Source organism: Sinohyriopsis cumingii, chromosome 18 (assembly GCF_028554795.1).
Source record: "Sinohyriopsis cumingii isolate HCF-2022 chromosome 18, ASM2855479v2, whole genome shotgun sequence".
In the NCBI taxonomy this organism is placed as follows: domain Eukaryota; kingdom Metazoa; phylum Mollusca; class Bivalvia; order Unionida; family Unionidae; genus Sinohyriopsis; species Sinohyriopsis cumingii.
In genome coordinates, this window is record NC_142978.1 from 35,449,264 (window position 1) to 35,511,797 (window position 62,534).

The 62,534-nt window shown below is 34.8% G+C and overlaps 3 protein-coding genes and 1 long non-coding RNA gene across 6 annotated transcripts; all 4 read left to right on the forward strand.

The window, feature by feature from the left end:
• The first annotated feature begins 4,261 nt into the window (after positions 1-4,261).
• LOC149776383 (uncharacterized) lies at positions 4,262-8,345 on the forward strand. The gene is made up of 4 exons (XM_089942355.1): positions 4,262-4,349; positions 4,846-4,949; positions 6,710-6,869; positions 8,214-8,345. The coding sequence occupies exons 2-4, from the start codon at positions 4,871-4,873 to the stop codon at positions 8,269-8,271; spliced, it is 297 nt and encodes a 98-aa protein (XP_089798481.1). The 5' UTR covers positions 4,262-4,349; positions 4,846-4,870; the 3' UTR covers positions 8,272-8,345.
• A 5,687-nt stretch (positions 8,346-14,032) lies between these two features.
• Positions 14,033-50,895, forward strand: LOC149776384 (uncharacterized). 3 transcript variants are annotated; one of them, XM_089940751.1, is made up of 4 exons: positions 14,033-14,075; positions 47,887-47,990; positions 49,428-49,587; positions 50,763-50,895. In XM_089940751.1, the coding sequence occupies exons 2-4, from the start codon at positions 47,912-47,914 to the stop codon at positions 50,818-50,820; spliced, it is 297 nt and encodes a 98-aa protein (XP_089796877.1). In that variant the 5' UTR covers positions 14,033-14,075; positions 47,887-47,911; the 3' UTR covers positions 50,821-50,895. The 3 variants fall into 3 exon arrangements, with proteins under 3 accessions (XP_089796877.1, XP_089796878.1, XP_089796876.1); XM_089940752.1 differs by lacking the exons at positions 14,033-14,075; positions 47,887-47,990 and adding exons at positions 35,983-36,060; positions 36,557-36,660; XM_089940750.1 differs by lacking the exons at positions 14,033-14,075; positions 47,887-47,990 and adding exons at positions 36,092-36,303; positions 36,557-36,660.
• On the forward strand, positions 14,578-18,384 carry LOC149776385 (uncharacterized). Its single transcript, XM_089942356.1, has 3 exons — positions 14,578-14,731; positions 16,767-16,926; positions 18,252-18,384. The coding sequence occupies exons 1-3, from the start codon at positions 14,653-14,655 to the stop codon at positions 18,307-18,309; spliced, it is 297 nt and encodes a 98-aa protein (XP_089798482.1). The 5' UTR covers positions 14,578-14,652; the 3' UTR covers positions 18,310-18,384.
• On the forward strand, positions 37,319-39,635 carry LOC149776386 (uncharacterized). The gene is made up of 2 exons (XR_016416031.1): positions 37,319-38,157; positions 39,503-39,635. It is a non-coding gene; the product is annotated as an uncharacterized LOC149776386 (long non-coding RNA).
• Positions 50,896-62,534: the final 11,639 nt, after the last annotated feature.

Consider the following 62,534-nt stretch of genomic DNA (forward strand, 5'->3'; position numbering starts at 1 on the left):
AACATTTTGGACAATGTATTTGCAGGTGTCACAAATAAAATAAAATTATTCTTAAAAAGCCAGCATGATCCCCTATGATAGGGTATAAAAGTATTATTAAAACATCATATAGCTTTTGATCTCGAAGCTAACATTAATTAAAGACTTAAAAGATAGTAACATTTTCATTTCGTTGCCGGACAGATAATTTAAAAAATATAAAGCCTATTTCTACCAGGTGCTGCAATTGACCAAGGGATGTTAACATACCACAATACAGCTGATAAGATATAATCTCTTACATCAGGGTGTGTTGGTGGTTCTTTTTATGACAAACCTTCTAGCTAATAAGATTTGGTAATGAACTGTAAAGGCAGCACAACGGGATAGTTAAATACTGCCCAGAAGGCACAAGTAATGTGAAAAAGGTAGCGAAATGCATACTTGCATTAAAAGTATTACACGTGTCATTTCTTGTATAATCTGGCTTCAGAGATCCCATTGTCTCATGGATGAACAAGTTTACCAATGATCATTACTTTGCGGAAGGTATAAAAAAATGTACATCATAATTTGGTTAGTGCTTTCCAATTAGATTTTTCCGAGATAGGGGACCAAAATGGGAGATAATTAAGAAGCATTTCAACAAAGATGAGTGCGGGAAACTGAAAAATTACATTGGTGAAAATCGTGTCAATCTGGTCAAGAACATGTCACATTCACATTATTTCTCTCATAATTATTTTGTGTGCTTTTTAAATAAACAGAGGAATGAATTACTTACCACTGGCTAATATTCCTGCAATAAAAGAAAGACAGTAACTTGCAAAAAGTGCATTGTATGGATTAATATGTAAAAAGGGATGTGAACACAAACTCAGGAACATTAATTGCAAGTTATGCATATCCCACGTACATCCAGATTCTTTAAGGAATATGAAATGTGACCTCTCAGAGGAAGTGTACAAAAATTGTATGTTTTAATACAGAAGTTCTTAAATAAATGGTTGTGACCTTGATAGCACTAGTGAACGCTTTTAAACTACAAAAGCAAGGCTAATCACAATTTATAATGATCCAAGGTGTATTACACTAATTTATGAAACCCTATATCCAATGAAGAGAGGAAACCCAAATAAAATATTTGACAAGAAAGTTAAAAAGAAAAGAATGCTTCCAAGCAAACAATATCTAGCTGATAATGACAATTTGATGCCCCAATTATAGAACAGTGGCAAAAACATAACCCATAATGATCAGGTTAGAGCTTTTGCCCAGCCAGATACAGTCTGTGACATTACAGAAAAGATTGTATCAAGTAATGAGATTCACAATGTCAAGCTAAGAAATCCACAATTACAGCGCTCCCTATCTAACATGAAGAATGCTACTCACGACACCGAGAATGTTGCATATAAAACGGTTGATACATACAGTTTTTAATTTTTTTGTAGTGAGGAAAATGAAGACCTTGCTAGCATAAGGTAGTCCTATAGATGGAAATGCCTCTAGAGAAGTTTATAGCGATTTCTAAAGATGTGATTCATTCTATCATCTCTCTCACTCTCTTAAAGTGTATGTACAGTATCGAACTATATGCGTTAGAACTATCATGCTGAAATGCAAAGGGGATGCATTAAATATCAACTTTGACTAGAAATCCGAAATATACATTACTTGCTTAGGGTATTAAATGAGAACTCAAACTTGATCTCCATTGTTCATTAATATTTCGGCTAAGAATATCCGTATTTTTAGCACAATGTATTTAGTAATGTAATTTGAAACTTACGCCTGTTTTAAGAGTGGAAGTAAGAACTGTACGAGTAGTATCATATAATTTTAATCTAATTTTCACATCTTTAGCGCAATTACTTCTAATTAAATTTTTAATCGTAACTCATGACAGTTGAATATTTCGGCTAAGAATATCCGTATTTTTAGCACAATGTATTTAGTAATGTAATTTGAAACGTACGCCTGTTTTAAGAGTGGAAGTAAGAACTATACGAGTAATATCATATACTTTTAATCTAATTTTCACATCTTTAGCGCAATTACTTCTAATTAAATTTTTCATCGTACCTGACCTAATAATCATATAAAGGAGAAGCACATAATAAATTATTGCAACAATTTGGTATATCTAATATATATATATATATATATATATATATATATATATATATATATATATATATATATATATATATATATATATATCCTAAATAAAGACTACCTAACACAAAGAAAAGTTTGCAATCGTAATCTGATTTCAAAGGATAATGTTCAGATAGACACCTGTACATAGGACTTATGAAAGGTAATTGGATTTCATATGTTAAAAGTGTTCATGGAGCTGTACACGTTTGTATTCATTTGAGCTTAGAATTAGTTCTTGGTTTAGTTTTATTGAACTAATAAATTAAAATAAATGCATGTACAGACGTGTGTGGTAAAACTTTGTTTCTGCACTTAGAGTTCTCGTGAATTGCTGCAATTAAGTCAGTGACATCTGTCATATTTGAGTGAAAAATGTTTTAAGTTAACATTACAAATTATGATTATACGTTAACATTTAACATGTTGCATTTTAGTCTTTTACAATAATTATTACATAGCTACGATTCCCTGATTGCACGGTCGCTCACTGTTATACCTCCCTATCCATATCATTGTCTTAACTACTGAAATATCTGCCATTATGTATTAAAATTAACAATATGTACTGATGTTTTCTGATCTTAATTTTCTGCTAGGGTGAAAGCCAAGATTACCCAAACACTACCCACAACATCCGTCCCAGAAATGTTCTTTTTGCTATAAATCGGAGAACAAGTGTAGACTTTGTACGGTATGTCTATCACATGAAAGATTACTGATGACAGTTGAAGAAAGGTTTGCATTAGAAGACCAATGTACAAAGAGTTAGCTGGAGTTGCAGTACGCTTAAGTGAGGAAAGCGAATCCCTTGTGTTGTACTGTTATAGGTTTGAATACTCTGAATCACTATATTCTGAATTTCATTAGCATGGAGCCATTATCGAAACGAGAATCTATCATATATATTACATTATTTAAAAGAATACTTATCTTGAGTTAATAGAAAAAACAAATATAACAGCTCTATAGAAGACCCAGGTCCCCGCTTCGAATTGTCTGCCACTTAGTTAACTATGGTCCATCCCTTCTAGACAGGCTTTTGCAAATTTGTATCATTGTCATCTTTTAATACTGTAGTAATGTCCCAAGGACAATTTCAGTACTATTACAGGGCAACTGGTGCAAGCAGACTTTAGAGGTTTCCATTCAGGTCAGGTTAATTTTTCTCCATCTATTCTCCAGAGATTTCCAAGCATTTGTCTGTCTTATGGAAGAGAGCAAAAGCGAGGGATGTGGGGTGAGAGGCATAATAGGGGATGCAGAAGAAATTGCTATGAAATTGTGAACATTATTAATCCCTTATATAATGTAAATTAAAATAAGAATATGAATATCGTATTCTTGCTAATTTTGTTATTAATAACTGATAACCTGAAGCTCATTACTTGTCTTGAGATTATAGAAGCGACAGTCTACTATTTAACCAACAACTGTTTGTGGATTCATAAGCTATGCGTGAATCTCAACTTCATATATCAGTTGTATTGGTACATCACATTGGCATACAGTAACCGTTCAAAAGCTATCTATATGTATGTGAGTGTGTGTGTGCGTGCGTGGGTCGGTGGGTGAAAGTGCCAAACGCGAAACAACATATCTGGTCATAATGTTGTTAAAAAGGTCACAGCAAAAGCTTACAGAATGGATGAAAGAGTGCAACGGTATTGTAACAGTTACTATGATGATATTTATTAGGTACAGACGTTATATGAGAAATTGCAGATGTATGCACAGTTTGCAACATAAATAGTCCAATTAGGTGAGAAATGTGTCCCATATATAACCAAATATGTCTAACTGATGACTTTCCTCTTATATTAATCATATACATCCCGTGCAATTTTAAATATGCCGTTTATGTTTTGAAACAACTAATTCATTTCAATTCCATTCATGGTTATCATACCAAGTAACTTTAAGGTTGTTATATTTCCAGTTTGATAATTAAGTGGATAATTATGGCAAGGAGCAACCAGCCTTTGTTTGACACATTAAACACGTATCAAACTCTCCAGCACAACATGCAAATATTGTTCTTCTAAAAATATGTGGTTTTATAAAGTTAAAATATTACGTACGGCGAGCTTCCGTACTGAACAATACGTCTATAATGATGACCCTAAGTGACATTTCGTGACGAGCTTTCATTCCTGGAGTATAAGATCCCCTGTCTGTACGTGTATGTTGTTGCAGTCCTTCTAAAATCGGTAAGTTGTTAGTTTGTCATTTATTTATTACGGTCCAGAGGCTCAGCGATTTGCATGGAGGTGTCTTAGTCCTACCAAGATTGGCGCTTATTGAATTTTCTTGCTCCGCACTCCGAATAGCACACCGCAAAGTAGCTTTTAAATGTGGTGCCGTGCCGTTAATCTCCTATCCAAACAATATCTGCATCGTCTATTTCTATTCGGAAGGTGTGGAGAAATGACAATGTACTTAGTGCATTTCAGGCAAGTCAGATTGCATGTAGATGTTTACATTATAACGTGCGTGTTACTAACGCCTTCGGCCTTTAAAAATCACACATTTTGTTTAGATGTTTCTTAAAGGTTGTAACAAATGTTTACCTAACATTCAAAATTTTACTTTTCTGGAACAGCCAATTTATTCAGGACCATAATTATACACCACTGTACAACACAACTGCATCAATCCAAACGATGCCTGCATAGATACATAAACTATTCATTATATTTTTTTCAGAACTAAAAGCCTGTCAGCAGAAAACATGAAGCTTGCCGTCATTCTCTTTGTCTGTATCTGTGCTGTTTTCAGCGCACCGGAAAAGAGAGTATTATTAGATTCTCGTAAGTGACGTCCTTCAGAACTTTAGAAAATCGAATTTTTTAATTTCTTTCTTGTGAATTCTATAACATTCACCAAAGGAATACTCTTAAGACAAAGATATGAAATTTCATTTAACAACATATACGATAACGGTTATCTCATAAAATTAGAGTTTGTTTGTGTTTATACAGTTCAGTTTTATAGCTGTCATACGACCGAGTGCGCCACATTACTTGAATAAGTTTAATACAACTGACGTTGATTCAGAATTATAAAACAGTGTTTATTAGACAAGAATGGAATCAAAAAAATTAATTACAGAAAAGTTTATTGCCAAAAATGGTTTTCTTTAATTTTTAAATTTATTATGCAGTTAACCATTGCAATGATGTTATATTTAGAAGAACCTTCCATTTTGTTATTACACCTTTATGGACCTTTATGTACAAAGATAAACTAATGATAGACCTAAGGTGTAATTAAGAAAAAAGCCTTTAACTACTCAGTCGCCCAATCATCTGCTAGGTTAGATCTGAGTCTGTTAATAGCAATTCAAAGGGACATACGAAAGCCAGTTAGTTAGTTAGTCTAAAGGTATCCAAATATGAGAAAAATACACAAAGGATTCATCATATATTTATATGCTTCTTTTATATTATGTTTACTTTGTCAGTCAGTGATATATTTTTGATAAAGTGGTTTACATATTTCTTATATTCCAATAAATGTTTCTGGAACCACATAAACGAAAACGTCTTAATATTCGATACAAGTATTCATGTTTACGCCAACAACCATGAACGGCGTTTGGGTGGCAAGTGGGGCGACCGCCCCAACCCCGCTCTTGAGGGATCCCCTCGCTTCAGGCCTAAGGTCGTCCTTTTGAGTTTGTCAAGCTATATTCTCCGGTAAATTGGAAACGCTGATACAGGCCGTATGTAATGCACGCAAAGTTGCGAAGTCAACTTAGTCAACTTCGTAAAGCACTTAACAGTTGATCTAGTCTAGACATAATCAGTGTTTGCAGTAGCATACCAATCGAGATACCGATACTCTGACCCCGCGCGGTCATGGTCTGCCCTAGGCCCCGCGTAATCCTAACGCCGCCTTTGCCAACAACGTGATTACGTTTACTAATACGTGTGGTCGAAATGTGAGGAACTGCACTGCAGTATGGATGAAGGATACTGGCTGCAAGATTTTTCTGCAAAGCGATTTCAAGATATAAGAGCAATTTAAATAGCCCAACACTTTGGTACTTGTTATACGTGGCGCGATCAAATACATAATAGAGGATATGTGAAATGCTTATCGTGATGCATTAGCGAACAGTTGTTGGAAAACAGAGCTGAATTTCAACGAGAGTTAAGAAAATATGGCTCTTTGTCTACCCAAAGCAACATAAAAATTCAAATGATGCAAATACCGAAACCAGGGTTTCTTGTATATATTATACAACTGTCATTCATAATACCTATGAGATTGAGTTGACTTCTTGTTTGTTCTAGAGAATCAAACTTAGTTCATAAAGTATTAGGAGTAAGCAGGGCATCAAACAGGATTAGTTAATCCGATAAAAAAATTCTCCAGTATCCCACTATAAATTATAAATTGGCTCGGCAATGTGCTACCTAACCGTTGTCGGCTCCAGAATTTAGTCGTAATTGTAATACCCTTTACGCCACCTGGGAGTAAGCTCTTTATATTTTTGGATCATAAAAATAAAAATAAAACGTTTTGCGTACGTTGTCCAGCAAAAATAATTTTTTGTATTATACAGTTCATACCTTTGACACCACTCACCTGAAACAGCTCGTGCAGAAACTTCTAAATACTTTGGGGACTGACGGCAGCGAGCAGCTCTGCGAGACAGAATGCCACACTCTTCTGACGGATCCAGCACATCTTCTGCATTATACCTGCCCACTTGTTTGTCATGCGTGAGTCCATAGTTACATCTCTATTAAATTTTATTGTCGGAAATCCTATCACTGACTTCCGATTTGACACCTCTTGTTGGGTTTCTGTTTTGATGTCAAAATATTCCGTAGCTTCAGACGCGAATAATATATTAATATGGAGTCCATATGCTACTGAAAACATTTTGTAATTTTTTAATTATACACGAAATTACAACCGGCTCCTGCTGTCAAATAGGCAGCATAGTGTGACTACATTGGTATTATTGACCAGCGTAACGTCTGCTCGAAGCATGTAACGTGCATTTAAAACACCGAATCTACTCTAGAAATGGATGAAATCCAATTTAATTTTCCAAAGAAAAGTCACATTTTCAGATTGCTGAATTATTAAATACCAGTATCATGGTGCTTCATGTTTTTTCTAATTATGTCTTTTGATTTTTATAAAGTCAACGTCATTACATTTCCTAACTTAACATCTCTATTCCAAAATGTCTTTCAAGATAAATACCCAATCAAGTGTAATGTATGTTGATACTGTTTGAAGTTACAACTCATGTCAACATCTTTTAATAATCAATGATCTTGGCATAATGCATCGACGTCATCGAAACGCTTCTGTATAAATATATGATTATCATTCAGATCCGGACTGCACCTTACGTTAATTTTAATTTATTTTCAAAATTTATTTACAATACAAAAAGGAAACTTTGATCTTATATACATGAACCTCCAAAAATGAAATCAATGATAGTGTAGTGATATAGTGTAGTGATATATAAATATGAAGGAAAGAACAATTGAGGATTTGCAAAAAATACAAACAGCAAAATTGTTATTTGGAAAGTAGCGTCATAGTTCAAATGCATTACGTATTCATAACGGAGCAAATTTATGTAAATATAGAAATAGACATGCATATAAATGTTTCAAACAAAAAAACAAATACTTCGATATAATCTTTGTTCGAATTGGGGTGAAGAGTATTTCTGTGGAACATAAAACATGACTTCACCTCAATTAGGGACAAAACACTAATGAGATTTGGTGTGTTTTATTTGTTTTATGTTCCGATGCAATGGGTAGGGACATTCTGTACTTCTACATTATTTATTCATTTTGCCAAAGAGTTTTAATACAAATCAAATCACATTGAGATTGATAAAAGTTAAACTGAATACACTGAAGAATATACAAGCCTGCACGTTATTTATAACACTGAAATGGTTACCCCTGTGTAAGATATTGAATTACAAATGCAATATTCCTTTTAAATATTTATGAATAAATTGACCAGTAATTAAAAGCTGAACTTCTCACGTTACATTTAACGTCTTCGTCTTGTGTCACTAATTTCAGATTCCAGGCCTTAGTCCACAGATTCAATCTTGTGCCACATACCAGCACCGTCGTGTAAAAGTTTGACACTGTATTGATACCTGTCAATACTAATATGTGTACCAAAGAAATAAAGCTTATCAGGAATCGTAATCTGTTTTATTCTTTATTTTCAAACTCAATCCATACAGGGATGGAAAGAAGTATAATGTCTTCATCACATCTCCGAATATCAGGGCTTACACCGGTGATAGTAGCCTATCATGTTTCTGCGTTCTGCTTATCCTTTAGACCGAATCATGAATGCATTTAATGAATGTGCAAAAATCTCTTCGCCTCTTCGTCAACATTCACAAAATGTAAAGCTACTATATTATGTTACTAAATCGTATCATAATTAGTTATTGGGATTTTGTGTGTTATGCGTAGAAGAAATGAATAACACCTATATCCATTAATCAAATTCAGTAACTGAAGTTTTGACACCTCTTCCGGCTTTATGGTTGGAGTTACATGTCTTCTTTAAGTTACGTGTTGAAAATATTACATAACCAATTAAACACTAATTTCCCAAAGACGCTGGCTGTCTTTCTTTCATCCTGTGCCATTTAAAATCAACTGTCGATGAAAGCAATGTAGAACAAACATATATTTTATTAGCAACATACCTATGCAGAAAGATAGTATTGCAGCCGAACATGGAAATGGGCAAAAAAACTCTTAGCTTCTTCGTAAAGATGCCTCTGTGGGTGTGTATGTGTGTGTGTGTGTGTGTGTGTGTGTGTGTGTGTGTGTGTGTGTGTGTGTGTGTGTGATTAGGATTTTTAACTTAGCTTGAACACTGTTTCAGTCATATCCCTACGATGTCTGCAGTGAGGCAGTTTATAATGATGTCTAGTACTGGGGCGTCATGCCGCAGACATATAGCATAATGTCCCACCCAGTCACATTATCCTAACACCAACCCTACGAGTCCTAACAATACACTATTACTGCTGAGCGCCTAGCGAGGCTGCTGTTCGAATCAGTTTTGTAAATCTTTGGTATGACTCAGCCGGGGTTCAAAGCCACGACCTCTCGCTTCCAAGCCGAACGCTCTAACCACTAGGCCACCAGAGCGGTCTCGTAAAGATGAACAAAACGCAGAACTACTATATTATATTATATTACTAAGTCGTATCATAATTAGTCATTGTGGATTTTGTGAGTTATGTGTAGCAGAAATAAATTCGTCTTAAATCCCTTAAGCAAATTCAGTCATTGTAGTTTTGACACGTCCTGCAGCTCTTAAGCTGGAGTTACGTGCCTTCTCTCAGTTACGTGTTGAAAACATTACCTAACCGATTAAATACTAATTTCCCAAAGAATATGGCTGTCGTTCTTCCGGTTTATGCCATTTTAAATCAACAGTCGATAAAGGCAATGTAGAAAAACATATATTCATTAGCAACATACATACAGACGCACACACATACATACATACATACATACATACATACATACACACATACACACATGCATACATTCTACATTCCCCCTGCGGGTCCGGGGTTGTAGAATTGGCCAGACGTGCCTCGCTACGTGTCGTAAAAGGCGACTAAGTAGAGGCAACCTGTTTGCCGTGGGGTGCGTCCCGTGTCGGGGCAGGAAAGGATCCTGGTAGTTGAGCAGAGGCTTTCCGATGAAATACACTACTTTGGCCTCTACTTCTTCAGGACGGATGGTCGGGATGGGCCCGGTCTCGACAAATCGGCTGGTAACGCCGAGCCCTAGGAAGTCTTTATTTACTCTCTCACCTTCTTTATCTTTCTCCTTGTATCTCTCCTGATACCACCGTGCCCCTACTATCTAGCCCTGTATTTTTCCTTTGTCCTACTCTCAAAAGACTTTCTAGAAGGCGGTGGCTTAACCGGTCAATCGGGAGGTGTCTTTACTTACCGAGTATACCACTATGTATCCCTTACACTTGAACTGTCTCCCCTTATTGGATTCCGCGGCGGGTGGGTGAACATGGGTGATGAATTTAAAACAAAAAACAAAACAATGGAAAACAAAAACAAAAACCAACTGAAGCGTTCTAAACCTATTAAAGACTCAGATGACGTACCATGTAGCGCGGAATCGGTCCCACCCTTCATGGTTATTCAGTCAAAAGATCAAACGAAACCAATTGCTTCGCTGTCTCCATTTATAGTCGAAAAGACTATACTTGGCCAAGTTGGCACGCCGAAAAGTGTAAAGAAACTAAAATCGGATAGATTGCTAGTTGAATGTGAGCATAAGGTGCAAACTGAGAATATCAGAAAAATTCTTTCTATGATATTACGGTTACTACTTTCGCTCATTCGACACTCAAGTCGTCCAAAAGTGTCATTTGTTGCCCAGACCTCGCTGGCGTCAACGACACTGAAATCATCTCGAGAATAAGAAATCAAAGTGTTACTGCAATTCGACGGATTCGATCAAACGCGGTCTTGAAATCAAGGACACGAACACCATCATATTTACCTTTAACACACCAACACTACCTAAGGTAGTAAAAGTTGGCTTTTTACAGGTTAAAGTTGAAGTATACATTCCAAACCCTCTACATTGTTTTAAGTGTCAGAAGTACCGTCACCACGAAGAGAGATGCTCCAGAAACCGTGTGTGTGGCCGATGCGGAGAAACCAGCCATGGAGAAGCAGACTGCAGCGCGACTCCCCATTATGCAAATTGTCGCAAATGTCACCATGCTAATTCTAAAGACTGCGAGACCTGGAAATTAGAGAAGGAAATCCAGTCGGTAAAATATACGTCAAACATTCCCTTCCCAGAGGCCAGAAAGATGGTCGACTCTCGAACCCATCTACATTGCCCAACCTTCTCAACCGTTGTACAAGCCAGTCCAAAGGCAGCCAAGGATCAACAAACTCAAACTGATCAACCAGATTCAACAGCAGATATTAACATTCCACAGTATAAGACGATGACCCTAAACTCACGCTGGATGGAACACTTATTCCAGTTGTTGACGAAACAAATATTTTCGGTATTATCTTCGACAGAAAACTGACTTTTATTCCACAACTAAAGAACTTGAAAGCTAAATGCTTAAAATCTCTAGATCTACTTAAAGTAGTAGCGCACACTGATTGGGGTGCTGGTAGAAAAGTCATCCTCAATTTCTATAGAACGTGTATTCGCACCAAAACTGGACTATGGTTACCTTGTGTATGGTTCAGCCAGAATGTCATATTTGAAAATGCTTGATCCAATTCATCATCAGGGAATAAGACTCACTCTGGGAGCATTTAAGACATCCCCGTGTGATAGCCTCTTCACTGAAGCGAACGAACCACCTATATCACATCGTAGAGGAATGCTTTCCGCACAGTATGCTCTCAAATTAAATTCAAATCCTCTGAACCCTGCTTTTGCGGCTGTTTTTCAACCCAAATACCAAACCTTATACGAAAATAAACCAAACGCCATACCTTCCTTTGGCATTAGAATATCATCCAGCATTGACAGCACAAAAATTGATCGTTCTAAAATTCATCTCCGAAACACCACCATGGCTCTTCAACAACCAAAAGTGCTTTTTAAGCGACACAATGGAAAAAATCTGAGACAAACCCTTCCATCTTCCACAACTCTTACCACGAACTCCTCACTGAATTTAAAAACTACACAAGAATTTATACCGATGGATCAAAGGTTGAGGAAAAGCCTGTTGCAGCCTTCATTTGTGGAAATCACACAACGCAAGTTCGCTTACCAAATGGCACATCTCTTTTTTCAGCCGACATCAGAGCAATAGACCCTACTCTGCAATATATTGCAAACAAACATATTTTAAACAGCATCATCTTCTCCAACTCCCTATCAGTACTTCAATCACTACACAATAGAAAACTGGAAAACCCATTATTGACCAATCTTCTCCCCAAAAGTACTAAGCTGAGTACCTCCCACAATATCGAATACTGCTGGCTACCTAGCCATGTTGGTATTAAAGGTAATGAAAAAGAGGATTGCGCTGCTAAAATCGCCCTATCTCAAGAACTATCTGATTTCAAAACACCGTATACTGATTTTAAACCTAGTATCAAAGAGGTTTTGCGTCAGAAGTGGCCAGTATCATGGAATGATGCAGTGAATAATAAACTTCACAAAATCAACCCAGCCTTTGGACTATGGACTCCTTCCTACAGAATCGTGCGTAGGGAGGAGGTAGTCATTGCAAGAATTCGAATTGGTCATACTTACATAACCCACTCCCACATACTAAAAGGTGAAGACCCACCAGAATGCGTTTCTTGCAATGAACCATTCACTGTTAAGTACTTTCTGATAGAGTGTTTTGACCTGAAACCTACGCGCGCGCGATCAGTATTACAATGTGCATGACATGAAGAAACTTTTTTCATACAATAAACCTCACTTGTATTATAGAATTTCTGAAAGCAGTGAGCATTTATTCTAAGCTATAACATTTACGCCATCAGTTTGAGCATTTGTAAGTAATATATTTACAGTCCATTATCTTCAAAAACTTCTCATATGCCTTTTTTTAACATATACCATTTTCATTTCACGTAGATAGGGAAGACTTATTTATTACAGTTACCATCTTATCGTTTTATTTGGATTTGATATCGCTGGTCGATATAAAACTTTTATCATTTTTTACCTAATAATACATATGATCTTTCGTATGGCGCTAAATAGCCTAACAGTGCTGGTGCGCCGTTAAAAATAAACAAACAAACACACACACACACACACACACATATATATATATATATATATATATATATATATATATATATATATATATATATATATATATATATATATATATATATATATATATATATATATATGCACCCTATATTATTTACTCAGAAATAACACCTATATTTCATTCAATATCATCAACAGTTCAAAGTCTGATTTGCCTGATGTTTTTGGGGTCATTGTATTTTTATTGTTGTGGTTGTCATCTTCGTTGCCGTCCTTTGTCATTATCTTGTAGGCGTCCTTTTATAGTGTCTCGATTATCAATCTCCTAAACAAAAGAGCCGAGAACGCAAAGGTTTTTTCTCAGACGCAAGAAATGTTGATACGGATATATTCTGAGACACTTACTAAATACCATAAGATTTTTCTATTTAGTTATTCCCCCAGAAATCTCAGGGTTTTTTTCGCGAGTTGATTGTATGTATCTAAGCGTTATTGTGATGATATCTATCGGGCAAAGACTTAAAATGGAGTTAGTTGTTCGATTTTGTATATATGAGAAATTCCAGATGTGTACGCAGTTTGGTACAGAACTGGTCGAATTGCGTCAGAGATATGCATCGTATATATCCAGATGAGATTAACTGAAGACTTAATTTCCATTATTGGTATAGATTCCATGCAATTTTAAACATTCTGGACAGGATGTGAAACAAATATTTCATTTAAATTCCACTCATAATGTTTCAATAAAGTAATTTAAACAAAAAGTTCAAACACTTACTGAACAAAAGCAAATCCTGCAAGTCCTTGCCCAAGTAACCTTATACAAGACTAAATTAATATTCGAAAATATCTAGTATTATCACTGTTATTTTCTTACGTTTAAGTAATATATAAGCAAGGCCAAATTAGCCTTTCTTGGACACAATAAACACATATCAGAATCTCGAAGTTTTGTTTTTCTTTACAAGATGAAGCGTTTTTGATTTAAAGCTATGTGGATGTTTCAAAGATACAATATTGGTTCGAAAAGCTTCCATAATGAACCATACGTCCAAAATGATGACCGTAAGTGACATGTCGTGACGAATTCTCATTCAACGAGTATAAAATCCTGTCTCTACTTCTACACTCTTGCATTCCCTCCAGAACTTGGTAAGTTGTTTATTGTTTGTTAATCCCAATGATGTTAATTACCCAAGCTGCGGTGAGTCGGAGCTTCGATCGCAGGACATTAACTCAAGGTATCGCAGGTCTAAATCTTGCCCAGATCATCCTGGGTTGGCTGTTGTGGTGCTTTTATTGAGAAGGCACTTTAGTCCCAAAGAGTCAGCAAAAGGCAGCCCATTAATGTGACGCAGTGCCGTTAAACAATTATCAAATTAGTGTTATCTGATTCGTCTCCTTTAAAGTTGAAGGTGTGTAGAAAGGGTAATGTACTTAGTGGATTTTAGGGTAGTCAGACTGCATGTAGATGTTTACATTATAACGTGCATGTTATTAACTTCTTCGGACTTTGAAAATCACACATTTTGTTTAGATTTTTTATTACCGCTGTAACAAATGTTTACCTAACATTTGGGATTTCACTTTTCTGCAAGAGCAAATTTTTTTATGACCATAACTGTATACCACTGCACAACACACCTGTGTCAGTTCCAGCGATACATGTATAGATACATAAACTAGTTGTCATATTTACTTTCAGAACTGAAATCGTTTCGCAGCAAACATGAAGATTGTCTTCATTCTCCTTGTCTGTACCTGTGCTGTTTTCTGCGCACCGGAAAAGAGAGTATTTGTAGACTCTCGTAAGTGACGATGTTCAGAACTTTAGAAAAATGAACTTTTTAGTATCTTTCTTATGAATACTAAAATGTTCATCACAAGAATATTCCTATGGCAGAGATAGGAAAATTTAATTTAACAACATATATGGAAACGGTTATCTCGTTAGAGTTTGTTTTTGTGTTTGTACCGTCAAGTTTCATAGCTGTAATACAACCGAGTGCGTCACATTACTTAATACACATGACGGTGACTCAGAATTATAAAAGAGTGTTTATGAAAAAAAATTATAATTTAAAAATTTAAATTAAAAAAAAAACATTAAATTACATAAATGTTCATTGCAAACAATGGTTTTCTTTAATTTTTAAATCCATCATGTAGTTAACCTTTACAATGATGCTATATTTTATTCTTAGAAGAACCTTCCATTTGTCTATTCCTGCTTTAAATACCTTTATAACCTAATTATAGACCTAAGTTATAATTAAGAAAGATAGTCCTTAACTACTCAGTCGCCCAATTATCTGCTAGGTTAGATGCGAGTCTGTTAATAACAACTCAAACGGACATAGGAGAGCCAATAAGTTAGTTAGCTTAAAGGTATTCATTTATGAGAACATTACATGACGTCGTTCAGAACTTTAGAAAAATGAACTTTTTAATATCTTTCTTATGAATACTAAAACGTTCATCACAGGAATATTCGTAAGACAGAGATAGAAAAATTTAATTTAGAAATACATACGGAAAAGGTTATCTCATAACATTAGAGTTTGTGTTCGTACCGTCAAGTTTCATACCTGTAATACGACAGAGTACATCATATTACTTAATACACATGACGGTGACTCGGAATTATAAAAAATGTTTATCAGACAAAAAAATAATTTAAAAAACATTAAATTACAGAAACGTTCATTGCAAACAATGGTTTTCTTTAATTTTTAAATCCATCATGTAGATAACCATTACAATGGTGCTATATTCTATTCTCAGGAGAACCTTCCATTTGTCTCTTCCTGCTTTAAATACCTCTATGTACAATGATAACCTAATTATAGACCTGAGTTGTAAGTAAGAAAGAAAGCCTTTAACTACTCAGTCGCCCAGTTATCTGCTAGGTTAGATGCGAGTCTTTTAATAGCGATTCAAAGGGACAGAGGAAAGCCATTAAGTTAGTTAGCCTAAAGGTATCCATTTATGAGAACAGTATACAACAGATTAATGGCATATTCATATGCTTCTTGTATAATTTGTTTATTTTGTCAGTCAGAGATAAATGGTTGATAGATTAGTTTGCACATCAAAAAAATTCCAATACATGTTTTCTGGAATCACATAAAAGAAAACATATTAATATTCGATATATGACTTTACATTTACACGAAATAGGTGATTACTTTTACTAATACGTGTGGTCGAAACGTGAGAAACTGTACTGTATGGATGGAGGATACTGATGTAAGATTTTTTATGCAAAGAGATTTCACGAAATAAGATCAACTTAAATAGTCCAAGACTTTGGTAGCTTGTTATTTTATACGTAGCACGCTCAAATACATAATAGCGCACACGTGAAATTATTCTCGTGATCCATTTGCAAACAATTGTTAGAAAATAGAGCCGAATTTGAATGAGAATGAAGAAAACATGACCCTTGTCTTCCCAAAGCAACATAAAAATTCAAATAATACAAAGAGCAAAGCCAAGGTTTCTTGTCTATATTGTTCAAGTGTCATTCATAATACTTAAGTGACTGAGTTGAATTTTGTTTGGTGCTAGAGGATCAAACATAGCTCATAACGTATTAAGAGTAAGCAGGGCAGTGGACAGGATTTGTGGGCCCTAGGAAACATTCTGCAGTAGGCCTATGTGAATTACAAATTGGCACGGCGGTGGGCACCCTGAACGTTGTCGGCCCACAGAATTTAGTCTTAACTAATATACATTGTCCTCGACCCTGAGAGTAAGCTATCCATACTTTAGGATCTTAAAAATCAAACTAAAATGTTTTGCTTAAGTTGTCCAGCAAAAATAATTTTTTGTATTATACAGTTCATGGCTTTGACCTCACTCACCTGAAACAGCTCGTGCAGAGTCTTCTCAATACTTTGGGGACTGACACCACCGAGCAGCTCTGCGAGACTGAATGCCACACTCTTCTGACGGATCCAGCACATCTTCTGCATTACAGCTGTGGGCTTGTTTGTCATGCGTGAGTCCATAGTTACATCTCTATTAAATTTTATTGTCGGAAATCCTAGTACTGACCTCCGATTTGACACCTCTTGTTGGGATTCTGTTTTAACATCAAATATTCCACAGCTTCAGACGCGATTCATGCATTAATATCGAGTCCATATGCTGCTGAGAAACTTTGTATCATTATGCATGTAATTACATCTGGCTCCACCTCTCAGATAGGTAGCAATATGTGACTACATTCTTATTATGGACCAGCATAAGGTCTGCTCGAAGCATGCATTTATGACACCGAATCTGCTTTAGAAAGGGATGACATCGAATTAATTTTTCCATGAAAGGTCACGTTTTCAGGTCGATGCCGTTACTAAATACCATTATCATAGTGTCTTATGCTTTTTCTCATTATGTCATGTGGTCTTTATAAAGTCAACGTCATTATATTTCGTAACTAAACGTCTATATTCCAAAATGTCTTTCAAGATAAATACCCAATCACGTGTAGTGTATGTTGATACTGTTTAACGTTACAACTCATGTCGACATCTTATTTCTCTAATGATGAGCCTGAAATACTGCATCCACGTCATCGAAATGCTTCTGTATAAATAAATGTTTTTCATTTGGATACGCACTGCACGAGTCGTTAATTTTAGTTTCAAAACTTTATTTACAAAAAAGACACTTTGTTCTTTTGTAAATGAATCTCCACAAATGAAATCAACGATAGTCTAGGGTTATAGTGTAGCGATAAACGAATATGAAGGAGCGAAAATGTAAGATTTGCCAAAAAATACAAATATCAAAATTGTTAATTTGTTATTTGTTAAGTAACATCATAAGTAACAAATATGTACTATACTGTAAATATAGAAATAGACATGCATATACATTTTGCCTCATGTGAACACAAAAAAAAATATTCTAATATAAACTTTGTTCGAATGGGGGTGTAGATTATTCCTCTATAATATCAAACATGACCTTACCCCATTTCGAAACAAAACGCTAATGAGGTTTGGTGTGATTTTTATATTGGGACTTAATGGGGAGGGGGCATTTTGTACGTATCCAATACTTCCTCATTCCTTATACATTTAGCCAAACACTTTTAATACAAATCAAAGCACATTGAGAGTGATAAAAGTTAAACTGAATAGACTGAAGAATATACAAGCCCAGACGTTATATTTAATACTGGAATGGTTACCCCTGTGTAAGATACTGAATTATAGATGAAAGATTTGTTTTGAAAATTTATGAATAAATGTATTTGTAATTAAAAATTGAACTTCTCATATTACATTTTACATCTTCATCTTGCGTCACTAATTTCAGATTCCAGTCCTTAGTCCACAGATTCAACCTTGCGCCTCAGACCGGCACCGTTGGGTAAAATGTTGACACTGTATTGACACTTGTCGATACTTGTATGTGTACCGAAGTAAATAAAATTCATCAGGAATCGTAATCTGTTTTATTCCTTTTTTTAAATAAATCTATATAGGATCTGAATGATAATGCCTTCATCACATCTCTAAATACCATTGCTTACTCCTATGCTAGTAGCATTTGATGTTTCCCCGTTCTGATTATCCTTTAGAGAAAATCATCAATGCATTTAATAAATGTGCAAACACTTCTTAGCTTCTTCGTAAAGATGCACAAAATGCAAAGCTGCTATATTCCTTGACTAAATCTCATCTTAATTAGTTATTGGGGATTTTGTGACTTATGTGTAGAAGAAATATATTATACCTAAATCCCTTAAGCAAATTCAGTCACTGAAGTTTTGAAACATCTTGTGGCTTTTTAATTGGAGTTACATGACTTCTTTAGGTTACGTGTTGGAAATATTACATAACCGATTAAACACTAATTTCCTGAAGAGTTGGATGTCGTACTTCAAGCTTATGCCGTTCTAAATTACCTGTCAATGAAATAGATGTAGAACAAAGATATATTTTTTTAGCAACATACATACATACATACATCCATACATCCATCCATCCATGCATGCATGCACACACGCACGCAGAAACACACACACACACACACACACACACACACACACATACATACATACATACATACCATCGTCGACCTAGACCGCTCCGGTGGCCTAGTGGTTAGAGCGTCCGCCTCGGATGCGGGAGGTCGTGGGTTAGATCCCCAGCCGAGTCATACTAAAGACTTACAAAAATGGCGCTCAGTATTAAGAGGTTAACATTAAGACTGATCGGCCTTGTGTCAGGATAATGTGGCTGGGAGGGACATCATGCTACATGTCTGCGGCATGATGCCCTAGTGCTAGACAGCATTATAAACTGCCACACTGCAGCCGTCGTACTGCTATGACTGAAAACTTGTTGAAGCTACGTTAAAAGTCCAAATCACACGCATACACACATCGTCAACTGAAACATTGTCCTTCTCTACCGCCTACTCTAACTAAAACGACTCCATGACACTGATAAGCGGACGAATCAAAAGAACAAAAGTTTTGATGTTTTGAAACAATACATTTTATTTTTATTTGTATTTTTTTTTTTTTTTTTTTTTAATTTTTTTTTTTTTTTTGCTTTTTCATTTCGTTTGTTTCTGAAATTAATTTGTTTCATGTTTTTTAATTTCGAGTAAAACGTTTATATTCTCGGGATGTTTTAAGACAAACTGTACTTATTTTCCTTCATATATATGCAATAATTCAATTAACGCACTAAGTCTGCTTCTTTCTGGCAAAATTATACATATTATAGTTTTCAATCAACTTGTAGATACAAAACGCATTTACAGAAGAGAATTTTTTGTGTTCATCTTCAGCATTAGTAGACAATCACAACCACGAAGATTTCAATCATTTTCATTATCTATATCTCTAGCATTTTTTTGTTCACCAGAAAACAGAATTTTCATAACTGGGCGTAAATGCAGTCGTTTATAGGTTATCATGCTTTTTTCAACAGGGTAAATATATAGATAGTTAAGAGATTAATATTTTCCAGAATTTACCGATTCTGGAATCTTGGAATACGCAACAGACAACGGTGATACAAGACAGTACTTTTACTTTTGCTTGGCGTCGTTTATAATATCAGCTTCCTATGTATAAGGAAGGAACACCGTTAACACTCTAGCCACGACTTGACCTCAGTCTTATAATGAATACCCTTAACGCTTTAACCCTTTTAATACTTATGATAAAATAACAACATACGTATTCATTCTTGACATAAACACTAGCGTAAGGCAGTGTAGCTTAACATTTGGAAATGTAATCAAATACATCCAACTTTGGAGTGTGTCTGGTACAGAGCATATCAACTAAAATGCGAACTGTTTTTCAAAACAGTCATATAAATGTTAAGACACATGAGCTCTTTCCATTGAATAAATTGATATTCAATATGTTCATTCGTGACATTCCTGATTAAATTATTTTGATAAACATGTGTTCGAATTTTCTACCAAAGTGTACATGTTCGCCACAAACAAGCGTGGCTCATGGCTAGTTTGAAAAAAGTGATTGTGATTAGAGATAATGGAAGAGACGGGTAACAATGTTCTAATTTCCTTTTCCGATGAAAATAACAATAGACTCTACGGTCGTTTTAGTCTGTTCAGAGACTGATAATAATCTACACCCGAATAACATAATTTCAGGTTAGCATTGAGATAGGTTGTCAGGATAGCGCAAGATAAAATATATGACAGAACAACATATGAACTGTACCAGGATCTAGAAATGATTTTTAACATCTTTCCGACAGCCATTAAAATTATCAAATGATACAATGATTTGGGGAGTAAAGGCGAATGTATCTTCGTCTGCTTCCTACAAATGCCATTAGTTGTGATATTAAGTAATAATGTTCCACAGACCAAGAGTTATTACGCCTCTCTAGTTATACTTAGGCCTTTATACACCAACAATAGTGAAGTGGGACGATTCAATGACAATGGAAAAATACATTATAGACACACCTGGGCCTGTTTAGGGACAAGACTCATAGGGACAATGGGAAAATACATTACAGGTCCCTTGGGCCTGTTTAGGGACAAGATGTACAGGAACAATGGGAAAATGCAGTCAAAAACATAGTGGGCCTGTATAGGGACAAGGGAAAGTGGAGTTTGTTTAGCGTCTGACGTCACAGTAGGGGAGATTGGTAACAATGTTGCAACTAGGGGAGTTAACATCGCAGTACTGAGCAAAGAGCGGGTGTACAGAGATAACACAGACAAGAAACAAACACTTATACAACATTTTTAAAACAAATTTGGAGGCAAGAAAGCAATTTCTTTTCGAGGCATATGAATGGCCCTGAAAGGGGCCTTTGGGTTTATGTTAACATTATTCCGTTAACATCGACGGCATCGTATATATCTTCTTCTCTTCCTTTAACTTTATCTGACTTCTGGTCCGTAAATTAGAGCTCTCTTCAAACAGCCTTGTCTCTCCAAAAAAAATGCTTCTTTTCAAACGCTTGTATCCGTGATCTTGACAATGGTCCATGATGATCTGACATACATGGGTAAGTCCGTACGGAACAACATTGACGATACGAGAGTAGAGGATTCTACGTTGGTCCACATCTTGTGACGATAAGGAATGCGGTGAACAGCGGTTTTTTTTATAGGGGAAGGGAGGATCGAAACGGATTGAGTTCATTCACCAACCCAAACACGCGTTACAAAATTCAGTCACAACACAGAGTCAGTCGTCCAATCCGAAGAGAGCAGTCTGTAACGTCACATTCCCTATATAGAGGCGCTAGCGTCTGTGCGGAGTCAATCCATTCGACACAGTTTTCAAACATGACGGAAACTAAGAACTGGAGGAGGACTTAGACGCCTTAGTTTTTATTAGTAACCATCCAACAGAGAGAAAAGCTGGGGTGACGAGAATTATCAGGCAGACCACCAAGGGACTAAACCCTGAAAATATAGGAATACCGAAAGACTTACAAGGACCCTTAGTCCATCTAAAACTAAACAACTGGAATATGTTCAGCATATCATACCACCTGGTATCACAATAATAAAGACGGCCTTTATACAACATCTGAACAGATGCATTGAAAAATCTGCCATGGATCCCTGCATTTTAGGTGGAGACTTTAACTGGGTAACTACTGATCTAGATAAAAGTGAAAAATTAACGGAAAATGACAGGATCATTTTTAAATGGATTAGGACCTTTCCAAAAACAAATAATATTGTAAATACTTTTCGATTTGTGAATTAAAATAAGAGAGATTACAAATATAAATACGACTATAATAAGGAAAGTAGAATTGATATGTTTTATATATCGGAAAGTGAAACCGATGCACTAATAAACTGTGAAATTCTACAAGAAAAGATTTCAGACCACAAATCAGCACTCCTAGAGACTAAAATTCCGAACACACTTAAATGGGGACATGGAGTGAGGAAGATGAACAGTGCTCTCGTGCTCGATGATGAGTACGTGAGCACTGTTCTCACGCACCTAAGCAGGATCAAACAAGAACACACTGAAGATATAATGATAACATGGGAAAACATTAAAAACAAGATAAAACGGATAACTAAATACTATAGTAAGACAAAAAAAATCAAAAAAAAAAATACAAAACCAATGGTTAAAAGAAAAGCACACATAAATTATGACCCTTAAAAGACCGCAAACAGAGCCAAAACAAATAATAATAATTAAACAATGGGAGGATATGGAAAAAAAAATTACACAAGGGATTAAATTAAGGGCGGGAAATACGAAAACCTATAGAAAAAAGGGAGGGGAATATACAGAAGACTAGAAATAAAAAGAGGAGAAAACAAAAGGATAGATCTAATACAAATTAATGATAACGTTTATAAAAATAAAACTGACATATTAGAAGGTATAAGACAATATTTTTCTGAGATATATAAATCTCAAAATATGGATGAAGAGGTAATAAATAGGTATATAAAGGAAACAATGTATAACCAAATATCATTAGATGACAAGAATATGTGTGAAACTTTTATAACTAACAAAGAAATTTTAGAGGCAATTAATAGCTTACAAAAAGGGAAATCACCAGGATCGGACGGTATAACCACTGAATTTTACAAAATATTTAAGTATGAATTTTTAGATTTTTTAGAATTACTATATAATAATATACAGTTTAAAGGGGAAATGCCTAAAACTTTAAGGGAGGGAATTATTACTCTAATATATAAAGGGAAGGGAGATATAAAAAAATCTTAAAGAACTGGAGACCAATACCAATACTAGATAATGATTACAAAAACCTAAGTAAAATTATAACTAACAGAATAAAAAGTTGTATAAACAAACTTACTGATATAAATCAAAGCTGTGGGGGAAGGGGAAAATGTCACGAATAACGCTCTATCTATAAGTGCTATAATTGAATTACTAAATACTAAAGGGGAAAAAGGAGTCATGTATCTATTCGATAAAGAAAAGGCTTTTGATCGAATAGAGCATCACTTCATTTTTAAAACATTAGGAAAATGTGGCTTCGGAGCCAACATTATAAACTGGGTAAGAGCCATGTACAAAAATATAAGTTCAAAAATAATAATAAACGGAGATCTCTCTAAAGAAATAAGTATACAAAGATCAGTTAGACAGGGCTGTCTCCTGTCTATGCTGCTATATGTAATAGCTATAGAATCCCTGAATATAAACATCAACCAAAATAACAATATTCGGGGAATAAAAATACCAAATATGAAAAGAGATTTCAAAACTATATTACATGCAGATGACGGCACTAACTTTACCGAGACGAATTATCCTTCAAACATTTACAACACGAATTTGGAAAATCCTCTGGTTCAGCTATTAATCACGATAAGACAGAGATTTTATTAATAGGTAACTGGCGGGGTAACCACCCCGGTTACTACAACCTGATCAAGAAACAAAAAAATTTAGGAATCACATTTGGAATTAACTCTACTCACAAAAACTACAGTGAGCTATTAATCAACATTGAATCACAAATAGAAACTTGGTCACATACAAAGATTAACCTCATGGACCGATTACAGGCAGCTACAACCTACATGTATAGACAATTGAACTATACAATGAGCTCGATACAACTAACAGAAGCAACGATTAATAAGATTGAACAGAAAATACTAAGCTTTATTTGGGATAACAAAATCCACCATTTAAAGAAACACCATATATGCAGACCTAAGGACAAAGGATGATTAGCCCTACCCAACTTAAGTATAACACAAAAATCTCACATCTTTAATAGATTTAAATATATTAATAACCCTCCCCAATTACTATGGGAAGCGATTTACATATATTTATATGGATACCTATGTCGTTTTAACAATACAATATATCAAAATAACTTATTAACTAAACTATTAAAACCACCTGGGACTTGTAAAAGAATAAGCGATCTATTATATAAATATAGAGATAACAAAGATATATGGGATAAAACCAAGAAGACATACAATATACTAAATGAGATAGCAAGCCAAGATAAACACACAAAAGAATTCAAGTATCCGAATTTAAACTGGCCGATAATATGGAAAAACTGTGCAAACATAAAATCACCAGCTGTCCAAGGTAGACTATTTTTATATCTACATGGAAGCTGGATGACCGGTGAGGCGGCTTTTAACATACATATAATCAACACAATACCAAGATGTAGGTTATGTAAAAATCGTATTGATTCAAAAGAACATTTAATAGTAAGATTCTCAAAGAAAGACACGGAGAGACAAATTATAAAAAAGAGAATAATAAACAGATATGGAACTTTTAATACCATGCAACTATTGTTTACAAATAATATCGAGGAAAAGAGTTTATACAATGTCATAATATGGTATATCAACTCCATTATGAAAACAAGAAGGGAAGATTTTCAATAATAAATGCTAAATTCTAAAATATAATTCTAAATTAAATACAGTAAAGCTCCGACTTTTTATATAGATACCGTAAGGTGACAGAATTTATTCAGGGGAAAATGAGGTCCTTGTAAAACTATACTATCTCTGACAACAACTACACATACAGTGCACACATAAATACAACAACTACACATACAGTGCACACATAAACACAACAACTACACATACAGTGCACACATAAACACAACAACTACACATATAGTGCACACATAAACACAACAACTACACATACAGTGCACACATAAACACAACAACTACACATAGAGTTCACACATAAACACAACAACTACACATACAGTGCACACATAAACACACAAATACTACATACACCGCTTCTTACACATTTTAATCAGAAAAAAAATAATAATTTTTTTAAAAAGAACCAATAAATAAATCGATAAGTACGACTCTTCTATAACCCACTACTTACCCACACTAAAATGCTTCCATGCCATATTAAATAGAAACAACTAAGAACAACTTGAAAAGTTTGACTTAGTAAGCCAGTCCGAACACAAACACACGAATAAAAGCAACTAAACAATATAGCACCATACATACAGCACACACCCTACAATACCGATCCACTGGCGATGGATCACTCGTGTAAACAAATCCAAAACCAGCCAGGGCAATGGAGTTTCTGAAACACTAGAATAGGGCGATATTGCAAACCCTATCAAAATTTTATCCAAACAAAATTTCTAAAATAAAATATACATACAACACACCTATTTAAAATAAATAAAACAAACAGACATAAAAATCCTTTACTGTTTAGGAACTAGGGGGTTCGCCAAATGATGTAATTCTGAGGCGGACCACACCAATAAAGGAAACTAAGAAGACAATGAATTGGGAGACGAAAAGCGATGGAATAGCAGCGACTACCCAAGTGAACACAGGCCTGCTTCTAGAAGTGGTTGATTTTAATTGGGATTTTGTCGATTTTCTTTCTTCTTCGCAAGAATTTGTTCCGGTACCAGTACTATCGCCACCCTCTCCTTCATTACCACACGTGGAGGATTATAAACAGAGACAGAAAGAAGAATTGGAGAATCTTTTACAGCAGCAAAAGGAAGCAGAACAATTTTTCCTACTTCATCAACAACAGCAAGAAGAAGAGGCAACAAGGAAACGACAGGAAGAAGAAGCTAAGAAACAAGGTAGTGTGAGTCAATCGGTCATGGTACTTTTAAACATTTTAGCAGAGTTAAGAAGTCTGAAACAAATGTATCAGACTTCTTTATTACGACTGAAGAGAAAACGACCTTCCCGAGCTAAACAACCCAACCCTGTGACTACACCTGCCGTACCACCCTTAGTGATTTCTACCAAATCATCATCTACAGGAGGCAGTCCAGAAGTAGGCCTTGGCCGTGGCAAAGGCTCGAGACAGTTAAAGCTGATTTCGTCACATTCCTAAGTTTGTTGTTTAAAATACATAAACCCAAAGGCCCTTTTCAGGGCAACCCATTTCTCCCAAAATCTTATTTCTCTCTCTCTCTCTCTCTCTCTCTCTCTCTCTCTCTCTCTCTCTCTCCACAGATTTACAAGCATAAGTTTTCTTATGGTAGAGAGAAAACGCGAGAGATAAGGGTGGGAGACAGAACAGGGAATGCAGAAGGATTTGCGATGAAATTATATCGCATATCATTATTGTGCATAATGTAAATTCAACAGAGAATACGAATACCTTCTTCTTGCTTTTTTTAAATTAATATCCGATAACTTGAAACTATTAATAATAAGAATATATAAACATTCTTTCAACTGCAGGCCTAAAGATCAATTTCTACTCATTACTTAATCATAAATGACATGAAAATAACGATGAAAAGTATAATATTCCCCGTTTTCTAAATGAAATTAAAGTGGGCCTACATATTAAATTTGTCACATACGAGGCACACATACTGTAGCGCATTTAATGCTTTGTTGTTGTTGGTTCATAAACCTATTATAATGTTCTAAAATCGATTATTAATTATTAAATATAAAAATATCCGAATGGTCGTCCCGCTCACCACCTCTCTCTCTCTCTCTCTCTCTCTCTCTCTCTCTGGATGAGCGTAGCAAGATGCTGGCGAAAATCTATGAAAATACGAGCGTTGGGAATTTTCGCTTGTGTCATACGGCGATGTCTCTGGACCTACAAATGGTGGTAAAGTTTAGTCAAACCGTTCAGGAGAGAGAGAGAGAGAGAGCGAGAGAGAGAGAGAGAGAGAGAGAGAGAGAGAGAGAGAGATGTTATAGTCTTTAGAAAAGTAAATTAAATAGAATAATGACTTAGATGACTGTCAGCATATTAAACTATTTTATTTACCTCTTTTTGGTTCGTCATTTTGCTTAGTTTCTATTCAACGCTAATCACCGAACGCCAGTACGTGAACGTCTGACAGTACACGTTCAGTGTACAAGAGGCTCACCGTGTTTACAGTGCACTACGTTCTTCATAAGACCATATTTCATGTTTAAATCATGAGTGTGTCTTGTATTTATTTAATGCGAATAAAATTAGAAACTCAAAAAGAGAACAATAAACTTAACAATCTGCATACGTGATTGTGGACAAAAAGAAAAATCTTAGAACTACAATTGGTAGCGGACACACTCACAGGGATGTGAGGAGTTCATTCACTCGGCCAATACACAGTTGCCCGGATCATATGTAACTCCATTCTAAGTGCAAATATGTGTATTTGTATGTGATATAAATAAAATATGCAAATATGTATAGTATGTACGCTGTATCAATGATATACCACTCGTTGTATAAATTATATATTTATATACGATGTCCAACATGAATGAGTTCTTGTATGCGACACTTACATCCTTTGACACTGAAACAGACCATGCAGACTCTTCTCACTGTCATGGGGAATGTCACCACCGACTATCTCTGTGAGAAAGAATGCCACACTCTTTTGACAGAACCAATACATCTTCTGCATTACAGCTGACCACTTGTTTTTCATGGGTGGGTCTATAGTTGCATATATACTAAATTTGGATGACGGAAATCCTATCACAGACTTTGGATTTGACACCTCTTATTGGGGTTCTGTATTACTATAAAATTTACCATAGTTTCAGTGTCGAATAATACATTAAGATATCGTCTATATGTTGGTGAGAAGCATTTTGTCATTATACAATGACACGGCTGTGTGACTATAATTGGCATTTTAATTACAACCGAGTGCAAATGTCAAATAGGCTCTATATTGAGCGTGTAATTACATTCGTATTATAGACCAGCGGAACGTCTATTCCAAGCATGCAAGGTGCATTTATAACACCGTATCTGCTCTAGAAATCTTTGAAATCCATTTTAATTTTCCAGTTAAAGGTCATATATTCAGGTCGCTGCGGTTAGTAAATACTAGCATGGCGCGATATGACTTTTCTAAGCATTATGCTCTATCCTCGTGTTTCATTATTTTGTAGTCTTTATAAAGTCAAGTCATTATATTTCGTAACTAAACGTCTATATTCCAAAATGTCTTTTAAGATAAATACCCAATCACGTATAATGTATGTTGATACTGTTTAACTTTACAACTCATGTCGACATCTTATTTCTCCTATAATCAATGATCCTGAAATAGTGCATCGACGTCATCGAAACGCTTCTACATAAAACAATATTTTTCGTTTGGATACGCGCTGCATAATTCAATGTTTTAATTTTCAAAATTTATTCACAAAAAGGAAACTTGGATCGTTTATAGATTAATCTCCACAAATGAACTCAAAGATAGTGCAGTGATATATAGATATGAAGGCGCGAACTATTGTAAGATATGCAGCAAATACGACAATCAAAACTTTTATTTGTTAAGAAGTATCACGGTTGAAATGCGTTACCTGTTCATCGGAAGAAGTCTTTGCATTATTGTAAATATAGAAATAGATATACATGTAACTTCTGCCTCATGCAGACGAAAAGAAAGATTTTATATGTATCAAATTTGTCCGGATATGAAGTAGATTATTCAAGTGTTCTATCAAACAGCTTTATACCCCAATTCGGATCAAAACACTGACGAGATTCGTTTTGTTTTTGTGGAGATTACGGGGAGGGGAGGCATTTATGCGTACCAAATTGTATTCATTCCTCATAGATGTAGCCAAAACGTTTTGATACAAAGTAAAGTACATCGGGATTTTAAAAAGTTCAATATGGTACAATGAAGAATATCCAGGCACGGACGTCATTTATAGCACTGAAATGGCTACCCCCGTGTAACGTAAGGAAATATGACTTCTTGATCCGTAATGATTAAATAGGAAAACACTGATCTGTAATAAAAAGTCGACATTTCGCTACTCATCTTGCATCTTACACCCTCATCTTGTGTCATTCCACATTCCAGACCTTAGGCAACGCGTTCGACCTTGTACTTCAGACCAGCTCTGTTGGTGAAAAAGGTGACACTAAATTGACACCAGTCGCCACTTAAATGTTTACCAAAGGAACTTAAACTGGTAGGAAATTGTAATGTTTTATTTTCAAACTATATCTATACTGGAAAGATCGAGACATACCGTCATTACATCTCCGAAGTCCAGGGTTTACTCCTATGCTAGTTGTACATGATGTTTTCCCTTTCTGCTTCTTCCTTAGAATCATCAATGCATATCCGAAATGTGCGAAAATCTCAAAACTTCTTTCTTTGTTTGTAAATTTTATCAAATTGCGCGACCCAGAAAAAATAGAGAGCGTGACTTAGTCTATATGAGAAATTCCAGATGTAAGCCCTGTTTTCTGGATCTGAGCATGATTTTACCATACATATTATAATTGAAGATGAACGTAACAATTTGTATATTAATGGTATATATTCGTTACAGTAGTGAAATGCATTAAGTTTAGAAGTTAGTAAAATTGATATACAAATTATAATATGAATTTAATCTGTTTGGTGAAATACTAATGTTGAATAAGTTATAATCTTTGTACAAATGTAAAGCATTACGACAGTCAAATAAACTACACTTACTGCGCTGTATGATCAATCTCCCATTTCACCATCACCTTAGCACAAATGAATAAATATAGATTGTGCTCCAATTAAAATCTTATTCCTTTACGGAACGTAAGACCTTTGAAGGTCTGATTTTTATGCCAAACATTTACTATCAAATAATACTATTTAGTAACAATCCATTTTAAGAACATAAGATCTTTTGAACACTACTAGAAAATAAAAATCAAAATGATACGGAATATGTCGTACGTTCCATTACTACCCGTTAAATATTTCAACCATCCTTAGTGCTATGCCGGCAGCAGACGCTTGTCACAGTTAATCTTTTTTCAAGCTGTCCTCATTTGCTAACACTTTATTTGCCTGTTACCATTTCAATACAAATAAACCAAAATGATGTGTGGTAGGTTTCTGTATTCTATACTAATCAAAACAGATACGAGTGATGCATATATTCTCTAATATTTCAATAGTTTTTGATTCCCGTCTGTGGTACATTTTCCAGTCTGTGGTACATTTCCAACTTTCACCTCAGGCTACAACTAGTCCGGAAAAGATGCACACCAAAACAACTAACGTTTGCAGTACTACGAGCCAAATAAAATTAATTATATGTATTAAACTAACATTTATTATTTGGAATTTTTTCTTTTCTTTTTGCAACACTCCATAAACGCAAAATATACACTTTTTCTTTCTTCTACGTTTTGAGAGCACTTCTATTTCAGCGCAGCACCATTCATTTTATTTCATGGTATAACAGTACAAATCCTAAATATTCGTGAAAAATGTATCTAAAGTTCTTGATGCAAATATAGTGTTTAATAGGCCATACATTTATATTTTCGGTGACTATCATCAGGGTAGATAGTGGATCTTTCGGTTGGATGAATATAATATCAAAACAAACGCCTTTTTAAAATAGCAAATATTATTTAAAGCTGTGTTTTGAAAGAAGAAGAAGCGTAATAAACAACTGAAGTGAATTAAGTGTTTGAACATTTTACTGTTAGAATTACATGTTTCCATGGTTGGGATTTGTTTTACAATTATCGTCTATATATAGTTTGATATATTGCCATTTTCAAGTTCTACTCTAATCTTATGCAAGAAAGCAATGGGATGTCTCTTTCAATGACATGACTGCATGCCATGAGCAAGACTAAACATCTAGGTATCATTCCGTACACGGCAAAACATATATTTTCCAATTTGTTAATTCAACAGTTACTTATTTACGGTCATGCAAGAAAAAGAGTAGACAACCAGATGAACACGTGTGTACACCAGGATTTCATATCAAACATCATAGTTCGTATACAAAATGTGCAATATATAGTTAAAATATTCAAACATTAACTTGACCAGTAAAAAGGTATTATTTCAAAGACTGAATGTTTGCCTGTGCTTTCTTTGGAGTATTATTATGTGAATCGATACTATTACTGTCATGAAATGAACTCATTTTAATTTCTGCACTAATATTTTGAATCTAAAGTTATGTGAACACACAATCAACTTGTACACTTTGGATGTTTCAAATTATTTTGACAAAACCGTGTCAAAATTAAAGAGTTTGCTTTACGTTGTGAATCAAGTACAAATATGTTCTGATCTTTAAACTGGAGATAAGAAATCAGTACCACTTCATGTCATATCAGGAAGTATAGGCAATGCATGTGACACAGGTACATATACTTCAAGATGTGTGCGGTGTTCCACCTGCACTGGTGACGCTTGTACCAACCGTTGTCAAACTTCAATTTACTTATAACACGACAGTCGGAAAAAGTGGATAAATTTAGATGCAACTGATAATAAAGACTTGTGCAACATTTTGGACAATGTATTTGCAGGTGTCACAAATAAAATAAAATTATTCTTAAAAAGCCAGCATGATCCCCTATGATAGGGTATAAAAGTATTATTAAAACATCATATAGCTTTTGATCTCGAAGCTAACATTCATTAAAGACTTAAAAGATAGTAACATTTTCATTTCGTTGCCGGACAGATAATTTAAAAAATATAAAGCCTATTTCTACCAGGTGCTGCAATTGACCAAGGGATGTTAACATACCACAATACAGCTGATAAGATATAATCTCTTACATCAGGGTGTGTTGGTGGTTCTTTTTATGACAAACCTTCTAGCTAATAAGATTTGGTAATGAACTGTAAAGGCAGCACAACGGGATAGTTAAATACTGCCCAGAAGGCACAAGTAATGTGAAAAAGGTAGCGAAATGCATACTTGCATTAAAAGTGTTACACGTGTCATTTCTTGTATAATCTGGCTTCAGAGATCCCATTGTCTCATGGATGAACAAGTTTACCAATGATCATTACTTTGCGGAAGGTATAAAAAAATGTACATCATAATTTGGTTAGTGCTTTCCAATTAGATTTTTCCGAGATAGGGGACCAAAATGGGAGATAATTAAGAAGCATTTCAACAAAGATGAGTGCGGGAAACTGAAAAATTACATTGGTGAAAATCGTGTCAATCTGGTCAAGAACATGTCACATTCACATTATTTCTCTCATAATTATTTTGTGTGCTTTTTAAATAAACAGAGGAATGAATTACTTACCACTGGCTAATATTCCTGCAATAAAAGAAAGACAGTAACTTGCAAAAAGTGCATTGTATGGATTAATATGTAAAAAGGGATGTGAACACAAACTCAGGAACATTAATTGCAAGTTATGCATATCCCACGTACATCCAGATTCTTTAAGGAATATGAAATGTGACCTCTCAGAGGAAGTGTACAAAAATTGCATGTTTTAATACAGAAGTTCTTAAATAAATGGTTGTGACCTTGATAGCACTAGTGAACGCTTTTAAACTACAAAAGCAAGGCTAATCACAATTTATAATGATCCAAGGTGTATTACACTAATTTATGAAACCCTATATCCAATGAAGAGAGGAAACCCAAATAAAATATTTGACAAGAAAGTTAAAAAGAAAAGAATGCTTCCAAGCAAACAATATCTAGCTGATAATGACAATTTGATGCCCCAATTATAGAACAGTGGCAAAAACATAACCCATAATGATCAGGTTAGAGCTTTTGCCCAGCCAGATACAGTCTGTGACATTACAGAAAAGATTGTATCAAGTAATGAGATTCACAATGTCAAGCTAAGAAATCCACAATTACAGCGCTCCCTATCTAACATGAAGAATGCTACTCACGACACCGAGAATGTTGCATATAAAACGGTTGATACATACAGTTTTTAATTTTTTTGTAGTGAGGAAAATGAAGACCTTGCTAGCATAAGGTAGTCCTATAGATGGAAATGCCTCTAGAGAAGTTTATAGCGATTTCTAAAGATGTGATTCATTCTATCATCTCTCTCACTCTCTTAAAGTGTATGTACAGTATCGAACTATATGCGTTAGAACTATCATGCTGAAATGCAAAGGGGATGCATTAAATATCAACTTTGACTAGAAATCCGAAATATACATTACTTGCTTAGGGTATTAAATGAGAACTCAAACTTGATCTCCATTGTTCATTAATATTTCGGCTAAGAATATCCGTATTTTTAGCACAATGTATTTAGTAATGTAATTTGAAACTTACGCCTGTTTTAAGAGTGGAAGTAAGAACTGTACGAGTAGTATCATATAATTTTAATCTAATTTTCACATCTTTAGCGCAATTACTTCTAATTAAATTTTTAATCGTAACTCATGACAGTTGAATATTTCGGCTAAGAATATCCGTATTTTTAGCACAATGTATTTAGTAATGTAATTTGAAACGTACGCCTGTTTTAAGAGTGGAAGTAAGAACTATACGAGTAATATCATATACTTTTAATCTAATTTTCACATCTTTAGCGCAATTACTTCTAATTAAATTTTTCATCGTACCTGACCTAATAATCATATAAAGGAGAAGCACATAATAAATTATTGCAACAATTTGGTATATCTAATATATATATATATATATATATATATATATATATATATATATATATATATATATATATATATATATATATATATATATATATATATATCCTAAATAAAGACTACCTAACACAAAGAAAAGTTTGCAATCGTAATCTGATTTCAAAGGATAATGTTCAGATAGACACCTGTACATAGGACTTATGAAAGGTAATTGGATTTCATATGTTAAAAGTGTTCATGGAGCTGTACACGTTTGTATTCATTTCAGCTTAGAATTAGTTCTTGGTTTAGTTTTATTGAACTAATAAATTAAAATAAATGCATGTACAGACGTGTGTGGTAAAACTTTGTTTCTGCACTTAGAGTTCTCGTGAATTGCTGCAATTAAGTCAGTGACATCTGTCTTATTTGAGTGAAAAATGTTTTAAGTTAACATTACAAATTATGATTATACGTTCACATTTAACATGTTGCATTTTAGTCTTTTACAATAATTATTACATAGCTACGATTCCCTGATTGCACGGTCGCTCACTGTTATACCTCCCTATCCATATCATTGTCTTAACTACTGAAATATCTGCCATTATGTATTAAAATTAACACTATGTACTGATGTTTTCTGATCTTAATTTTCTGCTAGGGTGAAAGCCAAGATTACCCAAACACTACCCACAACATCCGTCCCAGAAATGTTCTTTTTGCTATAAATCGGAGAACAAGTGTAGACTTTGTACGGTATGTCTATCACACGAAAGATTACTGATGACAGTTGAAGAAAGGTTTGCATTAGAAGACCAATGTACAAAGAGTTAGCTGGAGTTGCAGTACGCTTAAGTGAGGAAAGCGAATCCCTTTTGTTGTACTGTTATAGGTTTGAATACTCTGAATCACTATATTCTGAATTTCATTAGCATGGAGCCATTATCGAAACGAGAATCTATCATATATATTACATTATTTAAAAGAATAATTATCTTGAGTTAATAGAAAAAACAAATATAACAGCTCTATAGAAGACCCAGGTCCCCGCTTCGAATTGTCTGCCACTTAGTTAACTATGGTCCATCCCTTCTAGACAGGCTTTTGCAAATTTGTATCATTGTCATCTTTTAATACTGTAGTAATGTCCCAAGGACAATTTCAGTACTATTACAGGGCAACTGGTGCAAGCAGACTTTAGAGGTTTCCATTCAGGTCAGGTTAATTTTTCTCCATCTATTCTCCAGAGATTTCCAAGCATTTGTCTGTCTTATGGAAGAGAGCAAAAGCGAGGGATGTGGGGTGAGAGGCATAATAGGGGATGCAGAAGAAATTGCTATGAAATTGTGAACATTATTAATCCCTTATATAATGTAAATTAAAATAAGAATATGAATATCGTATTCTTGCTAATTTTGTTATTAATAACTGATAACCTGAAGCTCATTACTTGTCTTGAGATTATAGAAGCGACAGTCTACTATTTAACCAACAACTGTTTGTGGATTCATAAGCTATGCGTGAATCTCAACTTCATATATCAGTTGTATTGGTACATCACATTGGCATACAGTAACCGTTCAAAAGCTATCTATATGTATGTGAGTGTGTGTGTGCGTGCGTGGGTCGGTGGGTGAAAGTGCCAAACGCGAAACAACATATCTGGTCATAATGTTGTTAAAAAGGTCACAGCAAAAGCTTACAGAATGGATGAAAGAGTGCAACGGTATTGTAACAGTTACTATGATGATATTTATTAGGCACAGACGTTATATGAGAAATTGCAGATGTATGCACAGTTTGCAACATAAATAGTCCAATTAGGTGAGAAATGTGTCCCATATATAACCAAATATGTCTAACTGATGACTTTCCTCTTATATTAATCATATACATCCCGTGCAATTTTAAATATGCCGTTTATGTTTTGAAACAACTAATTCATTTCAATTCCATTCATGGTTATCATACCAAGTAACTTTAAGGTTGTTATATTTCCAATTTGATAATTAAGTGGATAATTATGGCAAGGAGCAACCAGCCTTTGTTTGACACATTAAACACGTATCAAACTCTCCAGCACAACATGCAAATATTGTTCTTCTAAAAATATGTGGTTTTATAAAGTTAAAATATTACGTACGGCGAGCTTCCGTACTGAACAATACGTCTATAATGATGACCCTAAGTGACATTTCGTGACGAGCTTTCATTCCTGGAGTATAAGATCCCCTGTCTGTACGTGTATGTTGTTGCAGTCCTTCTAAAATCGGTAAGTTGTTACTTTGTCATTTATTTATTACGGTGCAGAGGCTCAGCGATTTGCATGGAGGTGTCTTAGTCCTACCAAGATTGGCGCTTATTGAATTTTCTTGCTCCGCACTCCGAATAGCACACCGCAAAGTAGCTTTTAAATGTGGTGCCGTGCCGTTAATCTCCTATCCAAACAATATCTGCATCGTCTGTTTCTATTCGGAAGGTGTGGAGAAATGACAATGTACTTAGTGCATTTCAGGCAAGTCAGATTGCATGTAGATGTTTACATTATAACGTGCGTGTTACTAACGCCTTCGGCCTTTAAAAATCACACATTTTGTTTAGATGTTTCTTAAAGGTTGTAACAAATGTTTACCTAACATTCAAAATTTTACTTTTCTGGAACAGCCAATTTATTCAGGACCATAATTATACACCACTGTACAACACAACTGCATCAATCCAAACGATGCCTGCATAGATACATAAACTATTCATTATATTTTTTTCAGAACTAAAAGCCTGTCAGCAGAAAACATGAAGCTTGCCGTCATTCTCTTTGTCTGTATCTGTGCTGTTTTCAGCGCACCGGAAAAGAGAGTATTATTAGATTCTCGTAAGTGACGTCCTTCAGAACTTTAGAAAATCGAATTTTTTAATTTCTTTCTTGTGAATTCTATAACATTCACCAAAGGAATACTCTTAAGACAAAGATATGAAATTTCATTTAACAACATATACGATAACGGTTATCTCATAAAATTAGAGTTTGTTTGTGTTTATACAGTTCAGTTTTATAGCTGTCATACGACCGAGTGCGCCACATTACTTGAATAAGTTTAATACAACTGACGTTGATTCAGAATTATAAAACAGTGTTTATTAGACAAGAATGGAATCAAAAAAATTAATTACAGAAAAGTTTATTGCCAAAAATGGTTTTCTTTAATTTTTAAATTTATCATGCAGTTAACCATTGCAATGATGTTATATTTAGAAGAACCTTCCATTTTGTTATTACACCTTTATGGACCTTTATGTACAAAGATAAACTAATGATAGACCTAAGGTGTAATTAAGAAAAAAGCCTTTAACTACTGAGTCGCCCAATCATCTGCTAGGTTAGATCTGAGTCTGTTAACAACAATTTAAAGGGACATACGAAAGCCAGTAAGTTAGTTAGTCTAAAGGTATCCAATTATGAGAAAAATACACAAAGGATTCATCATATATTTATATGCTTCTTTTATATTATGTTTACTTTGTCAGTCAGTATATATTTTTGATAAAGTGGTTTACATATTTCTTATATTCCAATAAATGTTTCTGGAACCACATAAAAGAAAACGTCTTAATATTCGATACAAGGATTCATGTTTACGCCAACAACCATGAACGGCGTTTGGGTGGCAAGTGGGGCGACCGCCCCAACCCCGCTCTTGAGGGATCCCCTCGCTTCAGGCCTAAGGTCGTCCTTTTGAGTTTGTCAAGCTATATTCTCCGGTAAATTGGAAACGCTGATACAGGCCGTATGTAATGCACGCAAAGTTGCGAAGTCAACTTAGTCAACTTCGTAAAGCACTTAACAGTTGATCTAGTCTAGACATAATCAGTGTTTGCAGTAGCATACCAATCGAGATACCGATACTCTGGCCCCGCGCGGTCATGGTCTGCTCTAGGCCCCGCGTAATCCCAACGCCGCCTTTGCCAACAACGTGATTACGTTTACTAATACGTGTGGTCGAAATGTGAGGAACTGCACTGCAGTATGGATGAAGGATACTGGCTGCAAGATTTTTCTGCAAAGCGATTTCAACAAATAAGAGCAATTTAAATAGCCCAACACTTTGGTACTTGTTATACGTGGCGCGATCAAATACATAATAGAGGATATGTGAAATGCTTATCGTGATGCATTAGCGAACAGTTGTTGGAAAACAGCTGAATTTCAACGAGAGTTAAGAAAATATGGCTCTTTGAAACAGCTCGTGCAGAAACTTCTAAATACTTTGGGGACTGACGGCAGCGAGCAGCTCTGCGAGACAGAATGCCACACTCTTCTGACGGATCCAGCACATCTTCTGCATTATACCTGCCCACTTGTTTGTCATGCGTGAGTCCATAGTTATATCTCTATTAAATTTTATTGTCGGAAATCCTATCACTGACTTCCGATTTGACACCTCTTGTTGGGTTTCTGTTTTGATGTCAAAATATTCCGTAGCTTCAGACGCGAATAATATATTAATATGGAGTCCATATGCTACTGAAAACATTTTGTAATTTTTAATTATACACGCAATTACAACCGGTTCCTGCTGTCAAATAGGCAGCATAGTGTGACTACATTGCTATTATTGACCAGCGTAACGTCTGCTCGAAGCATGTAACGTGCATTTAAAACACCGAATCTACTCTAGAAATGGATGAAATCTAATTTAATTTTCCAAATAAAAGTCACATTTTCAGATTGCTGAATTATTAAATATCAGTATCATGGTGCTTCATACTTTTTCTAATTATGTCTTTTGATTTTTATAAAGTCAACCTCATTACATTTCCTAACTTAACATCTCTATTCCAAAATGTCTTTCAAGATAAATACCCAATCAAGTGTAATGTATGTTGATACTGTTTGAAGTTACAACTCATGTCAACATCTTTTTTCTCTAATAATCAATGATCTTGGCATAATGCATCGACGTCATCGAAACGCTTCTGTATAAATATATGATTATCATTCAGATACGCACTGCACTTTACGTTAATTTTAATTTATTTTCAAAATTTATTTACAATACAAAAAGGAAACTTTGATCTTTTATACATGAATCTCCAAAAATGAAATCAATGATAGTGTAGTGATATAGTGTAGTGATATATAAATATGAAGGACTGAACAATTGAGGATTTGCAAAAAATACAAACAGCAAAATTATCATTTGGAAAGTAGGGTCATAATTCAAATGCATTACGTATTCATAAAGGAACAAATCTATGTAAATATAGAAATAGACATGCATATAAATGTTTCAAACAAAAAAAATACTTCGATATAATCTTTGTTCGAATTGGGGTGAAGAGTATTTCTGTGGAACATAAACATGACTTCACCTCAATTAGGGACAAAACACTAATGAGATTTGGTGTGTTTTATTTGTTTTATGTTCCGATGCAGTGGGTAGGGACATTCTGTACTTCTACATTACTTATTCATTTTGCCAAAGAGTTTTAATACAAATCGAATCACATTGAGATTGATAAAAGTTAAACTGAATACACTGAAGAATATACAAGCCTGCACGTTATTTATAATACTGGAATGGTTACCCCTGTGTAAGATACTGAATTACAAATGCAATATTCGTTTTAAATATTTATGAATAAATCGACCAGTAATTAAAAGCTGAACTTCTCACATTACATTTTACGCCTTCGTCTTGTGTCACTAATTTCAGATTCCAGGCCTTAGTCCACAGATTCAACCTTGTGCCACATACCAGCACCGTCGTGTAAAATTTTGACACTGTATTGATACCTGTCAATACCAATATGTGTACCAAAGGAAATAAAGCTCATCAGGAATCGTAATCTGTTTTATTCTTTATTTGCAAACTCAATCCATACAGGGATGGAAAGAACTATAACGTCTTCATCACATCTCCGAATATCAGGGCTTACACTGGTCCTAGTAGCATATGATGTCTCTGCGTTCTGCTTATGAATGTGCAAAAATCTCTTAGCCTCTTCGTCAACATTCACAAAATGTAAAGCTACTATATTATGTTACTAAATCGTATCATAATTAGTTATTGGGATTTTGTGTGTTATGCGTAGAAGAAATGAATAACACCTATATCCATTAATCAAATTCAGTAACTGAAGTTTTGACACCTCTTCCGGCTTTATGGTTGGAGTTACATGCCTTCTTTAAGTTACGTGTTGAAAATATTACATAACCAATTAAACACTAATTTCCCAAAGACGCTGGCTGTCTTTCTTCCATCCTATGCCATTTAAAATCAACTGTCGATGAAAGCAATGTAGAACAAACATATATTTTATTAGCAACATACCTATGCAGAAAGACAGTATTGCAGCCGAACATGGAAATGGGCTAAAGAAACTCTTAGCTTCTTCGTAAAGATGCCTCTGTGGGTGTGTATGTGTGTGTGTGTGTGTGTGTGATTAGGATTTTTAACTTAGCTTGAACACTGTTTCAGTCATATCCCTACGATGTCTGCAGTGAGGCAGTTTATAATGATGTCTAGTACTGGGGCGTCATGCCGCAGATATATAGCATAATGTCCCACCCAGTCACATTATCCTGACACCAACCCTACGAGTCCTAACAATACACTATTACTGCTGAGCGCCTAGCGAGGCTGCTGTTCGAATCAGTTTTGTAAATCTTTGGTATGACTCAGCCGGGGTTCAAACCCACGACCTCCCGCTTCCAAGCCGAACGCTCTAACCACTAGGCCACCAGAGCGGTCTCGTAAAGATGAACAAAACGCAGAACTACTATATTATATTATATTACTAAGTCGTATCATAATTAGTTATTGTGGATTTTGTGAGTTATGTGTAGCAGAAATAAATTCGTCTTAAATCCCTTAAGCAAATTCAGTCATTGTAGTTTTGACACGTCCTGCAGCTCTTAAGTTGGAGTTACGTGCCTTCTCTCAGTTACGTGTTGAAAATATTACCTAACCGATTAAACACTAATTTCCCAAAGAATATGGCTGTCGTTCTTCCGGTGTATGCCTTTTTAAATCAACAGTCGATAAAGGCAATGTAGATAAACATATATTCATTAGCAACATACATACAGACCCACATACATACATACATACATACATACATACATACATACACACATACACACATACATACATTATACATTCCCCCTGCGGGTCCGGGGTTGTAGAATTGGCCAGACGTGCTTCGCTACGTGTCGTAAGAGGCGACTAAGTAGAGGCAACCTGTTTGCCGTGGGGTGCGTCCCGTGTCGGGGCAGGAAAGGATCCTGGTAGTTGAGCAGAGACTTTCCGATGAAATACACTACTTTGGCCTCTACTTCTTCAGGACGGATGGTCGGGATGGGCCCGGTCTCGACAAATCGGCTGGTCACGCCGAGCCCTAGGAAGTCTTTATTTACTCTCTCACCTTCTTTATCTTTCTCCTTGTATCTCTCTTGATACCACCGTTGCCATAATAGCCTATTCATTAATCTTTCCCTTTCCCAAGTCTTAGAAGACTTCCTAGAAGGCGGTGGCTTAACAGGTCAATCAGGAGATAATTTTACCGACCCTAGAAGGTGGTGACTTCACGGGTCAATCATAGGTAATTATATCAACTGAGTATGGCATCTTTGTATCCCTGTCTCTTGAAAAGTGTCCCCTTGTTGAGCTGATGGTGGGAGGGGAGCACGGGTGTTGAATTTTCAATAAACCAACATGGAAATTCAAACAAAAATCAAAATAAGCGTACCAAAACTGGATTTGAATCAGATGACGAACCACGTAGTGTGGAGTCATTTCCACGCTTCATGGTCATACAGTCCACAAAACCGCTTGCCTCACTCTCTCCGTTTGTGATCGAGAAAACAGTCACAGCATCGATTGGTACACCAAAAAGCGTCAAAAAAATGAAATCGGGTTGCCTTCTTGTTGAGTGTGGCGACGAGGTTAACAAAAAATATCAAGAAAATGAAAACTTTCTTCGATATTCCAGTGACCTCATTTGCTCACACCACACTCAATACATCCAAAGGCTTCATCCTTTGTCGCGACTTGGCTGGAGTCAGCGACACAGATATTATTGAAGGGATGAAAAACGAAGGTGACACTGCAGTACGTAGAATACGTATTAAGCGTAATAACAACCTGCAGGACACTGATACCATTGTACTCACCTTCAACAAACCAACATTACCCAGAGTGGTCAAAGTTGGCTTCTTGCAAGTGAAGGTTGAGATATACATTCCAAACCCCCTTCGATGCTATATGTGTCAGAAATATGTCCATCACGAAGACCGCTGGTCAAAAAGCCAAATATGTGACCGATGCGGAGACCATTCTCATCAGGAATTTGATTGTAGAGCAACTCCGCAGTGTGTCAACTGTGGAAAGGAGCACCACGCCAGATCCAAGGATTGTGATACCTGGAAACAAGAGAAGGAAATACAGAGGGTAAAGTACACAGCTAATATTCCCTATCCAGAGGCCAAAAAACTTGTACAGGCCAAAACAGCCAATCATGGCCCATCCTTCTCTACTGTAGTGAAGAACAATCCTAACACAACGAAGGACGCTCAAACACAGACAGATATACCCGATTCAACGCAAGCTCTAATACCCCACCCCGCATACTAAGCACAGAAACACATGGCATCTACTCAAACTACTTTCAATAATACCCAACCACCGAAATCACCATACAAAAAACAAATCTTATGGAAACAGGCAACAAAAGGGGTCAGATGACCCCATCAAACTCTATAACAGGTTTGGAGACATTGAAAACATGGATGCATAAGAAACTGCTCCATGCGCCCAAGGTACCTCCAGACCTAAAAATAAAAAAAAATTCAACCCCGTACTTCCTCCAGAGAAATAACCAAACAAATTCCCTCCTCGAAAGTTCTAACCTAGCTCCACAATCTTCAATTTAAATTTATAACATCTTCATACAATGGAACTGTCCACGACTAAAAGCAAATTACAATGATGTTCTCGTCCTTTTAAACAAACATGATCCTGCGGTTCTAAGCCTGCAGGAAACTTTCTTGAAAGAAACGGATAACATTACACTTAAAAACTATTCCCTGTTTAACACCTACTCCCAAATAGTTGACAGGGCCTCAGAAGGAGTTTCTGTTGTTTGAACAATAGATCCCCTCATAACATTTTCCCATTAAACACAAATCTGCAAGCCATTGCTGCAAGCTTCACTCTACATAGAGTGATTGCCTTTTGTTCTATTTACTTACCACCAAACACCAACGTAGTAGCAAAGGATTTAGACAAACATGTTCAACAACCTCCTTCAATATTTGTTTTACTCGGGGATTTTAATGCTCGTAACAGTTTGTAGGGATCAAACTATATAAGTGAAGGAGGCCACAAAGTAGAAGACTTCATTTCTAGACACGATTTTTGTCTATATAACAACAAATCACCGACATATTTACACCCAGGAAATGGTACATACACATGTACTAATTTAACAATTTGTTCCCCATCGCTGCTTTTGGACTATGAATGCAAGGTCGCTGATGACTTTCACAGCAGTAAACAATTTCCAATCTCTCTTAAGAACACCGAAGCTACAACTGACGAAGCAATTCCACAATGGAATTTAAAGAAGGCCGACTGGGCCAAATTTTAAACACTTTGCAAAGCTATGCTTAACAGGGATACCGTTTTAAACGACAATAATCCTTTTCAATATTTTACTTCTGTTTTAATCGACATTGCAGAAGAATCGATTCCCAACTCTTCACCAAACTGTAAAAGAACCCCCAAACAGTGGTTCCCAAAAGAATGTAAAGAGGCCATTAGACAACGCCGAGAAGCACTGAAAACGTTTAATAATCGTCCAACACCCGAAAATTTAACTAAGTACTGTATTGTTTGGGCCAAAACCCGCCGCACGATTAAAGAAAGTAAAACAGCATCATGGAATAAATATGTTTCAACTTAAATTCTCGTTCCTCTATCAAGAAGGTATGGGACACGATCCGCAAAATAAATGGAAAGGGAAAACACAATTCCTTCAGACATCTCAAACTAAACAACAAGAATTTCAATTCCTAACTTGATATAGTTAATATACTTGCTGATAGTTTCTCTAAAAATCCCTCATCTAATTATTCAGAAGCCTTCAGAAGATTAAAAACTCAAAAAGAAAAGACAAGGTTGAAATTCACATCGAATAACTCGTAAAGTTATAATCAACCGTTTACACTGTTTGAGCTGATGGAATCTCTGGCTAAGGCCCATGATTCATCCAATGGGCCTGACTAACTACATTACCAGTTTTTGCAATACCTTCCAGAACCTTCATTAACAGTTCTTCTGTAAATCATCAATGATTTATGGATGACTGGTAATGTACCAAAAATTTGGAAAGAAGCAACAGTAATACCAGTTCCCAAACCAGGTAAAGATAGCGAAGATCCTAAAAACTACCGACCTATTGCACTCACAAGCTGTGTGTGCAAAACAATGGAACGAATAATCAATTCCAGCTTTTCAACATCAAAATTAATAGCATCATCAAGTGTTTGGCTCCTGGTGTGGATTGCTCGATATACGTTGATGAATTCCTAATATGTTATCGATCAAAGCACATGCATACAATCGACAGACAACTTCAGCAAAATATAAACAAGATTAAAATTGGGTCAGTACTAACGGTTTCAAATTCTCTAAATCCAAAACGATATGTATGCATTTCTGTCAGTTACGAAGACACAACGATGACCCTAAACTCACGCTGGATGGAACACATATTCCAGTTATTGAGAAAACAAAGTTTTTAGGTATTATCTTCGACAGAAAGCTGACTTTTATTCCACACCTAAAGAACTTGAAAGCTAAATGCTTAAAACCTCTAAATCTACGTAAAGTAGTAGCGCACACTGATTGGGGTGCTGGTAGAAAAGTCATCCTCAGTTTATATAGAACGTGTATTCGCTCCAAACTGGACTATGGTTACCTTGTGTTTGGTTCAGCCAGAAACTCATATTTGAAAATGGTTGATCCAATTCATCATCAGGGAATAAGACTCGCTCTGGGAGCATTTAAGACATCCCCGTGTGATAGCCTTCGGCTGTTTTTCAACCCAAATACAAAACCTTATACGAAAATAAACCAAACGCCATACATTCCTTTGGCATTAGAATTTCATCCAGCCTTGACAGTACAAAAATTGATCTTTCTAAAATTCAGAAAACGTTCATCTCCGAAACACCACCCTGGCTACTTAAACAACCAAAAGTACTTTTTACGCTCCACGATGAAAAAAATCCAAGAGAAACCCTTCTGTCTTCCACAACTCTTACCATGAACTCCTCACCGAATTTAAAAACTACACAAGAATTTATACTGACGGATCAAAGGATGAAAAGGCTGCTGCAGCCTTCGTTTGTGGAAATCACACAACGCAAGTTCGCTTACCAAATGGCACATCTATTTTGTCAGCCGAAAACAGAGCAATAGATCTTGCCCTGCAATATATTGAAAACAAACTTATTTTAAACAGCATCATCTTCTCCGACTCCCTATCAGTACTTCAATCACTACACAATAGAAAACTAGAAAATCCATTGTTGACCAAATTTCTCGTCAAAAGTACTAAGCTGAGTACCTCCCACAATATCGTATACTGCTGGCTACCTAGCCATGTTGGTATTAAAGGTAACGAAAAAACAGATCGCGCTGCTAAAAGCGCCCTATATCAAGAACCATCTAATTTTAAAATACCGTATACTGATTTTAAACCTAGTGTCAAAGAGACTTTACGTCAGAAGTGGCAGGTATCATGGAATGATGCAGTGAATAATAAACTTCACGCCATCAAGCCAACCCTAGGAGAATGGACTCCTTCCTTCAGAATCGTGCGTAGGGAGGAGGTAGTCATTGCAAGAATTCGAATTGGTCATACTTATAAAACACTCCCACATACTAAAAGGTGAAGACCCACCAGAATGCGTTTCTTGCTAATAACCATTCACTGTTAAGCACTTTATGATAGAGTGTTTCGACCTGCAACCTAAGCGCGCGCGATCAGTATTACAATGTGCATGACATGAAGGAACTTTTTGATACATTAAACCAGGCTTGTATTATAGAATTTCTGAAAGCAGTGAGCATTTCCTCTAATCTATAACTTTTACGCCATCAGTTTAAGTATTTTTAACTATTTACAGTCCATTATCTTCAATAACTTCTCATATACCTTTATTAACGTATACCATTTTCATTTCACGTACATGAGGAAGACTTATTTATTAACGTTACCATCTTATCGTTTAATTTAGTTTTGATATCGCTGGTCGATATAGAAACTTTTATCATTTTTTACATAATAATACATATGACCTTTTGTATGGCGCTAAATAGCCTAACAGTACTGGTGCGCCGTTAAAAATAAGCAAACATACATACACAAACACACAAACACACACACACACACACACACACACACACACACACACACACACACACATATATATATATATATATATATATATATATATATATATATATGCACCCTATATTCCTTACTCAGAAATAACACCTATATTTCTTTAAATATCAGCAATAGGTCAAGGTATGATTTTTTTGGGGTCATTGTATTTTTATTGTTGTGGTTGTCATCTTAGTCGCCGTCTTTTGTCATTATCTTGTAGGTGTCCTATTATAGTTTCTCGATCATCTATCCCTTAAAAAATGAGCCGAGTACGCAAAGGTATTTTCTCAGACGCACGAAATGTCCATACGGATATATTCTGAAACACTTACGAAATACCATAAGATTTATCTGTTTAGTTATTTCCCCAGAAGTCTTATAGGTCTTTTTCGCGAGTTCATTTTATGTATCTTAGCGTTATTGTGATGATATATATTGGGCAAAGACTTAAAATGAAGCTAGTTGTTCGATTTTGTGTATATGAGAAACTCCAGATGTCTACGCAGTTTGGAACAGAAATGGTCGAACTGCGTTAGAGATATGCATCGTACATATCCAGATGAGACTAACTGAAGACTTTTAATTTCCATTATTGATATAGATTCCATGCAATTTTAAATATTCTGGTCAGGATGTGAAACAAATATTTCATTTAAATTCCACTTATGATGTTTCAAAAAAGTAACTTAAAGAAAACGTGCAAACACTTACTGAACAGAAGCAAAATCCTGCAAGTCCTTGCCCAAGTAACCTTATCCAAGACTGAATTGATATGCGAAAATATATATTCTTATCACCGTTATTTTCTTACGTTTAATTGATATATAAGCAAGGACAAATTAGCCTTTCTTGGACACAATAAACACATATTAGAATCTTGAGGGGTTTTTTTTTTCTTTACAACATGAAGCGTTGTTGATTTAAGGCTATGTCGATGTTTCAAATATACAATATTGGTTCGAAGAGCTTCCATAATGAACCATACGTCAAAAAATGATTACCGTAAGTGACATGTCGTGACGAATTCTCATTCAACGAGTATAAAATCATGTTTCTACTTCTGCACTCTTGCACTCCCTCCAGAACTTGGTAAGTTGTTTATTTCTTAATCCCAATAATGTTAATTACCCAAGCTGCGGTGAGTCGGAGATTCGATCGCAGGACATTAATTCAAGGTATCGCAGGTCTCAATCTTGCCCAGATCACCCTGGGTTGGCTGTGGTGCTGCAACTATTGTGAAGGCACTTTATTCCCAATGGGTCAGCAAAAGGCAGCCCATTAATGTGATGTAGTGCCGTTAAACAATTATCAAATTAATGTTCTCTGCTTCGTCTGCTTCATAGTTGAATGTGTGGAGAAATGGTAATGTATTTAGTCAATTTGAGGGTAGTCAGACTGTATGCAGATGTTTACATTATAACGTGCATGTTACTAACGTCTTTGGACTTGGAAAATCACACGTGTTGTTTAGATTTTTCTTTACCGTTGTAAAAATGTTAACCTAACATTTGGAATTTCACTTTTCTAGAACAGCAAATTGCCTTATTTATGACCATAATTGCACACCACTGTACAAATTAACTCTGTCAGCTCCAGCGATACCTGTATAGATACATAAACTAGTTCTTGCATTTATTTTTAGAACTGAAATCCTTTCAGCAGCAAACATGAAGATTGCCTTCATTCTCCTTGTCTGTACCTATGCTGTTTTCAGCGCACCGGAAAAGAGGGTATTTTTAGATTCGCGTAAGTGACGTCGTTCAGAACTTTAGAAAAATGAACTTTTTAATATCTTTCTTATGAATACTAAAACGTTCATCACAGGAATATTCGTAAGACAGAGATAGAAAAATTTAATTTAGAAATACATACGGAAAAGGTTATCTCATAACATTAGAGTTTGTGTTCGTACCGTCAAGTTTCATACCTGTAATACGACAGAGTACATCATATTACTTAATACACATGACGGTGACTCGGAATTATAAAAAATGTTTATCAGACAAAAAAATAATTTAAAAAACATTAAATTACAGAAACGTTCATTGCAAACAATGGTTTTCTTTAATTTTTAAATCCATCATGTAGATAACCATTACAATGGTGCTATATTCTATTCTCAGGAGAACCTTCCATTTGTCTCTTCCTGCTTTAAATACCTCTATGTACAATGATAACCTAATTATAGACCTGAGTTGTAAGTAAGAAAGAAAGCCTTTAACTACTCAGTCGCCCAGTTATCTGCTAGGTTAGATGCGAGTCTTTCAATAGCGATTCAAAGGGACAGAGGAAAGCCAATAAGTTAGTTAGCCTAAAGTATCCATTTATGAGAACAGTATACAACAGAGTTATCGTATATTCATATGCTTCTTGTATATTTTGTTTATTTTGTCAGTCAGAGATAAACGGTTGATAAAACGGTTTGCATATTTAAATAATTCCAATACATGTTTATGGAACGACATAAAAGAAAATGTATTAATATTTGATATATGACTTTACGTTTACACCAAATAGGTGATTCCGTTTACTAATACGTGTGGTCGAAACGTGAGAAACTGTACAATATCGATGGAGGATACTGATGTAAGATCTTTTATGCAAAGATATTTCACCAAATAAGATCAATTTAAACAGCGCAAGACATTGGTAACTTGTTATTTTATACGTAGCACGCTCAAATACATAAATAGCGCACATGTGAAATGAATGTCGTGATGCATTTCCAAACAATTGTTAGAAAACAGAGCTGAATTTAAATGACATTGAAGAAAACATTAGACTTGATCTTCCCAAAGCAACATAAATATTCAAATGATACAACGACCAAAACAAAGGCTTCTTGTCTATATTGTACAACTGTCATTCATAATACCTAAGAGACTGAGTTGAATTTTGTTTGGTGCTAGAGGATCAAACATAGTTCATGACGTATTAAGAGTAAGCAGGGCAGTGAACAGGATTTGTGGGCGCTAGGAAACATTCTGCAGTAGGCCTATGTGAATTACAAATTGGCACGGCGTTGGGCACCCTGAACGTTGTCGGCCCCCGGAATTTAGTCTTAACTAATCTACAATATCCTCCACCCTGAGAGTAAGCTATCTATATTTTAGGATCCTAAAAATCAAACTAAAACGTTTTGCGTAAGTTGTCCAGCAAAAATAATTTTTTTGTATTATACAGTTCATGGCCTTGACCTCACTCACCTGAAACAGCTCGTGCAGACTCTTCTCAATACTTTGGGGACTGACGCCACCGAGCAGCTCTGCGAGACTGAATGCCACACTCTTCTGACGGATCCAGCACATCTTCTGCATTACAGCTGTGGGCTTGTTTGTCATGCGTGAGTCCCTAGTTACATCTATATTAACTTTTATTGTCGGAAATCCTTGTACTGACCTCCGATTTGACACCTCTTGTTGGGCTTCTGTTTTAACGGCAAAGATTTCATAGCTTCAGACGCGATTCATGCATTAATATCGAGTCCATATGCTGCTGAGAAACTTTGCATCATTATCTATGTAATTACATCTGGCTCCACCTCTCATACAGGTAGCAATATGTGACTACATTCTTATTATGGACCAGCATAAGGTCTGCTCGAAGCATGCATTTATGACACCGAATCTGCTTTAGAAAGGGATGACATCGAATTAATTTTTCCATGAAAGGTCACATTTTCAGGTTGATGTCGTTAGTAAATACCATTAGCATGGTGTCTTATGCTTTTTCTAATTATGCCATGTGGTCTTTATAAAGTCAACGTCATTATATTTCGTAACTAAACGTCTATATTCCAAAATGTCTTTCAAGATAAATACCCAATCACGTATAATGTATGTTGATACTGTTTAACGTTACAACTCATGTCGACATCTTATTTCTCTAATAATGAGCCTGAAATACTGCATCCACGTCATCGAAATGCTTCTGTATAAATAAATGTTTTTCATTTGGATACGCACTGCACGAGTCGTTAATTTTAGTTTCAAAACTTTATTTACAAAAAAGACACTTTGATCTTTTGTAAACGAATCTCCACAAATGAAATCAACGATTGTCTACATTACTGTAAATATAGAAATTGACATGCATATAAATGTGAACACAAAGGAATATGTTAATGGGGGTGTAGATTATTCCTCTATAAATATCAAACATGATTTTATCCCAGTTAGGAACAAAACACTAATGAGGTTTGGTGTGTTTTTTATATTGGGACCTAATGGGGAGGGGGAATTTTGTACGTATCAAATACTTGCTCATTCCTTATACATTTAGCCAAACAGTTTTAATACAAATCGAAACACATTGAGAGTGATAAAAGCTAAACTGAATACACTGAAGAATATCCAAGCCCAGACGTTATTTATAACACTGGAATAGTTACCCCTGTGTAAGATACTAAACTACAGATGAAAGATTTGTTTTGAAAATTTATGAATAAATGTATTTGTAATAAAAAATTGAACTTCTCATATTACATCTTACATCTTCATCTTGCATCACTAATTTCAGATTCCAGTCCTTAGTCCACAGATTCAACCTTGTGCCACAGACAGGCACCGTTGGGTAAAATGTTGACACTGTATTGACGCTTGTAGATACTTATATGTGTACCGAAGTAAATAAAAATCATCAGGAATCGTAATCTGTTTTATTCGTTTTTTAAAAATAAATCTATACAGGATCTGAATGATAATGCCTTCATCACATCTCTAAATACCATTGCTTACTCCTATGCTAGTAGCATGTGATGTTTCCCCCGTTCTGATTATCCTTTAGAGAAAATCATCAATGCATTTAATAAATGTGCAAACAAATTCATAGCCTCTTCATAAAGATGCACAAAATGCAAACTGCCACACTGCAGACGTCATACTGATATGACTGAAAACTTGTTGAAGCTACGTTAAAAGTCGAAATCACACACATACACACATCGTCATCTGAAATATTGTCTTTCTCTACCGCCTACTCTGACTAAAACGACTCCATGACTGCAGTTTCTATATTATATCCGACCCATATGACACCGACCTTGCAAATAATTTTCGATTTTATCGGAAGTGAAAGCAACGAGCAGCTCTGTGGGAAGAAAAAAAACCGCCACGATCAAAATATATTATTGTATACTCACGTATAATCCGACCAGCTCGGCCAATTATCTGCACAACCAATGATTGCTTATCTGCAAGTCGTTTTGAATCAAGCGGTTACAATTGTACAATTAGATTTAATACTATTTACCATGTGTTTCATAACCACATTGTTAATAAGTTTTTACTAGTCGCGTTTGTGTTTATTCAAATGCGGTTTATCTAAAAATATAAATCCTCTTTGCTCTGCTGAATATATTTTATTCAATAGTGTAACCATATACTACTACTAGAGATTACGTTCACTGTATTAAATATTTCTTTCTTTCAGGAAAACATCTTAATTATGGTGATGTTAATCCGAATAATTTATGGTGACTGTAAAATTGGAAACAATCGTTTAGCAATTTAAACAATCCTCACAAGCACACAATAAAGAAAGAACGATCAAAATATATTATTGTATACTCACGTATAATCAAATATACTTTTAACGACCAACGTTCCCTTGATACACATAAACTATGATGTCCTAAAAAGTATCTTGTGAAGAGAAAAAAAAGCAGAAAATTAGTGTTGTTTGAATTATTAATTTGTAAGTTGTTACATCAAAGAGTTCCCTTAATCGCGTTTCGTCATCTTATTTATCATATACTGATTAGTAGTACATTCCCGGTTTAGCTTTCGATACACGTGTTTAATCGATATATGCGTTTCACACACCCAAATTCACCTCCCAAGCTTCTCTTCTTTGACTTCCATGAGAATATATTTTAGACACAGTGAATCAAACTTCAAAAACTCGTTTTGAATCTCATTCATGCTAAATCTATACATATTTAGAGAGTGTAAAAAGGGGGTATGTTACCGTATCACTACGTCATATCAACATCATTTCGTCCGTAGTGTACAACAAAACACTTTCGCAGATTTGTGCATATACACTGTATTTTGTCTTCCTGTGAACACCAAACTAAATGTACCTATATATCATATACACTCATATATTTGTACATGTTTAGTATACGCAGGTATCTGTCATTATAAACTTAATGTTTCAAAGTAAAATGTAATTCCTAAATTTTTCCTTCTTTATTCTATACTACACAAAATAGATAGGAGTGATCCATTTAATCCCTAATCCCTAATATTTCACTAAATTTCAGATTATAATATGTGGTACAACATTTCCACATTATACCTAGTCCGCAAAGCTGTTTATGAAGTATTAAATGTTTCCAGTTCGATGCGCAAAATAAAATGAACGACATGTAATAAATTAATATCTACTATCATTTTAGTTTTCTGTTTTCTTCCATAAGCGCAGAATACCCTATTCCTATTTCTTCTACGTTTTGAGAGCGCTCCTAGACATCATCAATAGAATATTTTGTATATATCAAGATATTCAAGAGTAATGACACATCAGGACATTCAAGACTATTGAAATTCCTTTAGAACATATTATAATTTTGTACTTGTGATAGAACATTCGTGATTTATTGAAATGTAATTAAATTGGTGTAAGTGTCTTTTAAAACGTCTCTTTACGTTTTGAATTTTACTTTTTGCATTCACTTCTTCTTCGGTAGATATTTTCTGACATAGTCGTAACAGTATATATATATATATATATATATATATATATATATATATATATATATATATATATATATATATATATATATATATATACATACACACATATATATATATATATATATATATATATATATATATATATATATATATATATATATATATATATATATATATATATATATATATATATATATATATATATATATATATATATATATATATATATACATATATACATACTTGGGACCTAAAGTTACGTGAACACGCGATCAACATGTACACTTTGGATGTTTCAAATTATTTGGACAACACCATTTCAGACTACAATCATGTCATTATAATTACAGGCAATCCATGTGTCAAAGATACAAATTAAATCAAATTATTCTTGAAAGGTCATTATAATCCAAAAGGAAGGATAATAAAAAAGGATTCTTAACTACATGCTTTAGCCATTGGTCCTGAACCTTACATCTATTAAAGACTTAAAAGATAAAAATAAGATAATACAATTTTCATTTTGCTACCAGACAGACAATTTAAAAATATAAAGCCTTTTTCAACAAGATGCTTACATTGATACAGATATGGTAAGCCATAAACAGACTACAGGCAAACAGCTATATCCCCATCCATCAGGGTATTATTCAGGTTTATATTTTCATGACGAAACTTCCAATTTGTAAGATTTTATAACGAATTTAAATGTAACAAAATTATATGGACCGATGAATACTGGAGAGAATGCAAAAGAAGCGTGAAGTTTAAAGAAAAAGAAACAAAACAGATACTTCGATCAAAAGTGGTACAGGGGTCATTTCTTGGATACGCTGTTTTCCGAGTTCCCATTCTCTCAGATGAATTTGTTTCCGGTTGATCATTACTTTGCTGGTGGTATAAAAAGTTCAAGAACTTTATACCGTCATCTGGTGTATTACCTCATTCCAGTCTCGGAGTTTTACAGTTAACTGCATTCTCCAAGATGGAAGGGACGAAAAAGATAAGGAGATAATCAAGAAGAATTTAAACAAAGACGAAGAGGTGAAAATTGAGAAATGACATAGGTGAAAATCTAGTAAATCTGATCAGGAATGTTTTTTCTTAATTTGTTTTATAATATGAAAGACTGCTGATTACAGCTGAAATAATTTTGCACGAGAAGACCAGTGGAGAAAGAGATAGCTTGATCTGAAGTATGATTAAGTGAGGAATACTGAATCCCTTATGTTGTACTATCATAGGTATGGATAATCTAAATTACTATACTCTTAATTTCATTTAAATGAAGTCCTTGTGGAAACAAGAACCTATCGTATACATCATCTTACTTGAAAAAAATAAGTATCTTGAGGTAATAGATAAACCAGCAGAAAACTGAGGTCCCCGCCGCTAAATGTGTGCTTTATAGTCAGCTATGACCATCCCTTCTCGACAGGCTTTTGCAACTTGGTATCATTGTCATCATGTAATACTGTGGAAAAGGTTTTCATTCAGGTCAAGTTCTTTTTTTCTCATTCTCTCTCTCTCTCTCTCTCTCTCTCTCTCTCTCTCTCTCTCTCTCCACAGATTTCCAAGTATTTGTTTTCTCATGGTAGAGAGAACAAGCGAGACATAAGGGTGGGAAACAGAACAGGGAATGCAGAATGATTTGCGATGACATTCTATCGCATATCATTATTGTGTATAATGTAAATTCAACAGAGAATACGAATACCTTCTTCTTGCTTTTTCTTAAATAATATCCGATAACTTGAAACTATTCACTTGTTTTGGGAGTATAGAAGCGACAGTCTACTATTGAAACTATAATTATTTGCGTATTCAAAAGCTAGAGGCCAATCTTAATCTTTACATCAATACTTCAAATGCAATTATTTTTTTAAAATCTCTCTTCTCTCTCTATCTCTCACATATATATTAAAAGTAACATGGCATTTAAAGTGTTGGTATTAAGCAATTTGATATAGCAGTACTATTGGTATATCAAATTGTGATCCGCCCATGGCGCAATAATACGAATATATAAACATTCTTTCAACTGCAGGCCTAAAGATAAATTTCTGCTCATTCATTAATCATAAATGACATGAAAATAACGATGAAAAGTATAATATTTCCCGTTTTCTAAATGAAATTAAAGTGGTACACAATTTCATCGGAATGGTTTCTTTTTTTCCATTTCCCTCTCCCCTCTCGTCCATAAAGGAAAAAATAAGCAAAAATATGGAGTGAGAGAGTAAAACATATTGCGCATTAAAACTGAACTTGTAGCAAGTAACCTACAGTAATCTGGTTCGTCGTAATGGTACATTTAAGCTTTCCTTGTGATTTATCTACAGTGTTCATAAGATCAATGATTCATAGTTGCAATAGCCAGTCGACACTTGGCCTATATATTAAATTTGTCACATACGAGGCACACATACTGTAGCGTATTTAATGCTTTGTTGTTGTTTCATAAACCTATTATAATGTTCTAAAATCGATTATTAATTATTAAATATACAAGTATCCGAAAGGTTGCGCCGCTCCCCACCTCTCTCTCTCTCTCTCTCTCTCTCTCTCTCTCTCTCTCTGGATGAGCGTAACTAGATACGGGCGAAAATCTATGAAAATACAAGCGTTAGGGATTTTCGCTTGTGTCATACAACGATGTCTCTGGACCTACAAATAATGGTAAAGTTTAGTCAAACCGTTCAGGAGAGAGAGAGAGAGACAGAGAGAGAGATATGACTTTTCTAAGCATTAGGCTCTATCCTCGTGTTTCATTATTTTGCAGTCTTTATAAAGTCAAGTCATTATATTTCGTAACTAAACGTCCATATTCCAAAATGTATTTCAAGATAAATACAAAATCAAGTACGATGGATCTCGATACTGTTTAACTTTACAACTAATGTCGACATCTTATTTCTCTTTTAATCAATGATCCTGAAATACTGCATCGACGTCATGAAAACGCTTCTGCATCAAACAATATTTTTTGTTTGGATACGCGCTGCATAATTCCATGTTTTTTATTTTCAAAATGTATTCACAAAAAGGAAACTTGGATCTTTTATAGATTAATCACCACAAATGATCTCAAAGTGATATATAGATCTGCATGAGCAAATAATTGTAAGATATGCTGCAAATACGACTATAAAACGTTTCTTTGTTAAGACGTATCATGGTTCAGGACACACGGTACTAATGATATGGAAAAATGGGAAATGGGTGAACATAAAATAGAGTATATATGGGTTAGGCTGACCAGAATTGGTTAATAATGTAAGTTATGGTGTAGGAAAAAGAATCTTTTGAGAGCTTTTATAGATTAATATCCACAAATGAACTCAAAGATAGTGTAGTGATATATATATATATATATATATATATATATATATATATATATATATATATATATATATATATATATATATATATATATATATATGAAGGAGCAAAACTATTGTCAGATATGCAGCAAATAGGACTATCAGAACTTTAATTTGTTAAGAAGGATCATGGTTCAAATGCGTTACCTGTTCGTAACGGAACAAGTCTTTGCATTACTGTAAATATAGAAATAGATATACGTGTAAATTCTGCCTCATGCGGACGAAAAGAAAGATTTTAATTCTATACGTTTAAAGTTTGTCCGGATAGGGTGTATATTATTCAAGTGTTCTGTCAAACATCTGTGTGCCCCAATTCGGATCAAACCCCTGACGAAGGTTTGTTTTGTTTTTGTGGAGATTACGGGGGGAGGGGGCATTTATGCGTACCAAATTTTATTCATTCCACATAGATGTAGCCAAACAGTTTTGATACAAACTAAAGCACATCGGGATTTAAAAAAGTTCAATATGGTACAGTGAATAATATCCAGGCACGGACGTCATTTATAACATTGAAATGGTTGCGCCTGTGTAACATAAGGACATATGAATACTTGATCCGTATCGATTAAATAGGAAAACACTGATCTGTATTAAAAAGTCGACATTTCAACACTCATATTGCATCCTACACCCTCATCTTGTGTCATTTCAGATTCCAAACCTTAGTCAACACGTTCCACATTGTACTTGAGACCAGCTCTGTTGTTTAAAAAGGTGACACTAAATTGACACCAGTCACCACTTAAATGTGTACCAAAGGAAATTAATCTGATAGGAAATTGTAAAATATATCTATACCGGAAAGACCGACACATGGCGTCATTACATCTCCGAAGACCAGGGTTTACTCCTGTGCTAGTTGTATATGATGTTTTCCCTTTCTGCATCTTCCTTAGTTACAATCTTCAATGCATATCAGAAATGTGCGAAATTCTCAAAACTTCTTTCTTGGTTTGTAAATTTTATCAAATTGCGCGATTCAGCAGTAAATTCAGAGCTGACTCAACAGCACTCGTTAACCGCTGGCATTACTAAGATATTTGCGTGACTTAGTTTATATGAGAAATTCCAGATGTAAGCCCTGTTTAAAATAGAAACTTTTTCTGGATCTGAACATGATTTTACCATATATTTTATAATTGAAGATGAACGTAACACTTTCTATATTAATGGTATACATTCATTACAATAGTGAAATGCATCAAGTTTAGAAGTTAGTAGAATTGATATACAAATTATAACCATATGAATTTAATCGGTTTGCTGAAATAATAATGTTGAATAAGTCATAATCTTTGTACAAATGTAAAGAATTACGGAAGTCAAATGACTACACTTACTGCGTTGTATGATCAATCTGCCATTTCATCATCACCATATCACAAATTAATAAATATAAATTGTGCGCCAATTAAATTCTTATTCCTTTACGGATTTTTGAAGGTCTGATTTTTATGCCAAACATTTACTATCAAATAAAAAATATTTAGTAACAATCTATTTTAAGAACATAATATCATTTGGACATTACTAGAAAATAAAAATCAAAATGATACGGACTATGCGTACGTTCCATTACTACCCGTCAAATATTCCAGCCATTCTTAGTGTTATGCCATCAGCAGACGCTTGTCACAGTTAATCTTTTTTCAAGCTGTCCTCATTTGCAAACACTTTATTTGCCTGTTACCATTTCAATGCAAATAAACCAAAATGATGTGTGGTAGGCTTCTGTATTCTATACTAATCAAAACAGATACGAGTGATGCATATATTCTCTAATATTTCACTAGTTCTAGATTCCAGTATGTGGTACAACATTTCCAACGTACACCTCAGGCTTCAACTAGATGCACACTAAAATAATAAACGTTTGCAGTACTATGAGCAAAATAATAATAATTATATGTATTAAACTAAGATTTGTTATTTGGGTTTATTTTCTTCTATTTTTGCAACACTCCATAAACGCAGAATATACTTTTTGTTTTTTCTTCTACGTTTTGAGAGCACCACTATTTGAGTGCAGCACCATTCATTTTATTTCAGTGTATAACAGTACAAATCCTAAATATTCGTGAAAAATGTATATAAAGTTCTTGATGCAAATAAAGTATTTAATAGGTCATACATTTATATTTACGGTGTCTACCGTCAGGTAGATAGTGGGTCTTGTCGGTGGGATTAATATATCAAAACAAACGCCTTTTTAATATAGCAACTAATATTTAAAGCTGTGTTTGAAAAGCAGAATAAGCGTAATAACCAACTGAAGTGAATTAATTGTTTAAACATTTTACAATTAGAATTACGTTTCCCACTTTTTAAAATAGAACTTGGACACTTTCCAAACATATAATAATCAACGTCTACGTGTGATTTTCACAACTTGTTTCAATGTATAATTGTAGATTTATAGGCTGAATTAATATAGGTTATAAACGGCATACATTAACATCGAGTGATGCTGTCATCATTGTATGTAGCAAACAAGATGTTAAACAAAATTTGAGTTCAAGGCCAAACTTTGTTTTTCAATTAGTGGAATATTCCATGGAAATTATTAGTTTTCAAGAAATGCTACATTATATATGCATGCATTTACTCTCTAATCCACAGATGTATTCATACATGGCCACGATAACAACATCTCATGGTTTGTTTTTTCGGACAAGTAAATAGATAAAGATAATTAATACATGCGTGGTGTCTTAATTTTTGCTTGCGACCAATAGTTTCAAACTAACATGACTGTCATCGATTTGCAATTTTTGATAAACAGTGAGTCCAGCATGTCAGTTGATACATACCTTAACTCGATATATACGTACTGAATATCTTCCTAAACTGTTAAAAAAAAAAAGGAACTGAAACTGTATGGTATATCTGTAGGTGGTATATAAGTTTCATCGAGCCCGTGCTGGCGGGTGTAAAGGAATGGACGTAGTTTTCCATTAAATATAAATTTCTTCACATTCGTACATTGTATGTGTGCTTATAGGAATTGGCATATAACACACCTTGTTTGGGTATGGTGAGCATTGTATTGCATGGCTGTGATTTATGTTTTACAATTATCATATACAAGTAGTTTGATATACTGCCATTTCAGGTTGTGCTCTTATCTTATGCAACAAAGCAAAGAGATGTCTCTATAAATGATATGTATGCATGCCATGTGCAAGACTAAACATCTAGGTATCATTCCGTACACGGCAAAACATATAGTTTCCAATTTGTTAATTCAACAGTTACTTATATCCAAGCATACAATCATAAGAGTAGACAACCAGATGAACACGTGTGTACACCAGGATTTCATATCAAACATCACAGTTCGTATACAAAACGTGCAATATATAGTTAACAAATTTAAACATTAACTTGACCAGCAATAAAGTATGTTTGGATGTCCTTTATTTGAGTATTTTTAAAATAATCGATGCAATTCCTGTCATGAAATGAACTCATTTAAATTTCTGTTATAATATTTTTAATCTAAAGTTATGCGAACACCCAATCAACTTGTACACTTTGAATGTTTCAAATTATTTTGACAAAACCGTGTCAAATCTAAGAGTTTGTTTAACGTTGTGAGGGTACAACTATGCTCTGATGTTTAAATTGGAGATAAGAAATTATATCCACTTCATGTCGTATCAGGTACTCATAGGCAATGCATGTGACACATGTACATCTACTTCAAAATGTGTTAGATGTTCAACCTGCACTGGTGACGCTTGTACTAACCTTTGTCAAACTTCAATTTACGTATTGCACGACGGTCGGAAAAATTGGATAAATTTAGATGCGACTGATAATAAAGACTTGTGCAACATTTTGGACAATGTATTTGCAGGTGTCGCAAATAAAATCAAAGTATTCTTAAAAAGCCAGCATGATCCCCTATGGTAGGATATAAGTATTATTAAAACATGATATAGCTTTCGGTCTCGAAGCTAACATTGATTAAAGACATAAAAGATAGTAACATTTTCATTTCGTTGCCAGCGAGGTAATTTCAAAAATATAAAGCCTATTTCAACCAGGTGCTGCAATTGATCCAGGGATGTTAACATACCACTATACAGATAAGAAGCTATGATCCCTTCCATCAGGGTATGTTGGTGGTTCTTTTTATGACAAACCTTCCAGCTAATAAGATTTTATATTGAACTGTAAAGGAAGCACACCGGGATAGTTAAATACTGCCCAGAAGGCAGAAGTAGTGTGAAAAAAGAAACGAAACACATACATGCATTAAAAATGTTACAGATGTCATTTCTTGTATAGTGTGGCTTCAGAGATCACATTGTCTCATGGATATGCTAGTTTACCAATGATCATTAATTTGCGGAAGGTATAAAAACTTCACATCATAATTTGGTTTGTGATATCCAATTAGATGTCTCCAAGATCGGGGACCAAAATGGGAGATAATTAAGAAGCATCTCAACAAAGATGAGTGTGGGAAATTAAAAAAAATAAAATAAGGTGAACCTCTTGTCAATCCGGTCAAGAAACTGTCACGTTCATGTTTTTTCTCTCAATATTATTTTGTGGGCTTTGTTAAATAAAAAGAGGAATGAATTACTTACTACTGGCAAATATTCCTGCAGTAAAAGAAAGACAGTAAATTGAAAAAACGTGCATTGTATGAATTAATGTATGGACTCTTATCATCTTCTTAAATATGCCCAAAACGCAAAGCTACTGTATTGAATGACATAATATCATAATGACGAGATACTAGATGTTTTGAATGAGGTGCATACTATATATCTGGACCATAATACACAAGGCAAAATCAGTCACATAGGTTTGGCACCTGATAAATTAGTTTCTCTCTCTCTCTCTCTCTCTCTCTCTCTCTCTCTGTCTTTCTCTCTCTCCCTTTGGTCGGTTAGACTTAACATTTACCATCATTCTTCATAGTTCCAGAGGCTTTGTAGTATTATACAAGGGAAAATTCTCTATTCTTGTCTTTTCATGGAATTTCGCCATTATGTTGATACGATGGTCAACACAGAGGGGGGGGGGGCCTATGAATATTTGCATGTTTAATTAATAATAATCAATTTTTAGAACATTTTAATAGGTTTAAGAAACAGCATCAACAACAACAAAGCCTGAAACATATTACATATGTGTTCCCCGTAACCAATACATTTACCTTACTGTGTCGACCGGCTATTGCAGCTTTGTATCATTGATTATATAAACACTTTAGAGAGGTTCTAAGGTAAGTGTAAAAATACCGTTGTCGAAAATGATATTGTAGATTACTTTATACAATTGCAATTTCAAGTTTTTTTTTATCCAGCTCAAGTTTGTTTTACCTCTAACTCCAGATTTATGCATATTATGTCCCTTGTGTATGAGAGGGAAGGGGAAACGGAAAAAGAAAGGATTGCGATTAAATTGTGTACCATGTTAAATCCATTTAGAAAACGGAGATTATTATTACCTTTTATCGTTATTTTCATATACCACTAATGATTAATGAGTGGAACTTCATCATTAATCTATAGGAACAGACCCAACAACACATAGTCCCCAGCAAATTTATGTATGAGTATAATTGTACTATGGGCGGATCACAATTTGATATACAAATATTATTGGTATAACAAATTCTTTTATACCAACACTTTAAAAGCCGTAATTAACAGTTTGTATTATCCACAAGATATGTATAGTATTTACTTCCCTCTGGATATTAAGCTTAAAATCATTTCGACAAAATGATTCTATAGAGAGACTAATGTACTATTCCCACTTTTTTTTATTGTCATTCCATAGTGAGATTAATAAACATGTTTCGCTTTTTGTATGCATATTTCCATCGAACCTGCTTTTTGTGCAAAAATGCATCAGAACTACAAATATTGCGATTCAGAATCATTGCAAACCCCTAGAAATGTATTATTATATCAAATTATAAGCGGTCTGTATGCATCAGGTAAACTTTGTAAATAGGGTACATAGTGCCTGCAATAAAAATTCGATTGTTCCACTTCTAAACAGATAGCTGCTCACTCGAGTACATACAGCTCTGTCATAGTGATTATCCTACAGCGGAACAATCGCATACAGTGGCGGAAAATTGCAGCAAATACTAAAATGTAAGCTGTAAAAATGAAAACTCTAATTATATTGATTGCTTAATTAAATTATCTTGAGGCTTCTAGTTTGAATTTGTA

Coding starts and splice junctions, on each gene's coding strand:
- LOC149776384 (XM_089940750.1), top strand. CDS start 36,203: ATGTGGTGCCGTGCCGTTAATCTCCTATCCAAACAATATCTGCATCGT. Junction 36,661..49,427: donor GAGAGTATTATTAGATTCTC/GTAAGTGACGTC, acceptor TGTATTATACAG/TTCATGGCCTTGACCTCACT. Junction 49,588..50,762: donor TGTGGGCTTGTTTGTCATGC/GTGAGTCCCTAG, acceptor CACTAATTTCAG/ATTCCAGTCCTTAGTCCACA.
- LOC149776385 (XM_089942356.1), top strand. CDS start 14,653: ATGAAGATTGTCTTCATTCTCCTTGTCTGTACCTGTGCTGTTTTCTGC. Junction 14,732..16,766: donor GAGAGTATTTGTAGACTCTC/GTAAGTGACGAT, acceptor TGTATTATACAG/TTCATGGCTTTGACCTCACT. Junction 16,927..18,251: donor TGTGGGCTTGTTTGTCATGC/GTGAGTCCATAG, acceptor CACTAATTTCAG/ATTCCAGTCCTTAGTCCACA.
- LOC149776383 (XM_089942355.1), top strand. CDS start 4,871: ATGAAGCTTGCCGTCATTCTCTTTGTCTGTATCTGTGCTGTTTTCAGC. Junction 4,950..6,709: donor GAGAGTATTATTAGATTCTC/GTAAGTGACGTC, acceptor TGTATTATACAG/TTCATACCTTTGACACCACT. Junction 6,870..8,213: donor TGCCCACTTGTTTGTCATGC/GTGAGTCCATAG, acceptor CACTAATTTCAG/ATTCCAGGCCTTAGTCCACA.